The following is a 72,089-nucleotide window of genomic DNA, read 5'->3' as shown; positions in this document are numbered from 1 at the left end:
CTCAAAAAACACAAAACATAAGTCCATGAAGGACATGTTGAGGCGTCCACCAGGACGGAGCAGATGACCACCACAGCCGTGTGGTCAAGGCCAGAGCCCTCCAGGGCGGAGCGGAAGACCACCACAGCCTTGTGGTCAAAGTCAAAGCCCTCCAGGGCGGAGCGGAAGACCACCACGTCTTTGTGGTCGAGGCCGGAGTCCACCAGGGCGGAGCAGAAGACCACCACGTCCTCATGGTCACCGCCAGAGTCCCCCAGAGCGGAGCGGACGACCACCACGTCCTCGTGGTCACAGCCAGAGTCCCCCAGGGCGGAGCGGACGACCACCACGTCCTCGTGGTCACCGCCCGAGTCCCCCAGGGTGGAGCGGACGACCACCACGTCCTCGTGGTCACCGCCAGAGTCCCCCAGGGCGGAGCAGAAGACCACCACGGCCTTGTGGTCACCGCCTCGGGAACTGTATCGGGCACCGCCTCGGGAACAGCCTCGGGAACAGCCTCGGGCACCGCCTCGGGAACTGCATCGGGCACCGCCTCGGGAACTGCATCGGGCACCGCCTCGGGAACTGCATCGGGCACCGCCTCGGGAACAACATCGAGCACCGCCTCGGGAACAACATCGAGCACCGCCTCGGGAACAGCATCGGGCACCGCCTCGGGAACAGCATCGGGCACCGCCTCGGGAACAGCATCGAGCACCGCCTCGGGAACAGCATCGGGCACCTCCTCGGGAACAGCCTCGGGCACCGCCTCGGGAACAGCATCGGGCACCGCCTCGGGAACAGCATCGGGCACTGCCTCGGGAACAGCATCGGGCACCGCCTCGGGAACAGCATCGGGTACCTCCTCGGGAACAGCCTCGGGAGCTGCATCGAGCACCGCCTCGGGAACTGCATCGAGCACCGCCTCGGGAACAGCATCGGGCACCTCCTCGGGAACAGCCTCGGGCACCGCCTCGGGCACCGCCTCGGGAACTGCATCGGGCACCGCCTCGGGAACTGCATCGGGCACCGCCTCGGGAACTGCATCGGGCACCGCCTCGGGAACAACATCGAGCACCGCCTCGGGAACAGCATCGAGCACCGCCTCGGGAACAGCATCGGGCACCGCCTCGGGAACAGCATCAGGCACCGCCTCGGGAACTGCATCGGGCACCGCCTCGGGAACTGCATCGGGCACCGCCTCGGGAACTGCATCGGGCACCGCCTCGGGAACAGCATCGGGCACCGCCTCGGGAACTGCATCGGGCACCGCCTCGGGAACTGCATCAGGCACCGCCTCGGGAACAGCCTCGGCCTCCGGAGCAGCAGCGGGCACCGCATCGGGAACGACCTCGGCCACCGCCCCGGCCTCCGGAACAGCAACGGGAACCGCATCGGGAACGGCCTCGGCCACCGCCTCGGCCTCCGGAACAGCAGCGGGCACCGCCTCGGCCTCCGGAACAGTAGCGGGCATCGCATCGGGAACGGCCTCGGCCACCGCCTCGGCCTCCGGAACAGCAACGGGAACCGCATCGGGAACGGCCTCGGCCACCGCCTCGGCCTCCGGAACAGCAGCGGGCACCGCCTCGGCCTCCAGAACCGCAGCGGGCACCGCATCGGGAATAGCCTCAGCCACCGCCTCCGAAACAGCAGCGGGCACCGCATCGGGAATGGCCTCATGGATGGCAGCGGCCCGCTCGGGAACGTTCTCCGGGTCCTGAGGAACAGTAGCTGCCTGTCTCCTCCTCCGCCCTCTACGATGGAGAGTCGGTGGCGTTGAGTCGGCCATCTTGTGCTGTGGTGCTGGGCTGGCAGCCATCCTGGGCTGTGGCGCTAGGCTGGCGGCCATCTTGGGCTGTGGCGCTAGGCTGGCGGCCATCCTGGGCTGTGTCGCTAGGCTGGCGGCCATCTTGGGCTGTGGCGCTAGGCTGGCGGCCATCTTGGGCTGTGGCGCTAGGCTGGCAGCCACCTTGGGCTGTGGCGCTAGGCTGGCGGCCATCTTAGGCTGTGGCGCTAGGCTGGCGGCCATCTTGTGCTGTGGGGCTGAGTTGGCAGCAATCTTGTGCTGTGGGACTGAGCTGGCGGCCATCTTGTGCTGTGGCGCTGAGCTGGCGGCCATTTGGTGCCGCTGTACAGGACTGGCGGCCATCTGGTACCACGGCGCTGGCTCAGCCGATCTGCATTTCCCCTCTCCTCTCGGGACATCTTGGGGAAATGGCCGCCCCCATCCGAATCTCGGATCGATGGGAGGCCACAGTGGCGATCGCTGCCGGACCTCCTCTCGACCGCTTGCTCCGGAGCGACCTCCCCTGGTCCCCCGGAACACCACTAGGCGAGAGCCCTCAAAACCATTACGCTTGCTGGCTGATGAGTACATGGCAGCAGACATACCGCTGGATCCTTGATGATGGAGTCCTTCTGTCCCGCCTCGGGGGTTGGAGTCCTTCTGTCACGGTAGGGTTTAGATGAAACACAAAGAGAGGGTGGATCCAAGTGCAGGTAAGGGATTTATTTAAACGGAAGGGTAAATACAAAATAAACAGTCATGAGAGACAAACAAAAACCAAAAGAGGGAACCGGATGAAACGGGGAACTCAGAAGAACAAGAAGGTAGAGGAAGTCTCGGGGAACGAGAGCATGAGACACAAAGGGTAAGGACTCCATGATGACAACAGAGAAAGACAGCTCTATATAGGGAAACTAATGACAGAGTATTGTCAACACCTGTGCGATTCTAATTGGAGTGCAATTACTGTGAAGACACAACCAGACTAGCGGAATTAAAGTGCCTATGGTGAAGTGCCTAAGGGGAAGTGAGCTCACTAGGGAACACCCAGGAAAACAAAGACTGGCAGCGTGACAGTGACATCAGAGGGTCAGTTAGAATTTGTTGAAACATCGAAAATACATTTTGGTCCAAAAATAACAAAAACTATGACTTTATTCAGCATTGTGTTCTTCAGAACACGTCATTCACTTCTTCGTCTGAAGCTTGCGTCCAAAGCATGGCAGGGAGCTAGTATCACGACCGGGATACAGGAAGACACGGAGAGAGATTCAAGTGTGGGTATGTCATTTATTGGGGGTAATCCAGAGAGTAAACAGTCCATGTAGGGGTCATAACCAAAGATCAATCCAGACATAAACAGACAAGGACACAAGGCAAAAACAAGACGTGAAACGGATGTGAAATATCAAACAAGGACTCCGTGCCACATACTAAGACAGACAGGGTATAAATACACAGGGGAATCACAAACGCTAATGGGGAATAGACTGAGTGCAATGATTAATGACCAGTGACAGCTGAGTGCAATGATTAGACAGAGGTAGTGGGGAATGTGGTACATGAAGTGACAGACACCGTGGGAAAGGAGGACATCTAGTGGTTACCCAGGAACACAAACCAGACACTGTGACAGCTAGAGAACGCAATGTCTGGTTCTCTACTCAGGGAACCATGGTTACATTCGTAACCTGAGAGGTTCCCTTTCAAGGGAACTTCAAACCGCATCCTCTAGGGGGCTCTATGGGGAACAATATACCCATGCCGCCATGCTTAGTGGAGTGCAGGTCAGAATCCTGGCGATCACTAAGGACCAACTCTACCATTTCCACGGGAGTCGCCCCTGGGACGTTTAGACAGCTGTCTGTGACAGTACCCCTTACAGCCAAAGGCCTCAGCTACATACCCAACTTAATTGTTAGAATGTAGAGAAAAAAAAACACGCCAAAGAAAAACACTCTGACAAACTAAAGAAATGTTTTAAATTTACTTGACTAAAGTAAAAATACATCACTACTGTCCGCCTCTGCTTACAGGCTATGAGTCAGAATCCCCATACTGTCTTTGCAAAGTTGGAATTGGCCCACTTTATAGAAACACTGGTATTGTAGGCTACTCTTCCAGGCTACTCATCCTCAGTAAAATATTCTGCACACTTAATCTGAATATTTGGGCTGAACTGTTCTGGAACAGTTTTAGTTACGACTTCACCACTGATTTCTAGATTTCTTTTGGAAGGCCAAACAAAGTAGTGTCTCTTTCACAACAAAACACACAGTCTCTCCACAACATGGTGGTGGTGGCAACAGCGAGAATAAAAGTTACACCTTCTTTCTTTGAGTGAACATTTGTTATGCAAATCTTCCCATATTGTGACGTAGATGTAGGGGCGTGTTAGAATGAGCTGTTTTAGGAGGGCGTGGTTGACTCAGATTTTATAAATAATTTTTTGGGGGATTTGTCACGGTTGATCTCTGGGTTTTTCATTATCTGGGTGAAGTCTGTGTGTTACGCGTCAGCACTGATTGTTTCTTGTGGGCGTCTCCGCTAATTGTCATAAGCAACAGCTGTCATTCATTACTCATCCCTATATATTGGCCTGTCTAGCCTCTTGTGTTTGTCAGAGCATTGTTTCCTGTTACTCGTCTTATCGATCATCACTTACCTCTCGGCTCGCTTCCCCGCAGTTCCTGTGTCACCCTCTCCTGCTGCCAACTCATCACTGCACTTCGGATCCTCCACTCACCTGCATCTTCCTGGACTGTGTATCCCCGACCAAGTATCATCTGTGTTTCCATCTTTATGTACTGTGTCATTCATATTATTAAATATTTATTTATTTCCAGCATGGATCAGCAGCAGGAGAGTATTGTTAACACCGGACATGCGATCCAAGTGCTGGTGACATAGGCGTCCGAGCTCACCCAGCGGATCCATCAGCTGTCCTCTCCTGCTGCGCCACCCGCACCACCTGTGCTGCCAACCGCCCAGGAGGTCTTCCATGACCACTTCTCGCAGGAGCCGCGACTTCCGGTGCCAGAGAGTTACTCCGGTGAGCCTGACTTTTGCAGAACTTACATTAACAAGTGTTCCATGCACTTTGCCTTACAACCCCGCACCTTCACGATGGAAGAGTCCAAGGTTGCATTTGCTCTCACTTTGCTTTCTGGCAGGGTCGCCTTATGGAGTGCAGCGGTGTGGGAGAACCATCATCCATGTTGCGCTTGTTCCATGTTGAGGAGGGTATTCGATCAGGCCGCTCACCAGCTATCGGACATCCGACAAGGGAAATTGTCGGTGGCAGATTACTCCATCCAGTTCCACACCTTGGCGGTCGCATGCCAGTGGAACGAGGAGGCGCAGCGGGATCGATTCCTGCATGGGCTGGCCAACCGTGTTCTAAGGAGATCTATCTCCTTGAGTTGCCCCCAACACTCAACTGCCTTATTGATTTGGCACTCCAGGTGGACGCCCGGATTAATCGCCTTGGGAAACAAACCAGTCCGTCACGCCTTCACGTCTCTCCTGAACGGGGTCACTCGAGTCGAGAGAACATGGTCGGTCCCTTCTACGATCACGAACCCATGAAGGTTGGTAGAGCTAGGCTATCTCGGAAGGAGAGAAAGAGGCGGAGTTCCCAGGGACTGTGTATGTATTGCGGTGGCTCGGGTCATACCCTTCATTCATGCCCGGTAAGAAAAGCCAGCCCGGTAGTAAGTTTTAGGCTACTATCGGGTGGGATCTCCGCCGTGAAGTCCTCAACCACATCTTCAACTCTCCTTCCGGGGAAACTGCTGTGGGAGAACCACACTCACGACTGTCACGCCCTTCTGGTCTCTGGAGCCGAGGGTAATTTAATTGACACTGTCCTTGCACGTCACCTGAACCTTCCTGTCCTTCCCGTGTCTTGTCCTATCCATGTTACTGCACTCAGTGGGCGGGAACTGCCACATGTCACTCAAACAACTGAACCCTTAACTCTGCTCACTTCAGGAAACCACACCGAAACCATATCCTTTTACCTCATGGACTCCCCTGTCGCTCCCATTGTTTTAGGTCACCCCTGGTTGGTTAAACACAATCCACGAGTGGATTGGGGTTCCAACACCGTTACTTTGTGGAGTGAAAGTTGTCATGAGTCTTTTGCTTGTCCTGTTGTGCCTGTTTCTGTCTTTCAGGAGGAGACCATGGTTTTATCAAACGTGCCCGCAGAGTACTTGGACCTGAAGGAAGTGTTCAGTAAGTCCCGTGCTGCTTCTCTTCCTCATCATTGTCCCTATGACTTGTGCCATAGACTTAGTTCCAGGTAAGTCTCCGCCTAAGGGCAGGCTTTACTCTCTTTCTATTCCGGAGAGGGAGGCCATGGAGAAATACATTTCTGATTCCTTGGCATCGAGGTTCATCCACCCTTCCTCTTCTCCAGTGGGGGCGGGATTCTTGTTTGTGGGTAAGAAGGATGGTTCTTTGCGACCTTTTATTGACTACTGAGAGCTGAACAACATCACAATAAAGAATACCTATCCTTTGCCGTTGATGTCTTCAGCTTTTGAGAGGTTACAGGGAGCATCCATATTCACAAAACTGGATTTACGTAATGCTTATCATTTGGTCCGCCTCAGGAAGGGGGGTGAGAGGAAAACCACCTTTAACACCCCTAGAGGGCACTTTAAATATTTGGTGATGCCGTTCGGGCACTCCAACTCGCCAGGGGTTTTCCAAGCACTCGTCAATGATGTGTTGAGAGACATGGTAGATCAGTTTATATATGTTTACCTGGATGATATACTGATTTTTTTCTTCATCTCTCCAGGAACATGTGCAACACATCAGACGAGTGCTGCAGAGATTACTTGAGAACGGTCTTTTTGTCAAGGCGGAAAAATGCGTATTCCTTGCACAGTCTATTCCCTTCCTAGGGTATATCGTCTAGTCCGAGGGAATACATATGGATCCTGACAAGGTTAAGGCTGTGATAGATTGGCCAAGTCTAGATTCCCATAAGGCCCTACAGCGGTTTCTGGGGTTTGCCCATTTATCTGCATTTTGTCCGCAATTTCAGCCAAAGAGTCTCACCTCTGACTGCCTTGACCTCCCCCAGAACTATGTTCAAGTTTGTTTCGGCTCCCATCTTAGTCGCCCCTGATCCCACACCAGTTCACATCAGTTTGTGGTGGAGGTCGATGCATAAGAGGTGGGGGTAGGTATAGCTCTTTCCCAATGTGCTGCCTGGGATGACAAGATGCATCCTTGTGCATTCTTTTCTCATCGTTTATCTCCTGCCGAACGTAATTATGACATTGAAACGTCGTGGACGGGGTTTCTGAAAGGGGATCCCAATTGTGTCCAAATTTTGGAGGGAATTTTGTAAATTATTGGGAGCGATGGTTAGAATGAGAGAAAGAGGTGATATTGTATATCTGAAATACGACAGACTTATTGTTTATCCACCTCTCCAAAATCCACCAAAACAAAGGCAAGTGTTCAGAGTTTGTAGCTATTAGCTATCAGCTATTTATTTTATTTTGATCAATTACTCATCTATTGTACATTACTTTATATATTGTTGATTCCAACAAATTTGTTGACTTTCGATTGTTCTGCAGTTGATTCTTACAATTTTCATGTTGACCCAGATAAAAAATAAATTAAAAAAATCATAATTGAATGCTTCATTTTTTAGTAGATTCTATACTGAAAATAGGTTTAATGATTTATGTAGATCTTTGCTTTTTTCTACTTTTCATTTGAATATAAGTTAATACGTTTATCTAAGAATTATGATAATTTAATACATTATTTATCTTTGTTTATTCATGAAGATTATACATTTAAAATAGGGAAGACCTTGCCTTAGAATCAAATAGAATTAATGTTGAACATTTATTTTTTGAGCTCTTTTCACAACCCTGGACTCATTTTGTTGTGACCCCATGTGTGCCGTGTTCCCTTTTAATTAGTTATTCCTTGCATCTGTTTCATCCCAATTGTCCTGTGTTTAAAAGTTTCAGTCATTTCTGTTTGTGTTGTCATTTACTTGTTAATTGTTCTCCTAATTCCTGTGGATTATTAAAGACATTTGTTCATGTTACTCCCACAGCTCCTCATTCCTCTTGTTTGAATTAATTCAGAATAACCAACCCAAACAGTTTAAATTGTGTGTTTCCCCTCTGTTTTGTTTCCATGTTTTTCCTCTCAGTTTTTTGTTTTCATAGTGTGTCCCATGCATCCCCTCCTTCACCTGGAATCTGGAATACCTCCTCCTCTTCCTGCTGCAGCCATTGTCTCTCCCAACTCAGAGGCCAGCCCACCATCTCCCTGATGCATGGAGTGCTTGCTAGAGCCCACCGCTGATGAAGAGCCAGAGCCCTCCACAACCGATGAGCCATTGCTAGAGAGAGCGACAGAACTGAGGATCGCCATGGAGCCAGGGGCCGTTACATCAATCCATTGAACTGCCCCCTTTCCTCTCTCTGTTGTCTCTGCTGGGCCCGTCTAGTCCTCTTTTTTCCATGGTTCCCTCGTCCAGCCCTGAGGGGGCTCCTGATTCTCCAGTGCCTCCTCGTAGAATGTGTCCTCCAGTGCCTGCTCCTAGAATGTGCCCCCCAGTGCCCACTCCTCGAATATGCCTGCCCTCCCACCCTCTCCTGCCTCCTCCACGACTGTCGTCACCCCTCTTCTTGCCCTCAGCCCACCATCTATACGATGCGAGCCCCACGGGACTCCCATCCTCCAGTGTCGCTGTGGTCAGAGTCTCCCTCACCTCTGCCTCCCGCCCCCAATGCTTTGAATCCTCCTCAGTCTGTTGACCCTTCATCTCCACCATGGCTCCAAGCTCCCTCCTCTCCATCGTGGCCCAGCAGTCCACAAGCTCCGCCTGGCTCCACCTTGGTCTGGCATCAACCATCCTGCACCTCAGGACTCCACCCCTCTGGTTCCGCCTTATCCCTCCGGCTCTGTCAGGCTCCTTCATCCCCTCGGCTCCACCTCAGTCCACTGTAGCTCCGGCTCCACTGCAGTCTACTGGATCCACATCTTCACATTGTTAGCCGGTGCCATCAGCTCCCCCTAGGTCCTCTGGATCTTCCCCATCAACCTGGCACTTCGGCTCTCCATCCCCACCTAGGGTTCCTCCGCCACCAGCTCCACTGCTGTTGGTTGGCCCCCTGTAGTTGGCGGCCACTCCTCTTCCACGTCTTCTCCCACCATCAGCTCCACTGTGGGCTCCTGTTATGGCTGTGGCCTAGGTCCAGCTGGACTCCTCCTGCGCCAGGTCCCTCCTGTCTCCTCCCAGGCTCCTCTCTCCATCGTCTCCTCCATGGACTCTGTTTTCTGGCCCCCTACCGGGTGTCCGTCCTCCACCGGAACCTCTTCCTTAGTTCCCACCCATTTCCCCCCTCTGTTGTTCTATGTTACGAGGTTGCACCTACCGGGAGGGGGGAGTAATGTCACACCCCGGACTCATTTCTTTGTGTTTTCCTCCCCATAGGTGCCATGTTCCCTTTTAATTAGTTATTCCTTGCACCTGTGTGTTTTCCTTAAAAGCTACAGTAAATTCAGCTTATGTTTTTGGTTATACTTGTTGAATTTCATGCTTATTCTCTGTTTCCTTTCAATTTTACCAGTGGGTGTTTTTAAAATGTACATAAAATATTTTAAAAAGACATTCAAGTATCCCAGTATCCTTTATGTATGCCCATTTTCGTGCCACGTGTGTTTTAAATAGTACATTAGTGGTTAGTACAATTAGTGGTTTTCAGTTCCCTAAATAAAGACAAAATGGGTAAAAGATGGGGATTTATGAAGGCTGAAAAGGTATAAGAAGCACTTAATGCCAAGAGCAATGGAGAGTCTGATGGTGGGGAGATAAGTAAAGCATCCTGTCATCTCAGCATCTGACGGCAATCAATATTTCATATTTAGACATTTTATCCTAATGTATACTCATAATTGTTCAACGTTTTGATTAATTTTAAAATTTTTGTTTTTCCATTTCATTATTGTTTATTGTTCGCTTCTTTGTTGCTATTTTTTCTATTCTGCCTGTTTCCTAAAGAAGAAAAATCCGATCTGATGTAATAAAACCTTTTTCACTCTCTCCTTCTTATTGTTTCATTATGTAATTGACATGATACAATTTTACCTGACTAATAATAAAATGTTATATTTGATTTATCCTAAACCCTTCTGAAATCATTATGACTAGGTAACTTGTGAGGAGGCTTTTCTTACCGCAAATATATGGCCAGGACAGGTCAAACTGAAGGCTGTAGAATGATAGGAGCAGTAGGCACGTCATCAGAGACCTTCCGATTTCTGTCCATCGCTGCTGTTAGCAAGTTTTATGGGAAAAGACTAAATAAACTACACTTTTGTCATAAGCAAGCAGTAGGCGGCTGGCAAAACTTGTATTAGTCTACATACATCCTCTGACTAAAATCAGACTGGCGAGTTTGTGATCTTAAGATCCACGAGAAGCTACAGTGAGACTTAAAAGAAACATTAGGTCCCCCGTGAACGTATAATTGAAAGTATAGTGAGTCTGGGATAATCAAATATGAAAAATTGATACATAATCAACCTTTGTGGTCAGTTTTTAAATGTAAACATAGTATAAATTCAGTGATCACTTAAAACTGGAGTCAGATTGAACACGGAGTTAGAATAAATTTATAAAAAATTCTGATAAATTCAGAAGCGCAAGTAAAAGACTGAATACGCATTAAACCTTAGAAAACCTATCATTCTGCTATTTGGGCTGGCGGGTGGATCCTTACAATGCCAATTGGTTATTTTAAACCAATTATCTTAATCGGCATAGAGTCAGAACTGCACTTTCACTGGTCACCGGGACATAAAAACTGCATATATAGAAACAGCAGTAAAATATTATAAAAATCGCTGAAAATTTTTATGACTTTGTTTCAAAATAAGGTTTAAAATGCCTTTTTCCCCACAGGTTATACTTTTACTACGCATGCGCAAGGGTTCCTCAACTGTGCGCATACGTCAGTGGAACCTACGGTGGCCGAGACAGCTCAACAAGCTGCAACTTAAGAAAACAATTTTTGCAAATTGAAAAAAAACATCAGCAAGTGAAGAAAACATCTTCATCAGTTTGACAACACAAGTGTTGTAAATCATCACAACACATGGATATAACGAAAAACGCTCTGCAAATCATCACAACACATGCATAGAGCGAAACGTGCTGCAAATACTTCACAACATGCATATAGCAAAACGCGCTGCAAATCCTTCACAACATATGCATACAATGAAACGTGCTGCAAATACTTCACAAGACATATAAATTAAGAAACGCTGCAAATCCTCACAGCACATACACATTAAGAAACAATTAATGAAGCATTGCAAATTAACCTTTAAATTATATTTAGTTGAGAATATTAAAGTTAGCCATCTTAAGTAACGTTTTACATTTAATCATGTAATTATTCAGTTTATTTAGGTTTACCCATTTATGTGTTTTTTTATATATATTCGTTGCAAAAGCAATATACTTTTCTGAATATCAACAAAAAAATAGGCAAATAATTTTAATGTAGAGCAAAGCAGTGTTTCATTCCTTGAATTAATCTGTTTTTGAACTAATCATGTGAGCCAGTAATGTAAATGGTACATTCACTTGTTTCGAAAAGTGTACTTAAATGAACAATCCACTATTTTTTGAAAATAAGGCTCATTTTCCAACTTCTCTATGGTAAAATATCTGAGTTTTGCTGTTTTCAAATCTATTCAGCTGATCTCCTGGTCTGGTGGTAGCACTTTTAGCTTAGCTTATTTTAGCATAGATAATTGAATCTGATTAGATCATTAGCATCTTGCTCAAATATGACCAAAGAATTTCAATATTTTTCCTATTTAAAACTTTACTTTTCTGTAGTTTAAAATTTTTTATTCCAGGTATGCAGTGTTCGTTGTTGCCATGTGGCGTTTTGCTTTCAATGATGAATTAAAACATTACAAAAATAATGAACAATGGAATATTTTTTTTTCTTTGCTAAACCTGTAGGATATGTAGGTCGAGGAAGAAGAGGGGAACTCGACATCCACCGAGGCTTCTGCAGCGAGTTTTGTCAAATCTGTGCTGAACTTCTTTGAGTGTTGTGTACATGTAGTGCAATAGACGCAAACTCCTCACTTTTCAGTGACAACTACATTTTTTGAGGTTGAAATGGGTCACCTATGAGATTTGCATGGATCCAATGAGAGTGGATCTTACAAGGATACATGCTCAAAAGAGATGCACTTTCCCCACTCACCATCATGAACAGCACTGTGACTGCAGTGGAGTCATTCCGATTCCTGGGAACCACCATCTCTCAGGACCTGAAGTGGGACAATCACAAACGGTGCCGACTCCTCCGCTCCCTCATGGATGGCAACCGCCCCTCCACATTACGGGCGGCTGGCAGCGAGCTCGCCCGTCCACGGCAACTCGCTCCAGCCCACCGCCTCACCAGCTCAATGGCACCGCAGATTCACCACAGCGGCGAGGGATCTTCAGCAGCGCGTCCCTCCTTCTCCCGGGTTTCGGCACCACTGTAATAATAAAAACTCCATAATGATCGGGAAGAAGGAGTTGGGAACCGGCGCACAATCAAACATCATTTTAATAATCACAAAATAAACAAAACAGCGCATCAGCCCCTCACGGACGAATAAAAAAGCAAAACATAAACTAAAAGCCCGGCCTGGTCCTCTCTCGTCCTTCACTATCGTCGCTCCAGTTTTATATCCTTCCATCTCCTACGTGGGACTCGAGACCAAGGAGGCCTCACTCCTTGTTCCCACATCCCTCGGCCCACCCCACTCGCCACAGTTCATGATCAGTAGAAGAAAGCACACCTATTTTCTACTTGATTAGAAAATATGTAGTAGACACTTGATTTAATACTATACCAATAAAAGCAGATGTGCCTTCTTATTAATTTGAAGTCAAAGTGGACTACTGAGAGGGTAAGATTTAGCCAATCAAAAAACACTTGCTTTTATTCTTACTTGTAACAAGAAACTACGGGCATTTCAGTCATTATGAAATGTATGATTCCATTTTTTATTTAGGCAGTTAATGTTTTTGAAATGAATACAAACGTTCATCCAAATGAAAATAGTAAAATATTTGGTACTTGCCCATTATTATGTGCGCCTGACTACAGTGTTTGTAACTAAGCATTTAAAGTGTTATTTTAAAAAAATGTTCTTGGTAAGTTTATTTTTCCGTCAAAAGAATAACTTTACTTACGACTCAATGCGGAAACAATAGTAAGTATGACGTGAATATTTATGACGTTAATCTGCCATATGTCCAATCTAAATGCAGTGGGACAAGATCCAACTCCAACTACAGCAGAACCCAAGATCGCTGAATTGATTTGAAAATGGTAAACTCAACTGTCTAACTCGGAGTTGGAAAATGAACCTATTTTCAAAAATAGTGGAGTGTTCCTTTAAGACCACAATTCCTGTTCAAGAAGCCGAGTCAAAGTCAAATGGCAAAGATGTGTCTGACATTTCCACAAGTGAACAAGCTGACAACAGTTCTGTGGATCACACTGACTCATATTTGACAAAGGAAGCTACTGCTTAACCTGGGAAGTATTGCAAACCAAAAATTACTGTTAGACCTACTGAAAATTTAATTGAAACGTGAAAAAAAAAGAAGTTAACGTGAAAATTGTGGTGAATTTTATGTTATGTAATATTTTATTTTTGCCACAAGTACAAATTGATAAAACAAAACATTTCAAAGGAAAGTTTTACTTTTAAAGAGAGGAAGATGTGATATTATGCCAGATGAAAACTTTGGTTCCGTTACTGTGTTGGCAGTCTTATGTAGTGCACCAGCATAGAATGTTGAACGTTATTTGTGTGCGCACTGAATAAATGATCGAAAACCACAGCAAGTCTTTATCCTTTCATAGTAATAACAAAACATTAACTGTAAAGGATATCTCTGGAACTTATACCAATGGTTAAAAGGGAGGCCTACTGAGAGCTTCTAGGATTTGGGCCAGAACCCAGGACGAGACCTGAGAAAGTACCAGAGGCCTCAGCCTCACGGTGCCATGGAGGAAATGTGCAACAAGCAAGTCTCTTCCCAAACGACTGACCACTCAGAGGGGCGAAGAGTACCCAAGGACACCATGTACATCTTCAGGGAGTTCTGTGGAAAACCGTTCCTGCAGAAACTCCAGCACTAAGCCAGCCAGGCAGTAAACTGGGTTCAGTTGATGGTTGTCACACAAAGAAGTGAAAAAATCCCACTTTGAGGTGTACAATTTCCACATGGATGGAGCTCTGGGTTGGAGTATGGTCTCAACAACCAAGTTGAGAGACCAGGCCATCATGAACAAAATGTTGCTAAATTTTGCAATAAAAATCTAAAATAATAACTTAAAACTACATTTGTACAAAAATTTACTCTATCTTACAAAAACAGCAAGGATAAATTATACAAACCTAAAATAATGACATTTAGATATAAAAAGGCATGGAGGGGAAAACATATCAGAGATCATTATCCTCCAGGAGGACTTGATATTGTTAAACAAATCTCTATTTAATCATAGTTTTGTTTTTTAATCAAGATACATCTATTTATACACATATTACACTTTATTAGTAATATGGGTTGCACTTTATTTTACAGTACGTGTACTTACATGTACTTATAGTGTACTTACAGTGTATTTACCTAAGAAAGTTCTGGTAATACAAGGTAACTACATGGGGTAGGGTTAGGTTTAGGGGTAGGTTCAGGGTTAGTACTTAGTTATTACATAGTTATTGTAATTACTATAATAAGTACATAGTATGTACATGGGGAACAGGACTGTAAGATAAAGTGCTACCGTAATATGCTTATTAAAAACACACTTGTTTTCACTTTTTGCCATACTTCATATATGTGAAAACCTAATTGTCATGAATATTATTTTTAATTATGTTTTCCTCTTTTTTGTGAACTGGAAACATTTACTTTTGATGCAACACATAAAGTAAAAACACTTATGCGCACTGCTCGAATATTTAACCCATAGATAAGAGGATTGAACACAGGTGGGACTATCACCAGTTCTAGAGCCAAAAAATTACGCAAACTCTCTGAAATATCATCTGAACCATATCTGCTATACATAATATCAAAAAGCATTGCAAAAGTCAAATTTATCAGTGAAAATATATGTGGCAGACATGTTTTCCAGAATTTCCTTCTGCTTTCTAAAGATATTTTACATGCAGCGATCAGTTTTATATACGACAATATGATAATTACTACAAAGCTAAAAAATAAAACAGCACCAATATATCCATAGACATTATTAACAAAAGATGAAGCACAGGACAGTTTTACAACTGACCAGTTGTCACAATATAATTTATCTATATGATAGGCACAAATTGGCCTAAAATGTGATAACAGAGTGGCAGTTAAAATAGAAAAAATGGGAACAATCCATGAAAACAGAATTAATTTCACACAGGTGTTTTTAGTTAATTTGGAATGATAGTCTAAAGGTTTACATATGGCTACATATCTATCATAAGACATCACTGTTAAGATAGTGAACTCACACAGTAAAGAGCTGTAAATCACAAATATCTGCAGACCACACATATGAAAGGAGATCACATATGAATCCAATATTAAATCAGACAACATTTTAGGGTAGAATCCTGTAGCTCCATAAATCCCATTTATACACAAATGACCTAAAAATATGTACATTGGTCCATGAAGAGATTTCTCCATGATAATGGCCATAACAAGACGAATATTAATTGACAATATAAGCACATATAAGGCAAGAAAGCAAATAAAATATGCATGCCTATATGATTTTGTGTCTTTGGGCACCATGAGAGTCAGTATCACAGGGTAAGACATGTTATCCATCATGGTATATAGATGATTCCTCAAATCACATGAAACAAGTTACAATGCAATGCAAATTACAAGCAATATTAACAAACATTCAAAATGGTTTACAACTCATTAGGCTTTAATATCCATCCACTGCTTGCTGCAGGAATAACAGTGAGAATCTCTTACAAATAAACACGTTCAGAGCCGTTTGTGATCTAAACTGAATTGTATGAGGTCTGGTCGATTTTATCAGTAGGGATGTCTGTAAAAGATTTATGAAATCTCTTGGGATTAATTATTCGCTCATGATATTTTTTTTTTTTTTTTTTTTTTTTTTTTTTACCCTTATGCATTATTTGGGATGTTTTCGTCCACTAGGGGGTAAAGTTGAGTCTTATTTTGGCCACAACTGTCTTTGTGTTTGAGCTAATGGAATGATTTTTGGTAACAAATCTTATTTTGACCCATATTTTGGGAAAATGCTTTTGAAATTTTTCAAAAACTCAATGGTACACTGTGGGCAAATTCACTACCCTTTCGGTATGTTCGTGGATAAAAACATCCACTAAATTAAACTGCTGTAAAAATGTATCAGATAAATATATATATATATATATATATATATATATATATATATATATATATATATATATATATATATATATATATATATATATATATATATATAATTTCTTTTGCATAAATCTATTAATCAACCTCAGTCCTGATAAAAAACTACCAAATGTTAAAAACATTCCTAGATTTTAACTCTTTAATTACCAGGTAACTAAACTGATTTGGGAAAAACACACACACACACACACACACAGTCTTGGGCATGTCAAAGATTAGTAACAAGATTGGCTTTGATTCATTGTTAGTTTTTTGGCTTTGCAATCAAAAAATGTCGAAGTCAATGGGGCAAAAACAGCCACCAACAACAAATTAGGGAGAAAACATTTTAATCTAATGCTGCACAAATACTAAAAATGCATCAAAAGCCAATGTTGCTACTAATGTGCCACAATTACTTTTATATTGAAAATAAGTCATTTTGTGTGTTTTTTTTCCCCAAAACAGTGACATAATTTATGAACTTTGCAATTAAAGAGTTAAAATCTTGGATTTTTTAAAAACATTTGGTAGTTGATTAACAGATTTATGCAAAAAAAATAAAAAATGAATCTGATACATTTTTACAGCAGTTTAATTGAGTGGATGTTTTCATCCCGAACATACCGTAAGGGTAGTGAATTTGAACAATCCACATGGGGTTAAACACTTTAAATATTAATACTCACACTTTATATTTATAGTAATAAAAAAAATGTTTGTGTATGATATTTTCTAGCATGATTCTGCATCTTTATGCTAATATGGTACTAAATAGATTAATAAACTATATATTCAAAGTATTTGTGCATCCTCTTAACCCTCTGGTCTGCTTCGTTTGGGAGTCATACTTGGCTCCTTCTGGTCAAAAAAGGCACAAAATGTAATGTTTTTTTCAGGTAATTCAATCTGTTACATTTTTGTAAAAATTCTGAGCTTGTCAATGATGTGTCTGCACAGAACAAGAATTAATTAGGAAAAAATGAAGATCAGGAATCTTTTTGGAATTGGATCATGACTCCCAGAATCGGAAATTGATTGGAATGTGAAGTGCCTAAAGATTCCCACCTCTAGGAACTACGGTAGTCACTTTAGGTACATACCCTGGCTTAGGATATAAGAATGCCTTAAGCCCCTTTCACACTGCACGTCGGACCCGCAATATTCCCGTAACATTGCCTGGTCGCCTTCTGTGTGAAAGCAACCACGTCCCGGAATTGATTACCGAATTGAACCCCGGTCGGGGACCTAGTAACATTGCGGTAATCGATCCGGAACGAGCGCTGTGTGAACAAAAGCCAGATCTAATTCCATATCGAAGTGATGACGCGCGTTATCGCGCGACTCTTTTACCGGCTGTTTTGAAGGAAGATCAACATTCGCGACGAAAGCATATGTGCAAACTGTAATGAAGCAGAGATCAGTTAGTTCCTCACTTTCCGCGCTGACGCCGAGATCGTTTGCTTGCTTCAGTGAAAGTATAACGTGCCAAGCGTTGTCGACTCGTACATTACACGTCACGCGCTGATGTCACGTGTCGTTACGGGATCTTCAAGGGTTGTGTGTGAAAGCACGCACATATACCGGGTCATCACTGGCAGTGTGAAAGTGCCAAATCTAGCGACCAGGGAACAATTACAGGAACACTTTACCCCTGTATTTGCCGGAATGGCAGTGTGAAAGGGGCTTTAGTCACACCAGGTGCAAACTCCAGAAAGGAGGGGTCACAGAGAGGTCTTGAAGTCACCAACTCTCTTCAAGGAAGAGATGGCCAAAAAGAACAGTCTTAACTGTGATTGTAAGCCTGACAAAAACTTTGGTTCCGGTACTGTGTTGCGGTGCAATTCTATGTATAAATGATCAGAATCCACAACAAGTATTTGTCTTGTCACATTTATATCATAACATGGTGTCAGAAATAGTGAATAACGAATGCCAGAGAGTTTGTGTAAAAATGCCACCCACGGTGACTCTCCTGTATGGAGAGTGGCAGAGGAGCGAGCGCTCGAGAGACACATGCATGCAGGACAAGTGCAGAAAAGCAGAGTGCAGCAGAGCAGCAAAAAGTAGGTCAAAAAGACATGTTATCATGTTATGATATACATTGTTGACACAAAGTAAGAGAATTCTGAGAGTTTTCCCATCATGGAGAAGTTAAATACGCTATCGTCTATGCAGCTTGACGGTAGGGCTGCGTGATTAATCGAAATTGAATCGAAATCACGATTTGAGATTTGTTAATCACAAAAGCCTGTGATGTGGACATGATATTTTTCTGTTCCGGAGCATATGCATGACTGCCAGCCTTAAGTGGCAGTCTTACTAATCAATAGAGTGAGCGCACCTCCGTTCACCCCAATCAGCACTGCTCTAACCAACTGCGTAAACACCCACCATAAGAAAAAAAAAAAAAGAAAAAAAAAAACACGAAAGCAGGAGAGAGACAGAGTGGGATTATGGCTTCTACAGGGTCAGATCAATAGTTAGGCAAATTAAAACTAAAGAAAAATGTTATGTCACTTAAGCTTCAAAAAGACAAGACGACAAACATAAATAAAAGATAACTTGCAAGAGCTGCGTCACAATGGATATCAAGAGCATCCCTTATTGCATGTTCACTATTCCCAATTCAGCAAGTGTGTTTGCTAGTTTCAGTCCGGCGGCGTTCACATTTTCCCATCCAGTGCCACGTCGGTTAATTAGCAAATGTATTTGCGCTCATTTTAGCGACAATGTGTGTGCTGGTCTAACGAAGCGGTGTGTTCAGACGCATTGCTGGTGCAATGTTATTTTAAGGAGCTGAAAGTAGACTGCGCCATAGACCAGCTCAACCTAGTCTAAAGTCTGGCGCAATGTTTTTTTCTTTGTTATTTAAAGAGCGTACACACTGCTTATTAAACGCAAGGATGCACAGCAGCACACAAACATGCCAAATATAAAATATTTTTGTAGGCTAATTAAATTTCACCGTGTAAATAGCAAATCCATCATGGCACGAGCGCAACTGGCTCTTAAAGGGATAGTTCACCCATAATGACTCACCCTTGTGTCGTTCCAAACCTGTAAGATCTCCGTTCATCTTCTGAACACAGTTTAAGATATTTTAGATTTAGTCCAAGAGCTTTATGTCCCTCCATTGAAAATGTGTGTACGGTATACTGTCCGTGTCCAGAAAGGTAATAAAACATCATCAAAATAGTCATTGTGACATCAGAGGGTCAGTTAGAATTTGTTGAAACATCGAAAATAAATTTTGGTCCAAACAAATAATTTAGTTTTGATAAAAAAAAAAAAACGAAGCATGGCATGGAGCTAGAGGACGCAGTGTCTCGTTCCCTACTCAGGGAACCATGGTTACATTCGTAACCTGAGACGTTCCCTTTCAAGGGAACATAGAACTGCGTCCTCTAGGGGGCACTATGGGGAACAGGATACTCATGCCGCCATGCTGCGAGGAGTGCAGGTCAGAATCATGGTGAGCACTAAGTACCAACTCTACCATTACCACGGGAGTTGCCCCTGGGATGTTCAGATGGCTGTCTGTGACAGTACCTCAAGGCCTCATATACATACCCAACTTAATTGTTAGAATGTAGAGAGAAAAAAAAACACGCCAAAGAAAAACACTCTGACAAACTAAAGATATGTATTAAATTTACTTGACTAAAGTAAAAATACTTCACTACTGTCCACCTCAGCTTACAGGCTATGAGTCAGAATCGCCATACTGTCTTTGCAAAGTTGTAATTGGCCCACTTTATAAAAACACTGGCATTGTAGGTTACTCTTCCAGGCTACTCATCCTCCGTAAAATGCTCTGCACACATCTGAATATTTGGGCTGAAATATTCTGGAACAGTGTTAGGTACAACTTAACCAGTGATTTCTAGATTTCTTTTGAAAGGCCAAACAAAGTAGTGTCTCTTTTACAACAAAACACACAGTCTCTCCACAACATGGTGGTGTTGGCAACAGAGAATAAAAGTTACACCTTCTTTCTCTGAGTGAACATTTTTTATGCAAATCTTCCCATATTGTGACGTAGATGTGGGGGCATGTTAGAATGAGCTGTTTTAGGAGGGCGTGGTTGACTCAGATTTTATAAAGAATTTGGCTTTGGATTTGAGACTTTAGTCTTTGACACTTTACAGATCTTCTTCATTCACCAAGAGCTTGTAACACTCCAAAGAGAAAGGAAAATTTGAAATCACATCATTTGACACCTTTAAAACAACATACTGTAATGCAATCATGATTTCAAAGAGTGATTTCAGGTTGATTGGGACTGTTTTCCAAGCCAACACAAAAAGATTACCAATCATTTGACTATCTATCGATATATGATCACTTTAACTATCCTAACAACAAAATAATAACATGGGCTACTGTATAGTTATATCATCTTAAACTGACTCTCGAAGTACAAAATTGCTACTAACGTAACATCAATGCAAGAACAAAATGTATGCAACTTAAACTGGATAAGGAGAAGTCATTAAAGAAGCAGGTTAAACTCAAAGCTCATGCAGTATTTACTGACTGTAAATGGAAACGTCAGTCATCAGATGCACACGTGAACACTGCGCTTTGCATGAATCCTGCTGCAACCATCCTTTGTCAAATGATAAGCACACTACTATATCACAATTTTATTTTCTGTTCAATTAGTGTTCATTACAAAACTGTGGGGGGACAGATTATATAATGACCATTCATCATTGTAAAATGTATATTTGATCTAGAGTGCAATAAAGAAGACAAATTAATCAGTTTCAAAGTGAGGAATAATTGACAATTTGCCATTGAATTATTAGAAAAAATAATATATCATATAAAATAATGTGTCTCTCAACAGTCTTCTGCAGCGGCATCTCTAAACAGCTCTTTTATTACCCTGTTAGTGAGAAATGTCATGTTTAGCCTTTAAATTGCCACACTATATAGGCAAAATAATAAAATTGTCAGTGCAGCAACAACACCTTTTTGTGGAAACTGCGTGACCGTTATTACTGTTAACTATGCGAAGTGACAATCTGTCAGGAAGCTGAACCCCCTCCCGACATTGCCCCCCCCCCCCCCTCTTTTGCCCCATGCACAACTGAACTCAATGTGATTTTTACATCATACTGTACCAGCCTATTTGACAGAAGCACGGCAATGAACATAACGCATGCGACAGACCAGCATAAGATATGAAAAATGTTGATAGTGTCTAAAAGGTGACAAACAGCCACATATCTACTATGGAACATCACTGTTGAAGCTGTAAATTTAAAGAAAAAAACCTGTACATAACAAAGTTCTACAGAGCAGGAGATCACATATGAATTTAATATTATATCAGACTGAAATTTAGGGATTAAATCCTGAGGCTTCATAAATACCATTTACACACAGATGACCGAGAATAATAAAAAGATTTACATTAGTATATATATATATAAATTTTCTTTTTTTATGTAGGTTTATAACTCTATAATACTTAATATCCTTAAAATAAAATATTAGTAATTTAAATAGTGTTCTGACATAATAGTCGTGCAGCTGGAAGGATCGGATCTAATGCAATTGACAACATTAGACTGTGTGTTTATTAGATTCACAGCAGATTTTTATTTTTCCACACAGCACATCACACTTTAAATATGTTTGTTAAAATCACACTCTTTCTCACAGTTTGTCACAATTCATTGTTAAAGCCAGTTGCATTTTACATGTATCAGTTTTAGCACATAATTAAATTTTGATTGTTAGTGAAGCATTTACTCTTGATGCAACACATTGAGTGAAAACTCTTTTGCGCACTGCTCTAATATTTAACCCATAGATTAGAGGATTGAACACAGGCGGAACTATCACCAGTTCTAGAGCCAAAAAATTACGCAAACTCTCTGGAATGTCATTTGCACCATATCTACTATACATGATATCAAAAAGATAAGCAACAGTGAAATTAATAAGTGAAAATATGTGTGGCAGACACGTTTGCCAAAATTTCTTTCTGTTTTCTAAAGAAGATTTACATGCAGCGATTAGTTTAAAGTAGGACACTATGATAAAAACTATAAAGCTTAAAAATATGACTGTCATGGCATATCCTAAGACATTGTTAACAAAATTTGATGTACAAGACAGTTTTACAATTGACCAGTTATCACAATATAATTTGTCAATGTGATATTTACAAAAGGGCCTTAATTTTGATAACAGGACTGATGCAATTGAAAATGTGTTTGAAACAACCAATGAGAGCAGAACTAATTTTACACAGGTGTTTTTAGATAATTTGGAATGATAGTCTAAAGGTTTACATATGGCTACGTATCTGTCATAAGCCATCACTGTTAATATTGTGATCTCAGAGAGAAAAGAGCTGTAGATAACAAAGGTTTGCAAAGTACACATGTTAGAGGAGATCACATATGAATCCAGTATTAAATCAGACAAAATTTTAGGGTAGAATCCTGAGGCTCCATAAACCCCATTTACACACAGATGACCCAGGAATATGTACATTGGTTCATGAAGAGCTTTCTCCGTGACAATGACCATAACAAGACGAATATTAATTGACAAGATGAGCACATATAATGCAAGAAAACAAATAAAATATACATGCCTATATGATTTAGTTTCTTTTGGCACCATAAGTGTCAATATCACAGGATATGTCACGTTGTCCATCATGGTATGGATAGTCCTTCAAATGACATTAAATTAACAAATGTCTGTAGCATTACCAAACATAAAACAATATTAATCAAAGGTCAGTAAAACACATAACTAAAACAGACATTTAATGAGGCTTCAATTATCGTTGTTACCTAAAGAAATAATGCAACCACAGTCAGAAAACAAGGAAAACAAACATACAGAATCCACAGGTGGTTGCAAAACAGAAAAGTAGTGAGGACTTTCTACGTTTTATATTTACCGATTTGTCATTAGGGAAATATGTAAGAGATATTATAAAATTTCTTGGGATTAATTATGCACTCATGGGCAACACTTTGCAAAGACCCTTAATTTGTTTAAATAAATATCAAATTTACCAACAATGCATATTTAATGCAAACAACCCCACACATGCTGTAAACATTTGTGTGCACACATTTTTAAAGGATTTTGTTGTCATTTTATAATACGAAACAATACCGCTTATAGCTCATATTAAATATCATTATATTTCATTTATGTATTTTATTTAATATAATGTAGGCTATGGGTGTGACAGGTATTTTGTGTTAGTTTCTATTTTCATGGACACTTAGTTTCATTTCATTAGTTACTTTTGTCTATGTTCTAGTCTGCATCCGAAAGCCTAAGCAGCTGACTTGCTGCCTAGCTGCCGTATGAGGCAATGACTTTGCAGGTAGTGTTTTTGCATAAAGGCACTTCATGAAAGTTATTTTGGTCAGACTTCTGAGGCAGCGTAATGGTTTAAAGATCTACAACAAAACAGAATGAGTTTTGGTGATAACTAAACAAATATTTAATACTATAATATTGATTCATCTCTAGAAATAACATCAAAAGTACTAAAGTTGTTCAAACATGTACATTTACACACAAACTGACAACCAAATGCAACTTTCCGATGACATCTTTATGTTTTAGCTCAACAGTCACGGAATGGAACACACAGGACTGTGGAATATCAAAGGCAGTGAAAGATTCATCTATGCTGCCTTCAAAAGTTGATCAGAAGAAGGTACCTCTGGAGACGGGACGTAAAGCAGAATTTGGATTCAAACGTGCCTTGATGCCTTCCTGACTTGAAATGCTGCCTCCGATGGCAGCATTTTAGAGCTTTCTTACACAGCGCTAGTTTTCCAGCCATTTTGGACACTAATCAATCAGCACGCCTGTTCACCCTTTAGTTAATTATCTCTGTGTATTTAACTTCCTCTTGGTTTTCTGTTTGTCAGTTGTTATGTATGTCTGAGCTATACACACTGTTATACCTGTTTTACACCGCAAGCCTGAGCTTTGCATCAGCTTCACGTCAGCATAACTACATTGTCACTGCAGCATTCAATATTCACACTGGAAGCTTTGTACCGTATTACAGCAGTGTTACATATGTGTTGACAAAATCAACTATTAATTAGTTTTTAGAAGTTGTTCATTTATAAACTTGAAAGTTTTAAAGTCTTGACATTTTTGGGGTTTTGCATGTTAAATGCAAATTAAATAAATGGTAAAGAACAAAAACAGCTCAGATCATGTAGTTTAAGTTATACATCTATGTAGAATGTGTTGTTTTAAAGTTGTTTCATTTGTGGAAACTATATGCTGACAATCAATCAGGCAGGGAGCAAAAGTGGAGACTTGCCCTATATCAAGAGTGGAGGACTTGTTCTAAATGTTGGTGGGAGGCAAAACTTTCACTATGCTTGACACAAGAAATATGTCTTGGTCTCAGGGGCTTCCAATACAGAAAGTACAAACATAGTGCAGACATACATATAATTTAAGGTAATAAAAACAACAATAATAAAGAAAATAGATGATAAATTCTAAATACAAATATGTTAATAAAATATAGAGAAAAAGAAAATGTTAAAAGACAGAATTGTGAATGTGCTTATGTGCTATTTACAGATTAAGGTTTTGAGTTTTGATGCAGATGTACAGTCCTGAGGTGTGTTATGTCTTGTTCAGATGGGATATTGCCTGGGGGAAAAACTGTTCTTGTGTCTGGCTGTTTTGGTGCTCAGTGCTCTGTAGAGCAACAGTTCACGGGGGGACTGTGTTGGGTCTGAGGGATCCAGAGTGATTTTACCAGCCCTTTTCCACACTCTGGAAGTGTAAAGACCTTGGAGGTTGGGCAGGGGGCACCAGTAATCCTCTCAGCAGTCCTGACTCTCCTTTGTGGTCTTCTGTTGTCTGATTTGGTAGCTGAGCCAAACCAAACAGTTATAGATGAACACAAGACGGTCGAGAAGAACTGTTTGAGCAGCTCCTGTGTCAGGAAGGACTTCCTCAGCTGGTGAAGGAAGGAAAATTAAGTCAATGTGAATGTGCCACTTCAGGTCCTGAGAGATGGAGGTGCCCAGGAACCTGAATGACTCTACTGCAGCCACAGTTCTGTTCATGATGGTGAGTGGGGGGAGTGCAGGGAGTTTCTCCTGAAGTATACGGCAAATACAATATCAAAGCAAATACAAGCACAAGCCTCCATATGACTTTGGGGCAGTTTTACAGAGGATGAGGATTGTTTCCTGGGACAGTAGCCTACAATGCCAGTGTTCTGACAAATAATGCTGACTTGCAGCCTGTAAGTATGCTTTCATATTTAAAGGATTTTCCACTGATGATTCAAATGCAAGTTTTGAGCAGTGTAGAGTATTGCTTGTTGTTTGTCGTTACTCCAATCACAAATGCAGACCTGATTTTATGTGTATGCTGTGGAATGCAACACAACGCGTAAAAAGACAGTATAAGTCATTATAATCAGTAATTATGTCCCCTCTGGATGCAGCAAATGCCTCGTTTATATTGAATTTTATTGGTTTTGTCTCGTCATACCAGGTCATGGTATCATATGTTAAAGGGCGTAAGGGGCGTGATTTCCACAGATAGATTTTTTCTTTCTTTCAGAAAGGCGGGGAATATAGGAGAAACAATATTGTACAGTATGTGGAAAATAATGTGTTTTTTTTACCTTAAAACAGCATAAACACATTTCATTAAACCAAATACACAAAATAATGTTCTTTTTAGCCACATCATATGACCCCTTTAACTGGACAAAGAAGGCTTGGCCCTGCATTTGTCTTGGTATTGTATTTGCTGTGAAACATTTTCACAAATTTATATTGAATGAGGAAGGACAATGCATCCTGAAACCATTTTCCTGCTGGAAAAGTTGAGTGACTTACCAGTAAGTGGAACGCTGGAGGGAAAGTTCAGATGGTAACTTTAAGAAAGGTTCTAGTTTGATTTATGTTGACAGTTTAAGGGATTTATGTGTGATGCGGATAACATGTCCCTGTTCTGTGTTGTTAATCAGAGAAGAATGTGATAGTAAAAGTTTCTCAATTAAGTTGCCATGCCTCCATTTATTACATATTGGGTTTTGGTTTGTTTGAAATAAGCTAACTATACTTTCGCTTTTTAATCCTTTTTTGTATTAATTTACTTAAATATGGTATGTTAATATGGTAAGCTTAATAAATAAATCATAAACCATATTTAAGTATCTGTGAATCGACTTAGGTTCAGTGTAAGCTCCTGTGAGAATATACTAGTTTTTTTTTTTTTTTTTTTTTTTTTTTTACAGCAAAGGGTAACCAGTCCCTTCTTGGCTTGTATCGAAATCCTCTGACCGCAGTCATCACTTCTCACTGTAGCTTACGCTACTCCTACATCCAACGTCATGCTCTAGAGTGGCACTCTCGTGATACACATACGACAGTTAGCAGAAGATAGAAATTACAATTTAAAAACTTTATAAGCTTTGTGCTTTATTTCTTATACAAATTATTGTTTCACTTAAGAAGGCCTTTATTAACCTCACAGAGCCATGTGGAGTACTTTTTATGATGGATGTTTAAATTTTTTGGCTTCAAAATCCTGACCACTATTCACTGCCATTATAAAGCTTGGAAGAGCCAGGTCTGATTGCATTCATCTGAAAAAAAAAAAACAAAGTCATATACACCTACGATAGCTTAAGGGTGAGTAAATAGTGAGTAAATGCACAAAACGTAGGTCGTCCCATTTATCATTTTAGCTTCAAAAGGGTGCTTGAAAGCACCCCCTTTGTGGTCGCTATGCGCCCTCTATGCCGAACCCGCACTGAGGTGAGCTCCACATCAGATTTAAAAAAAAAAAAAAAAAAAGCCTGGTAGGAGAATAAAAAGATGCAATTACTTCTCTTAGAGCCTGAGGTAATTAACCTAAGGTCACTAAATAAAATAATTTAATACACTATGCAAAGTAATATACGTCATGATGGAAAATAATCTAAACTGTATTTCCTCATTCTCTTTTTTTTATGAATGTAACGACACATAAGTGAGCTTTTATTTCTTTGCATTGTTATCTACTGACTAAGAAAACATTTTACTAAAAATAAACTGAACTAAGCCTATTTCATAGTAATAAAAATTGTAACTACTGTATGAACATTTTGGTTTATGTTTTTAGCATGATATGACATGAGCATTGCTTTATTTATGTTATAGTTGTTTAAAATATGGATTTAGTATTGTATAAAGACTATTAAACATATAGAACAGAAGTTTATTATGTTTTTTTCAAGATATTTATACATGCTTTCAAGACTCTGTTGCGGACTTCTTTCAAGTTTAAGCCATAGATTACAGGATTTAAAAGAGGGGGCACAATAATTATTTCTAAAGCCAAAAAATTACGCAGATCATCTGGGAAATCGCTTGAGCCGTACCTGTTGTACATTGTATCAAAAAGCATTGCAACGCTGAAATTAAATAATGAAATTACATGAGGCACACATGTCTGCCAAAATTTTCTTCTGCACTCTAATGATGCTTTACATGCAATAGCAAGCTTTACATAGGATACAATAATTACAGCGAAAATGCAAAAATTAAATGAAATACTTATTAATCCATAAATGTTATTGGTGACAGTTGATTCACATGACAGCTTTACCATTGACCAGTTGTCACAATACAGTTTATCAATGTGATTTTTACATAATACTAACCTATTTGATAGAAGCAGAGCAATGAGTGTTGAAATAAATGGTACAGTCCAACAAACTAAAAGTAGCATGATGCAAGAATATGCGTTCATCTTTGAGTGATAGTCTAAAGGTTGACATATGGCCACATGTCGGTCATATGCCATCGCTGCTAATGTAGAATATTCACATTTAATTGAACTATAGATAACAAAAGATTGAAAAGCACACATGTAAGAAGGAATCACATATGAATCCAGTATTAAATCATGTAGGAATTTAGGATAAAATCCAGTGGCTCCATACATTCCATTTAAACACAGATTGCACAGAAAAATGTACATTGGTTGATGAAGGGATCTCTCCAAAACAATGACCACACAAAGGCAACTGTTCATAAACAATATTAGACTATAAATAAAGAAAAAGAATGTGAAATAAATATGTCTATATGATTTAGAGCCTTGTGGTTCCATCAGGGTGTAGGTTGCAAAATTAGTAATATTATCCATTACTGCCCTTTGTTACCACAATTTACTAAATTAATTGATATTTGATTATTAGCAGTCATCAAATGTTACAAATTAAGAACAACAATTAAAATCTAAAGGAACTGATAAGCATTGATGTCTTTTATCAAGCCTAAAAATATAACACAAAATTGCTAATACTAGGCAACAATTACCATGCTAGAGTCCTCATCTTGCATGTTCACAAACACAAAGAGGCTCTGAAGAAAACCGGCATGCTTACAAATGCCTTTTATCCTCACAGCAAATTCTCAATTTGACTCAAGACACAAGCATATACACCTCAGGGATTCATTTACAACCTATGTTTATCACAAATGTTATTTTCAGTATAAATTAATTAATTTCTTAGTATATTTTTCCTGAAAATAAAATGTAAAAGTGAACAGATCTAAGAGTCTAAAAATACACTAAAGACAAATGTTCAACATACTGCTACATAAAAATGCATGTAGCTTTTATTCAACAAATTTCCACTTGTAGTTAATAAATGTAAAATATTTTTATGTAGTAATTATTATTATTATTATTATTAACAGTCAACTTAAAATAAAATTATTAATAAAAATAAAAAATTTATAAAATTGTATATATATATATATATATATATATATATATATATATATATATATATATATATATATATATATTTAAAACAACAATAAGAACTCTTAAAGGAGTATCACTCAAAAAGGACATACTTTAGGGTGGGGTATTTACAGTACATGTCACAATTTAACTGAAATCTTTTTATACATTTTGGCCATTCGTTACATTCAACATAGCAATGTGTTTAAAAACTGGTTGCAAGGTGCAAGTTTTTATAAAATGATAGGCTACCATTATCGTCACTCTGTAAACTATGAAACTGCTAATTTATGAAATGTGACAACATGTGCATGCATATTACATTTACATAGGCTTTTTTTTCACAGTGTTACATTGCCAGCTATTGGCCTGGTCCTATTATGCCTTTTCACTTGTTCAACTTTATTTAGTATGTGATGTTGCTGTTTGAACATAAAAAAGATCTGCATAGTTACTAAGTTTAAAGTCCACTTCAAAAGGAGATATTTTATTTAACAGAAAACACTTTTCAAAAACTACAACAAACAACTCGTTTAAAATACAAACCATATTTTCTGGGATTTGTGACCCGGAATTTGTATCACAAAAACCGACGAATGGGATGAGACCTGGTTGAGCTGCACTAGAGAAGGCAGTGAGCGTTATCACTATTTCAGAGACATGCTAGTTTTCAAAGGCAGACAAACTTAAACTTAAATTGTGCTCAAATTGATTTGATTTTGATGCAATATTCACACTGACGCTCACAGCAGGCGGCTTTGATAAGGAACATGTCTGTAACGTATGAGCAGTTCATTGATTCATTGGTTCTGAGCTAATGAGTCATGGTTCGTTAAATCTAAAATAATACACCTTCCTTGGCTTAAAAACCCAAAGCTTGTAGATTTTGAATTCAGGCATATAAACCCAATTATGTAAATTATGTGCAAAAAAAATGTGTTTTTCAAACTACTGAGAGCCTTTTCTAGTACACCCACAAAACAAAATCAAGTTTTGAGGATTCCTGTAGTCTATTTGAAATCCGTTTATTTTTTTTCCCAAATTCCATTTTATTTTATTTTCCTAATTCATTGTTTTCTGATAAATTTTTCTGGATTAAATTTTTTTTTCTGTTTAAATTTTTCTCAACTACTTTTAATGGTTAAATGAAATTTTGTTATTCAAAAAGCATGTCTAATTAATTAAAATCATAAAATGTATTCATTTTCACAACAATTTATTAAAAGTTTAACAAAAATTATATGTTTTGGGCCCTATGAAACATTGACCCGTGCCTTAGACACTTTGTGACTCAAGAGACATCGTAATTTCCCCTCTGGTGCTCTCTAGTTCATCCAGTTACTTTCAGACTGAACGCTATGGTACAGACTTGGCTGAGGCTTTGTCTGTAATTTTTTCCCCAATCACTCTGCTCCCAGGAGTTCTGGCAAAAGTACGCTGTGATGGGGGCTGTCTTCTATGAGTAGTCCCGTTCTGGCTGGGCTGAGTATGGCTCTCAGATATAAACTCTCCGATGGCTTTCCATGGGAGATTCTGATCAGGACAGATCTACTCTCTCAGGCACAGTGCATGATAGCTCACCCTCGTCCGGAGTTATGGAAACTATGGGTGTGGCCCCTGAGGGGGCACAGCTCAGAGCATCTGGTCTCTCAGCTGAGGTTGTTGAGACCATCCTCCAGTCCAGAGCTCCCTCAACAAGGAAACTGTATGCCCTGAGGTGGAAACTCTTCACCTCTGGGGTTTCTTCTTGTATTGCAGGCCTTCTGCCCTCTTCCCTTCCGGGAGTCTGACCAGAAGAAGCTAATTGTATGTATCAGCCCGAGTGCTGGACACATACATCCACAGAGCTGGGGCTTTGGTGCCTATCTCAAGGGCACCTCAGTCATGGTATTGAAGGTGGGATAGAGCGCTGTACATTCACCCCCCCCCCCCCCCACCTACAATCTCTGTTGATATGAGACTCAAACCCCCAACCTTTTCGGGTTACTAGTCTGACTCTCTAAACAATAGGGCATGACATCCCCATCTTATGTGCTGACATAAACAAAGAGGCACTGAAGACAACTGATATCCTTATACAATTTCTCCGTGAGCCTTTGTTGCATAAACCTCAGGGGTTATTTTATAAACTGTGTTTGTCATGATCATTTGCTTTTCAATGTAAATAAGCACTTTCTCTCCAATTTCCCCATCTGATATGGAACAAGAAAGTTAAAAAAGTTTCAAGACTTCGAAAGGACTATGAACTGTTAAAGAAAATAAATAAATATACATAGATAGATAGATAGATAGATAGATAGATAGATAGATAGATAGATAGATAGATAGATAGATAGATAGATAGATAGATAGATTTAGTGAATATTGTCTTGGTTGTGATCTGAATTTACAACAAATGCCAAAAAAGTGATTTGGGTACATCAGATTAAATTTATGTGTAAATGTGTAAAACTGACTAGTATTTTTTTTTTTTTTTTTTTTTTTCAAATATATGAAAAAAATATATACATTTTAGAAATAGTCACAAAACAGATTTCCATATTCATTACTAGCATCTTCACTCAATAAAATGGAAAATAAACAAATAAATAAATAATAGGTATCTAAATAAACACTAAAATATACCAAAGAAAGACACAGCTGTACCTTGAGAACACAATTCAAAATTCAATCATATGAACATATATTATATTATAAATATAATTAAAAACTGTTATTTGCTAAAACATGGCTGTTTTTCAGCATTGTAAACAATGTAAACAAATCCTTTGCTTTAATATTGTACAGTACACTCAAGATAAATAGAACAATAATGAGTAAGTGTATTCTTTATTGTTTTCTGATATTAACAAAAGATTTCAAGATTCTTTTGCGTACTTCTTGGAGTTTTAACCCATAGATTACTGGATTGGCAAGAGGTGGCACAATAAGCATCTCTAGTGCCAAAAAATTTTGCAAGCTCTCTGAGACATTGTTTGAGCCATATCTGACATACATTGCATCAAAAAACAAAGCAATCATATAATTAATCACGGTAAATATATGGGGCACACATGTCTGCCAAAATTTCCGTCTGCACTCTAATGAATCTTTGCATGCAATGATAAGCTTTATATATGACAAAAAAATACAAACAGACAGACAAAAATAAAATGAAATAACAAAATATCCATAAATATTATTGATTACCGTTGATTCACATGAAAGTTTTACCATAGACCAATTGTCACAGTACAATTTATTAATGTGATATTTACACAATTTTAGCCTATTCGACAATAAAAGAACAATAATCATAAAAACAACAGGCAGGATCCAACAGAAGCAAAGTAATACACTGCATGAAAATTTGTTCAGTTTTGTATGATAGTCTAAAGGCTGACATATGGCTACATGTCTGTCATATGCCATCACAGTTACTGTAGCACAGTCACACATGACTGAAGCATATATCACAAAAGTTTGAAAAGCACACATGTAAGAAGGAATCATATATGAATCCAGCATTAAATCATGTAGGATTTTAGGATAAAATCCTGTGGCTCCATAAATATCATTTACACACAGATTGCACAGAAAAATGTACATTGGTTCATGAAGGGCTTTTTCCAAGACAATAACAACACTGACCCAAGTGTTAACTAAAACTATCATAATATAGAGCACCAAAAAGCATGTGAAATAAATATGTCTGTATGAATTAGAATCTCTTGGTTTCATCAGAGTGTAGGTAGGAAAATATGTTATATTATCCATGTTCATTAAATATTATCCATGAGAATCAACCACATAAAAGGCAAAAATCCAGAAAGACATAGATTTCTAAAACCATTCGACTTTTACCTTACACCAGTCATCAAATCTTATGGTATGGTCTCAGTCAAGATATGGAGGCTGTAATGACCACTGACCTGCTTATAAATAACACTTTTGTTCATGACAACTGGTCTGTGAGGATCTAGAAAATAAACCCTAGGGGTTATTCTAAGAACTTGTTTGGTATTTCACATGTGGTTCATTGCAAAACAGAATTTTCATCACTCAAATCATCAGATGATTAGAAAACGAAGGATTAAAAACTGCTTAAGATATAATGTGAAGTCCTGACATCATATTTAAAAGGTCTTATTGTGTTCCATATCATGTTTCAACAAATAGAGAATAAAGTTAGGGTCCCTGACATACATAGAACTTTTACCTGTTTTCCTTTCTCAAAATCTTTCCTTTAAGATATTTATTTATTTATTTATTGAGAAGGTAAAGGTTTGTAAATGTTTATAATTAAGAAAGCTGGGCCATCAGTTGAATTCAAAGGGCTAATTGTACAATGCTTATGTACTGTTTACTGCATATCACGATCCCAATGCCCAAACACATTAAGGGCCAGAACAGGACAATCTGATAAAAGCACAAAATGGGAGTGGAAAGTTATGTGGGTGATCTACTGACATAGACAACACAAATCCAAGCATATTTCCATAATCAAAATAATCCACCCAGAGCAGGGCAATTTATAGTAATGTCACTAACAATTAATAAATGAATAATGCATTTATATAGTGCTTTAATGTGTATTGTTGTACACCCAAAACGCTTTACAATCATGTCGATTGGGGGGTGGGGGGACTCTTCTCAACCACCGCCAGTGTGCAGCATCTACTTTGAAGGCGAAGGCAGCCACAGGACAACAGCACTAGTGTGCATACTGTAAAAGATGTTTCTGCGTGAGATTTGCATAAACCACACCCCTGGGGTTACACTTCTACTTTTACGAGGGGATTTTTAATGACCAGTCAGGACCTTGGTTTAATGTCTCATCTGAAGGAAGGTGTTTTTTGACAGTATAGTGTCACTTTACTTGGGCATTAGGACCCACACAGAACACAGGGTGAGCACCAGTTGCTGACCTCAGTAGAATGAGCCATGTAGAAATATAAATAAATGATCAGTGTTGGGGAGTAGCTAGCTACAAGTAGCGAATCAGCATATATGAATATTTTCTAAAGTATCATGTGACAATAAAAACTGAAGTTCAAATAGATATTTAAAATGGACACATTTCACAATATTACAGTGTTTACTATATTTTTTTATATAAAAAATGCAGCCGTGCTTAGCATAAGACAATAAAAAATAAAAAAGTTTACATTAAAGTTTTAAAAATTGCTTAAAAAAAATATTATTTACAATAGGAAAAATTGTTACGAGGCGAACAAGACCTGAGACATGCGGATCCATGTACAAGGCTTTATTTACAAAGGTGAGGTCAAAAACAGGCAAGGGTCAGATAACATGGGGATATCACAGGGAAGACAAAGAATATTCCTAGGGCTAGTGCGGGTCTCTGATCGGCGAACAGTATCCAGAGGGCTTGACAAGAGGGGTAATAACATGAGCAAAGGTCCAGGTGAGGTGCAAACACAGTCCAAAACAGCAAAACAAAGGGTTAATCCAAGAAACACATGCATAAAGTCAGGAAACAGACAACATGGCAACACAAAGTGGCTAGACTTAGACTAGAACTGGGAACTAGGAATGGCTCCTTAATGTAGCTATCCCTAGAAGCAAGATATACGCTTAACAACACCCGACAGTGAGAGAGAGGAAGTCCATTGCTGTGTTGTGAAATCGCTCACTCGTACACTCATTCCCTAATCCCTGTATTGTGTATGGCAGTTGAGTTCACTATATCAGGAAGGAGTGAACAAACAAGTGAACGGATTCGGACGGTGACATATAGCCTGCACTGCATGTGAGACTTGGAGCTGTTGCAAAAATGTTGTCATATGTACTTTTATATTACATGTACCTAATTTTCTAAATCTAATATATATATATATATATATATATATATACATTTTTAGTAATGCTTATATGTTCATAATCATTAAATGCTATTCAAATACTGATTTGAAAATAAACACACATTAATACATGTTTATAATTTTATGTATTTATTATTTTTAGTATCTTGACACAAAAGCAGTGTTTTGTAGTGCGTCCTCAGGCGACCGTTATTTTTACATCTAAATGAATATGCTATCTACTGTGATTCACGAACAGGTTTAAATTATCCACCATCATCATTTTTGTAAGTTAACAACAATGACACCTCAGTAAATTAGTAAAATATTAAACTGAGTTATTGCCTAGATAACATATTTTAATATAAATAATGTATGAAAAAAAAAAACGTTAAAACAAAAATAATAAAGATGTAAACGTCATCTCATTCAAACTCGCTCATTCCGGCTCTCACTTCCAGCTTGCTGGTTCTCCACATTGGATTGTGGAAAATAGTGCTTCAGTGAGTGTACATTGGTTGTACACTCAAAATCAAAATTAATTGGGGTTAAAAAGTAGTGGATGAATGTAGGGAATGAAATTTAAGGAAATTTGGACAGCACTACAAAATGGCCAATACCCGATATAGTGCACTATATAGTGGACAGGGAGCAGTTTTTCGGACACAGTGCTTATGTTGGGTGTGTGATTGGTAGCAGGTGTGTGTCTAATCAGTGCAACGGATGCTGGGATATGTAGTCCGGAATGACATGGAACAGTTTGTGTAGTGTGAAAGTCAAAGTAACGAAAGGATGACCTTTGGTGGCAATTGGACGGTCAAGAAAACTGTGAAATAATAATTCAAATGATTATTGTAAATTAATCAAAAGAAGAAATAATTGTAAAACATGTTTGCCAATGAATATTAAAGAGGTAAGCAGTTCAGAGGAAATTGCACAGCTGTGGCAAAAACATTATTACAGGCTGTTCAACTGTGTTAAAAGTTGGCAATATTGATAATAATGAGGGTGTGACTGTTTCTATTGTACACAATCATTGCAAAATGGCAGCAGCTGTTTGTATGACATGAGAGAGTGAGTCTGCGATACCAGGATGACATTAAATAATTGTAAACATAACATTGAATTGAGTTTTAATATTTATTAGTTAACCAAATGAAAAGCTTCCACAAAGAAAAACTGTTCAAGTGTATAGTGCCAACTTCAGTTACCCATGTGTTATCAGCTTTTACTGGTTGTTATCGAGGGATAACATACCTCGGAAAGTCGCAAATGACCAATCAGAATCAGGTATTCCACAGATCCGTGTATTAAGAGATAATAAGGCATGTGGTATGGATAAGATATCTCCTTGAAATTAAAATTTTGCGAATAGAATACTTGTTTTACCTGGTTCTTAGCTCATGGTATTTTACCTGATTCTATGTTATCTGTTATGTTAATGCCTATTATTAATAAATAAGATAAAGCTGGCAAAATAAATAGCATGAATACTTACTGGCCTTTAGCTTCGGAGAGTATTTTATCCAAAGTCTTTGAGGACACCTTATTAAATAACTTGGAACAGCTTGTCCTTACCTCTGACAACCAGTTTGGTTTTAAATCTAATCATGGCACAGATATGTGTATTTTTTATTTTAAATAGATTTTAGATTTGTATCAGGCATAATTCCAATGAATTCTTAAATCTGTAGTAAAAATTATGGCTTACTGATTAAACAACATATATATATATATATATATATATATATATATATATATATATATATTAATATTTTAATATTGATGCAGTGTGGATCTTGCTGATTCCATGCTGGATTCTATGATGGAATTTCTTATGAATAAGTGGAAGCTTATCAATAAGCAAGAGCATTTTAAAAATATTATGTAAACACAAAGAATAATTCATACAGTACATATGTATTTATGTTTATTTGGAAAGTATTTGTGTAAATTTGGGGAAATTTACAGACAGTTAGTTATTCAGAAAGTCATTATAACCATTCTTCAATCAATCAATCAATTAATCAATAAAAAAGACCTTCAGGTGGAAGTCCATATCATCTTGTCAAGATGTTCTTTGTGACTGTAAAATCTCAGTATACATTATTCTGTGAGCAAATTTTTAAATGGCTTTCCAGCATAATGAGAATATTAAAACATTAGTGTCCCTTGATTATATCCTCCTTAACTTTTATCTTTATATAAAGCCCAAGCACCAGTTATTTTTTTCTCTCTGATAGAATACACTACAGCATATACACAACATACTTCAGTCTTTGTCATCGTTGGTACGATTCATGCATAATTTTAGAACTCTTTTGCGAACTTCTGATAGTTTTATGCCATAGATTACAGGATTGAAAAGAGGTGGCACTACAATCATCTCTAAAGCCAAAAACATACGGAAATTAACAGGGAAATCACTTGATCCAAATCTGTTATAGATAGTATCAAAAAGAATCGCTACAGTGAGATTTATCAATGAAATTATATGAGGCACACATGTCTGCCAAAATTTTCTTCTGCATTCTAATGATGCTTTACATGCAATAATAAGTTTTATATAGGACATCATAATTACAATCACAAGGCCAAAATACAGTGAAATAAAAATAAACCCATAAATGTTATTGATCACAGTTGACTCACATGAAAGTTTCACTATTGACCAGTTGTCACAAAACAATTTTTCAATATGATTTCTACATGGTACCAACCTGTTTGATAAGAAAACAGCAATGAACATATTAAGAAATGGTATAACCCAACATAAGCCAAGTAATATGCTGCATGAAAATGTGTTCATTTTTGAGTGATAGTCTAAAGGTTGACATATGGCCACATGTCTGTCATAAGCCATCACTGCTAATGTAGAATATTCACACATAACATAAGTATAAACAACAAAAGCCTGGAACGCACACATGTAAGATGGAATTACATATGAATTCAATATTAAATCGTGTAAGAATTTAGGATAAAATGCTGCTGTTCCATAAATATCATTTACACACAGATTACACAGAAAAATGTACATTGGTTCATGTAGGGCTTTTTCCAAAACAATTACTACACTGAGCCAAATGTTCAAAAAAAGTATCATAGCATAGAGGAACAAAAAGCATGTGAAATAAATATACCTGTATGATTTAGCATTATGTGGTTCCATCAGAGTGTAGGTTGTAAAATGTGTCATATTATCCATCATGTATTCAACCACAAGAAGTAAATGATGAGTACTGACATCATCTTCAAATTAAAAATATGGCATACATGCTTTTAAAATACAATGAGCTTTAACATCAATCAAACATTACCATTGCATTACCTTACTGTGATACTGTGATCTAAAACTCACATTCATGAAATGAAAGCACTATGGACAACTGACCCGCTTATAAATAGCTTTTTTGCTCAGTTTAAGTTCTCTGCTCTACTAAATACACTCTAGGGAAAATTAAGAGAGCACTGAAGCCTTTTTTTTTCAAGAAACAGTTCACCCGAAAATCCCGACAAACAGAGTAAACTAAAGAAAAAAGTAATTACAAATGTTTAAAACATTCCAGAAAAAAAATGTATGTGTATATATATATATATATATATATATATATATATATATATATATATATACACATACATCTTTTTTTCTGGAATGTTTTATAATACTGTACTTAATGATGTTCGTACAATAATGTTGACAGGTCGTACATGGTGGTTTTTCAAACATGTTGAAATACATTTTAGATTTGTATATCAGGCACAATTCCGCAATTTTTATGTGTTATATTAATGCCTCTTAAGCCTTTGATAGTGTAAATCATGAAAAAAGTTATACAACAGAGGAGTTCCTAAATCTCTAGTGAGAATTCTGGTTTATGTAGCAAGATGTTACTTGACACAGGAACAGGACACTCTAAGCACCTAATATTGGACCAGTGATTAGGTTAGTTACAGCCAGGAGGGTAAATGATCTAGGCATACAAGGACACAGATAATAGCTGGGAATGACTCAATATATTTTGTTGCTGCAAAAATAATAATAAAAGACAAATGTAATACAACCACAAAAACAACTGAAGAAAAATAAATAAAAAAATCCCCTTTTCTTCTTTAAGGAATGTTTTTCTCAGACTGCTTGGATTGCATCCATGGGAGCTGAGATGTAATTGGCCGTTTCAGGTGAATGGTACAAAGTAAACTGCCGTATTCGATCTTGTTCCTTTTGAGATGTAGGATCATTTACCAGATCACCATGAGGCCGTCTCGAAAGTGCATCTGCATCGAGATTTTTCTTCCCAGGTCGATACTGGAAAGTAAAGGAAAAGGTAGACAAAGTAGACAACCACCTATAGCTTGTTGCATCTAACTTGGCTGAAGTTAAGACATAAGTAAGGGGCTTGCTATCTATGATCACCTTGAAAGTGTTTCCATAGAGGTAATCGCAAAACTTTTCAGTAACTGCCCACTTCAAGGCTAGGAATTCCAGCTTGTGAGTAGGATACTGGGCTTCACTTCTTGACAGCCCTCGACTGGCATATCCAATTACTCATAGCACTCCCTCTTGTTCCTGATAGAGCATCTGTATGTAGCACATACGGCAACACAGGATCTGTGAATCCTAACACTGGTGCTTCAGTAAGTTTTGAGATGAGCGTTTTAAATGCTTGCTAACAGTCAGCTGTCCATCGCCCTCCGAAAAGTTCTTTGGGATCAAGGTAAGTTTTTTCCTTAACTTTTCGTCCTGCAACTTTTCTGAAGCAGAGGACATCCCACAGTAAGTTCAATGGGTTCACTATGTTTGCATAGTCCTTGATAAATCGGCAGTAATAACCGGAGAAACCCAAGAAGGGACCCAACTCTTTCAAGTTCTTCGGACTTGGCCAGGTCTTGAAGGCTTCTATTTTCTGGGGATCCATCTCGACACCGTTTTCTGAAATGATGTGACCGAGATATTTAACTGACTTCTGGAAAAACTTGCACTTCTCCAACGAAAGTTTTAATCCATAATCTCTCAAACGTCCTAAAACATGAAGAAAGCGTCTTTCGTGCTCTTCTAGGGTATCTGAGAAGAAAATCAAATCATCCAAGAACACTAGGACTTCTGAGAGGTTGATGTCACCCATGCACTTCTCCATCAGCCTTTGGAATGTGCTGGGAGCATTCGTGATACCTTGGGGCATCCTATTAAACACCCCAAAACTTAATGGGCATACGAAAGCTGTCTTTGGTTTGTCTTTCTCTTCTAGTTTGATCTGGTAATACCCAGATTTGAGATCTAGCAGTAAGAACCATTTTGAACCTCAAAGTGCTGAAAAGGTTTCCTCCAAGTTGGGTATGGCATATGCATCCTTGACGGTCTGCGTATTCAACTTGCGGTAGTCGATGCAAAGTCTTATATCAGACTTCTTTCTCTTTTTCATGGATATTTGACTCTAAACAATCAACTTGCAAAACATTGTCTGACATAACTTTCTGCAGTGCATGAATATCTGCAATCACACTTTTTCCAGGATGATGATATCACGCTCTAGCAATCCTCCTGGAAAAGATGAATAAGAATGAGGTTCCATCACAGCTCATTTTTCAGCTACTTGTCCCTTTACGCTCACCACTCTTTCAAGAACAACATTTTGACCCGCAGGAACAACAGTAGGGTTAACATCAGGAAGCCTAACGATTCCTATGCTGCTGTCTACTTTCTGCTGGAGTCTGTCCTTGATGGTCCGGATTACAGCTTGGTAACCAAATGGAACGGCTCAACAGAATGGATCATTTGTTTCAAGATTTTTCTCATATGCGAGATCCAAGGTGTTACGGTCTATTAGTACCTTTGGTTGACCAGTGCCTCTGGTTTCTGGAATAACCAGGGCAAGAGTAGACACTTCAACGTCAGATCCAAGAAAGTCTCTGGGGAATGCACATTTTACTTCAACAAACCCCAGGTAAGGTACTGCTTGACCATTGGCTGCTTCTATTTCCAGTAGGTCATCTAAAGAAGTTATGCTTAGTCTAGGCAAATTCTGCTCATAAAATGAATGGCAAATGGTGGTCACTTTCGACCCTGTGTCGAGTAGACCAGAACAAGGTCTTCCCTCAATGTTCACTTGAGCAGTGCATTTTGTACCAATTAATCCTTTGGGTACACCAAATAGACAGTTTTTACCATGGGACTTCAAGTTGCCTATATTCAATGGTTTCTTGAGACTATTCTGACAGGTGACAGCCCACGTACATCTCGCTACCAGGGCTGGGCGGTGTTTAAAGTTACTGAGGCACTTAGACCATACTGACTATCCCATAGGACTTGACGTTCTTTCAACTGCTTTCTCTTATCAATTACAAGAGACTGGTTTGGATCATTTTCACAAATAGAAACAATGTGTCCATCCTCGCCACATTGAAAGCAATAGCCTGGCTTAGGCCTCTGAGTTTGCCTATGGTCAGCTGTAGGAGTTTCTTTGCGAACTTGTGTGTGCGTTTGCTTTGATTTACTTGAATTGCTCTTTGACTGAGTTATTTTGTACACTGAGCTTTGTCATCTGACTCTGGAGCTCTGAAACTCGCTGCTTTAGCTCAAGAACAGCAGCATTGGATGGCAGTTCACTTTGTCTTGTCAGTCTGCTCTTCTGCTTAAAAAGCTGGCTCTGAAGTTTAGCGATTTGTTTCTTCAATTTGACCACTTCTGTATGTTATTATACTTCATTGTGGTTCAGATCAAGATGATTAGCAGTGACGACATGGGAACTGGCTCTTTGTCTCTGCACTCCTAAGTGCTGCTTCATGCAACTTTCTTTTGTGAATGATTTGTTTTCTTCACTGCGCAACTGCAGAAGTAGCTCAGGAAATGGGGGTGATTTGTTCCTTTTATGTTCAAGCTGAAGGTTTGTTATTAGTGTGTCATCCCAACAGCCCTGACAGAATTGTTTCAGGAGCTGTCGGTCAGCTTCATAAACAGGAATACTGCCTCTTTTCATCACTTTGAGAAGGTTGGTCTACAATCGTTGCAAGTACAAAGAAGGTTTTTCCCCTGCATTCTGCAGCATGTTCAGAAACTTAGCAAAGAGATCATCACCATCTTCTACGGTTTCAAAAGCAGAATCTAGAACATCAAGGTAAGCAGCAAGTAAAGCTTTTGCACCTAACTGCTTAACAATCTCTGATGCTGGCGACAGCAGGCTGTCTAAGATCTTCCTGGAACGCAGTAAGTCAGACAGGGAAGAATCTTGGAGAATTAACTCTACACTGTTCTGCCAGGTGTCATAATCAACTTCGCCAACAGGTCGGGGAACTTTTCCTGAGAACACTCAGCCTGAATGACACACTAGAGGTTGAAGCGCCATCACCTTTCACAATATGCTCAATGATCATTCTTTGGATTTCAGGTGGGTTCACATCTTTTGTTTCAAGTGTGGGTAAAATACTTCCTGTACTAGCTCTTTGGACTGTATCAGAGTTCCTTCTCTCATCTGAATGGTCAGTTCGCTTGGTTGGAAGTGGAATGTCAGAGTAAGAATGACCAGTCATTTGAGCTGACTCAAGATCATTGGCATCAGCCGGATTGTAAGCGACATCAGTCGTGTTTCCAAGAAGCTGCTCTTTCAATAGATCGTGAAAAGTTCTGCCACTGAGCTTTGCTATCCTATTCAATTCAGCAAAATAATGGGTTGTGGCACTCTCAGTTACTGCTGACGTATAGACATCTGATAGAAGCTTTATGTGGTAAGCAACATTGTTTGGTTTCCTGAAAGTGTTGGGCGACAGGGATTTGAGAGATACTATTGCAGAACAACTGCCATACTCTACGATGGCTTCTTTATTGTAAGGCGATTTGGGATCATCTATGATAAGGTGTCTACGGATACGACCATATTTATTCAGGAAGTCAGTTAGATCTTCATAAATTTCTGTGTCGGCCAGTCCACTAATTATTACTGAGTTTTCAATTACAATGTTTTCATGCTCAATTACTTCCATTTTGACTATTTGCACCACTTAGTTTGATTTAACTTATCTTTTTTTTTTTGCCCTTCAAATCTTAAAAATTTACAAACTATACCACTCCTGGGTGGCTCGCCACTTCTGTAGCAAGAAGTTACTTGACACAGGAACAGGTCACTCTATGCACCTGATATTGGACCAGTGATTAGGTTCATTACAGGATGGTAAGTGATCAAAGCATACAAGGACACAGATAGTAGCTGGAAATGACTCAATGTATTTTGTTGGTGCAAAAATAAGAATAAAAGACAAATGTAATACAACCACAACAACAATTTAATAAAAAAAAATGAAATAATTTTTCTTTTCAATCCCTTGTTCTTCTTTTTGGTATCTATTTTTTTTTTCTATTTGCTTCCAGTTATTCAATTTATATTTCAGTTTTTTAGTTTCTATTTTGGTTTATAGATATTTAGTTTTACTCATTTTAATTTAATAAGATCTTTTCTTATCTTTAGGTTTTTCTCCTCTTTTTTTGTTCTTTGTATCAAAGATCATAGAAAAGATTTACCCAAATTAAAACAAATGAAATAAGAAAAATAAAAGTACAGTATCACAATAGTTCAATTTGACAACAATTCCAACAATATAACAGTCAATAATTTCTCAGTCTGTGTATAAATGAATGTATCTTTTTCATCCAAAGTGGAAGAATATGTTAGTGTGTGCAAAAGTCTCTTGGTGTAGATAAAAGCTTTGTTTCCACAGTCAATGCTGCAAAATAATTGCTTAAGGAAAAGTCAGATCCTACTGATCAGATTAAATTCAATGAATTGGATTCCACCTGATCAGTAGAAGCACTAATCCACTGGAACACACAGGATTACTCCATCTGCATTTCTTAAATCCACAGAAGTTCGGTTGGGAGGCTCGCCATCTCTTTGTCTGACAGGTTTGATCCAATCACACCAAAAATAACCTGACCTGTTCATACAAACAGCACCTTAAGTTTCAAAAGCATCTACACACCATTCCCTTTAGAACAACACAATATACACACTACAAATTCATCAATTAACCATCAATCTTTATGAAAATAGTATTCAAAAGCCCCTTTCTCTCATATTCAACATATATAAAACATATCAGACTATGTAATCATGTGCAATTTAGCATGTAAGTGCTTAATTGGAATATTACTTCACATTACACTCTGCATCAGAAACTATTACAATCATAAAACACTTCAAAACTTTAATAAACAATTATAACATTCAGTTTTCAGTAATTTGAACAAATATTATTTAGAAACTCACCAAATCCGTGGTTCATATGCTTTTAACCCACATTGGATTTCACAGGGGTTCACAATATCAACAATCACGTTCTAAAAATAACCCAGTATAGTTAAATAAGAGGTCTGCAACATATTATACATCATATTATTCAATTATTAGAAAGGATTATTTAGATATTTGCCTCAGATTCATCTTTGCTTTTTCTCTCGTGATCAGCAATGCCTGTGTCTAAAGTTGCTTTCGCGTCTCGTCTCAATGACGTCACGCGCAGTCTCCGTCCAGATAGAATGTTAATTAGGCATTTAGTCATTTTACTTATTTTATTATTTTAAATTGCAATGACTTTATTCAGCTTTTTGTTTAATACTTTCAGTATTTTATTAGAAATATAATTATTTGAAAATTATATATTCTTTCTTTCTGTTTCTTATATAGCAGAATTCTAACCTGTTTTACACGTACTTATTATACAACATATATGTATATATAAATTAATATTTTAATATTGCTGCATTGTGCATCTTGCTGATTCTATGCTATATTGGACTTTTTATGAATACACTATGTGGAAGCTTACAAATAAGCAAGAGCTTTTAAAAAAAATGTGTAAACAAAGAATATTTTATGCATATGTATTTATGTTTATTTGAAAAGTATGTGTGTAAATGTGTGAAAATGTACGGACAATTAGTTATTTAGACAGTCATTATTAAAATCAATCAATGATTAAATCGATCAATCAATTAATAAAAAAAACACCTTCAGGGTGATACAAGTCCTTATCATCTTGTTAAGGTGTTTTTAGTCACTGTAAAAGATGAATGTATGTTATTCCATTAGCAAAGTTTTAAATGGTTTTCACCATGATGAGAATATAAAAACATGATTGTTGCTTGATTTTTCTATTCCTTGACTTGAATCTTTACACAAAGCCCATGCAGGCAACAGTTCACTTTTTTCCCTGACAGAATACACTGCAGCATATACACAATATACTTCAGTCTTTGTCATCTTTGGTACAATTCATGCATAATTTTAGAACTCTTTTGCGAATTTCTGATAGTTTTATGCCATAGATTACAGGATTGAAAAGAGGTGGCACTACAATCATCTCTAAAGCCAAAAACATACGGAAATTTACAGGGAAATCACTTGATCCATATCTGTTATAGATTGTGTCAAAAAGTATTGCTACAGTGAGATTTATCAATGAAATTACATGAGGCACACATGTCTGCCAAAATTTTCTTCTGCATTCTAATGATGCTTTACATGCACTGATAAGTTTTATATAGGACATCATAATTACAATCACAAGGCCAAAATACAGTGAAATAAAAATAAACCCATAAATGTTATTGATCACAGTTGACTCACATGAAAGTTTCACTATTGACCAGTTGTCACAAAACAATTTGTCAATATGATTTCTACATGGTACCAACCTGTTTGATAAGAAAACTGCAATGAACATAATAAGAAATGGTATAACCCAACATAAGCCAAGTAATATGCTGCATGAAAATTTGTTCATTTTTGAGTGATAGTCTAAAGGTTGACATATGGCCACATATCTGTCATAAGCCATCACTGCTAATATAGAATATTCACACATAACATAAGTATAAACAACAAAAGCCTGGAATGCACACATGTAAGATGGAATTACATATGAATTCAATATTAAATCATGTAAGAATTTAGGATAAAATGCTGCTGTTCCATAAACATCATTTACACACAGATTACACAGAAAAATATACATTGGTTCATGAAGGGCTTTTTCCAAAACAATGACTACACTGAGCCAAATGTTCAAAAACAGTATCATAGCATAGAGGAACAAAAAGCCTGTGAAATAAATATACCTGAATGATTTAGCATTATGTGGTTCCATCAGAGTGTAGGTTTTAAAACGTGTCATATTTTCCATCATGTATTCAAAAAGAAGAAGTAACTGATGAGTACTGACATCATCTTCAACTTAAAAATATGGCATACATGCTTTTAAAATACAATAAGCTTTAACACCAATCAAACATTACTATTTCATTACCTTGAACTGTGATCTAAAACTCACATTCATGAAATGAAAGCACTATGGACAACTGACCCGCTTATAAATAGCTTTTTTTCACAGTTTAAGTTCTCTGCTCTACTAAATAGACTCTAGGGAAAATTCAGAGAGCACTAAAGCCATTAAAGCTTTTTTTTTTCAAGGAAAATTAGACCCAAAAATCCCGGCAAACAGAGTAAACTGAAGAAAAAAGTCATTAAAAACATTTGTATTAACCATAGATCAAGCTTAGATGACAAATACAACGTCAAAACGTATTTAAGTTATGATTAATGTTCCAGTGGTTAAATAATAAAGCCATAGTATTAGATTTTGAGAGGATGTGGAATATTGTACCTTGTAAAAAAAAAATCACCATAAAAAGAATATATCATAATTTTTTTTTTAATCCATAAATGTATCTAGGAGCAGTGAAACCATAAATTATATATACATATACAGATGTTGCAAGTTTTGAGGGAGCATGCAATTGGCATGCTGACTGCAGGAATGTCCACCAGAACTGTTGCTCATAAACGGAATGTTCATTTCTCTACCATAAGCCATCTCCGAAGGCGTTTCAGAGAATCTGGCAGTACATCCAACCCGGCCTCAGAACCACAGACCCTGTGTAACCACAGCAGCCTCAGGACCTCCACATCCAGCATCTTCACCTCCAAGATCATCTGAGACCAGCCACCTGGACAGCTGTAGCAACAATCGGTTTGCATAGCCAAAGAATTTCTGCACAAACTGTCAGAAACTGTCTCAGGGAAGCTCATCTGCTTGCTTGTCATCCTCATCGGGGTCTCAACCTGACTGCAGTTCTTCACTGTAACCAACTTTAGTGGACAAATGCTCACATTTAGTGGTGTCTGGCACTTTGGGGGAACGTTCTCTTCACGGATGAATCCCAGTTTTCACTGTACAGGGCAGATTCCAGACAGCGTGTATGGCGTCGTGTGGGTGAGCGGTTTGTTGATGTCAATGTTGTGGATCGAAGTTCCCATGGTGGCAGTCGGGTTATGGCATGGGCAGGCATATGTTATGGACAATGAACACAGGTGGATTTTTCTGATGGCATTTTGAATACAGAGATATCATGATGAGATCCTGAGGCCCATTGTTTTGCCATTCATCCACGACCATCACCTCATGTTGCAGCATGATAATGCACGTCCCCTTGTAGTAAGGATCTGTACACAATCTGGGGAAGGTTAAATCATACCAGTTCTTGCATGGCCAACATACTCACTGGACATGTCACACATTGAGTATGTTTGGGATGCTCTGGATCTCTGGAACTTTGAACAGCAATTGAAGAGGAGTGGAGCAACATTCCACAGGCCACAATCAACAACCTGATCATCTTTATGCAAATGAGATGTGTTGCAGTGCATGAGGAAAATGGATGTCACGCAAGATACTGACTGGTTTTCCACCCCCATAATTACAATAAAACTGCACATTTTAGAGTGGCCTTTTATTTTACACCTGTGCAATAATCATGCTGTCTAATCATTATCTTAATATCCCACACCTCTGAGGGGGATGGATTATCTCGGCAAAGGAGAAGTGCTCACTAACACAGATTTAAACAGATTTGTGAACAATATTTGAGAGAAATAGGCCTTTTGTGTACATAGAAAAAAACATAGATCTTTAAGTTCAGCTCATGAAAAATGGGTGCAAAAACTAAAGTGTAGCATTTTTAATTTGATTAATTAGTGCCCAGCAATAATATATAATTGTTTTTTTTTGTTTTTGTTTTTTTTCTGTAATGTTATCATACTGTTCTTATGATGTTCCTACAATAATGTTGACCGGTTGTACATGGTTGTTTATCAAACGTTCTGTAAGAATTCATTCATAAAACAAATTATAACATCTTTTCATGTCTGTATCAGTACATCAAGTAACTGCTATGTTTTAAGCCTTTTTAAACTCCTGAAATGTTCACACTTGTCGAAGTATATGACACAAAATCGTTTGCTTTAAAGGAAATTTTAGATTTGTAAAATTCCACAATTTTTATTTGTTATATTGATTCTTCTAAAGCCTTTGATTGTGTAAATCATGAAAAATTGTTTTGCAAGTTAGGAGTTCCTAAATATCTAGTGGAGATCTTAAGCTCTGTCGCTCCTGATTGCAATGGCTCAACAACCATGGCAGGCTCTGGCTCTCTGTCTGCGGTGGGCTTGGGTTCCGCGCCATGGGGTTGTCCTTGACTGGGCTTTTTGTCCAATGTGGGGCTGGTGTCCACGGTCCATGGTCAGATGAGACTTGCAGGACACCAGCACCCACTCAATGAAGGTGGCGATGCTCTCTCGGAGGCCATATGTGGACAACGGCACTTGTGTGGAATTATTAAGTCCAGCTAGATAGAACTAGCAGAAGCAGTTGTTCTGGTAGTGTGTCAGGTTAGCTAGGAACAAAAAATATTTTATGTGGTCCATGAGAGGAAAATTCCCCTGCTCCAGCAGGAGGACAAGGACAGAAGGGTCTTTCATAATAGAAAATAAAAAGTAACAAAAACGGAAAACAAAACGACCGGAAGATACCGCTTAATTAGCTTTTGTATAGGTTAAGTATTCTGTCACAATCATGGTGTGTGGGAACAGGCAGGACAATGAAGAGTTCCAATAATCACTTTAATAATCCACAATAGGTAATCAAGACAGGACAGGAACACATCAGGTAACATTCTCAGTACTCGACAAAACAGAACTGAACTAGCTTAGCTCTAAGTACAGGCACAAATGGGGGAAGTCATGACCTAGTGGTTAGAGAGTTTGACTCCTAACCCTGGGGTTGTGGATTTGAGTATTGAGCCAGCAATACCACGACTTAGGTGCCCTTGAGCAAGGCACTGAACCACCAACTGCTCCCCGGGCGCCGCAGCTTAAATGGCTGCCCACTGCTCCGGGTGTGTGTTCACTGCTGTGTGTGTGCATCTTGGATGGGTTAAATGCAGAGCACAAATTCTGAATATGGGTCACCATACTTGGCTTTATGTCACCTCACTTTTACAAATGAGGATAATTAATTGAAGTCAGGTGAACAGAAAGGCACAATCAGACACGAGGAGGAATTAAGGTCACACTAAGCACATGGGGAATGAAAACACAACAAGACAGTTCTGTGGTGTGACGCCAACATAAGCCAAGTAATATGCTGCATGAAATCTTTTTCATTTTTGAGTCTAAAGGCTGACACATGGCCATACGTCTTTCATAAGCCATCACTGTAATGTAGAAAATCAACACATAACATAAGTATAAACAACAAAAGCCTGGATTGCACACATGCAAGATAGGATTAAATGCTGCTGTTCACTAAATATAATTTACACACAGATTACACAGAAAAAAATTACATTGGTTCACGAAGGGCTTTTTCCAAAACAATGACTAGACTGAGCCAAACAGTATCATAACATAGAGACAAAAAGCATGTGAAATAAATATACATGTTTGATTTAGCATTATGTAGTTCCATTAGAGTGTAGGTTGTAAAATGTGTCATATTATCCTTCATGTATTCAACAACAAAAATTAAGTTAGTACTGACATCATCTTCAACTTGAAAAAATGGCATTCATGCTTTTAAAATACAATGAGGTTTAACACCAATCAAACATTACCATTGAATTGTGATTCAAAACTCATATTCGTGAAATTAAAGCACCATGGACAACTGACCCGCTTATAAATAGCTGTTTTGCTCAGTTTACGTTCTCTACTCTACTAAATAAACTCTAGGGAAAATTCAGAGAGTACTGAAGCCTTTTTCTTTTTTTTAAAGCCCTCGCCAGCTCCCTCAAGGGGAAACCCTCGTGACACTCTTCTGTATCGGGATGATGTTCCATGGTGCCCTGAATGGTTACTGCACTGGAGGCCTACTGTTCCATATCTGTTCTGAGGGACCTAATAAGCACCCACACCCACTCTCCTTTGAATGTTATGTGGCGTGAGAACAAGCCTTCCCAAGGGGGATTCATGGAACAATGTTCCATGTTGTGTTTGTGTTTTTTCTCCCTGTGACACAGTTTTCCTTCTCATGTTGATAATTAATTTGATTCCAGGTGTTCCCCGTTTGTTTCATCAGTTTAAAGTGTTCCTCATCTTCCCCTTATGTCCTGTGTATAAATAGTGTTTCCAGTTTAGAGTTCCTTTGTCCACTGTTAAGTGTCTTTAAGTGTTTTCCCCATTACAAATGCCATTAAATTCCATGTAGAAGTGTTCTCCAGCATCACCTCATCTCCCAGTTCCAGCATATCGTGGCACTTAGGTGACAAACACAGTCAAAATGTATTTAAGTTATGATTAATGTTCCAGTGGTTAATGAATAAAGTTATACTATTTGATTTTAAGTGGATGTGCATAATTTTACTGTCCCACCCCCCAAAAAGGCCATAAAAAGAACAGACCATAATTTATCTCATGTCATAATAAGCTATATGTGTATCAGCAAATTCCCATGTTCTTTTTTCTTTTTTTTTTTAAGACAAAAATCCATGAATGTATCTCTGAAATCAGTGAAATCATAACAAAATAATATATTAAAAATTGTTTCTTTTTCCCCCCTGGAATATTCTATCATATTGTGCTTAATGATGTCCATACAATAATGTTGACAAGTTGTACATGGTTGTTTTACTGTTACGACTCATTCATAAGACAAATTATAATGTTTGCATGTCTGTTTCAGTGGATCAAGTAATTGTTAAATGTTTTAAGCCTTTTTTAGCTCCTGAAATGTTCACACTTGTTGAAATACATGAGGCAAAAACTAATGCTTTAAATGGGATTTTAGATTTGCATATCAGGCACAATTCCACAATATTTATTTATAGTTCCTAAGTGAGAATTCTGGTTTACTGATTATACAACATATATGCATATATAAATTAATATATTAATGTTGCTGCAGTGTGCATCTTGGTGATTCTATGCTGATTATATGATGGACTTTCTCATGAATAAGTGGAAGCTTATCAATAAGCAAGAGTATTTTCAAAAATAATGTAAACAGAATATGTCATACTTATGCATTTATGTTTATTTGAAAAGTACTTGTGTAAATGTTGGAAAATGTACAGACAGTTATTTATTCAGACAGTTATTATTACAATAAATCAGTTGATCGAACAATTAATCAGTCAATAAAAAACATGTTGATCAAGTCCATATCATCTTGCCTAGGCGTTTTTTTTTTTTTTTTTGTGACTGTAAAAGCTCAGTGTACATTGTTCCTTTAGCAAAGTTTTAAATGGTTTCTATCATGGGAATATAAAAACATAATTGTCGCTTGATCTATATCTTCCTTGACTTATCTTTACACAAAGACCAGGCAAACTTTTTTTCCCTAACAGAATACACTGCAGCATATACACAACAAGCTTCAGTCTTTGTCATCTTTGGTACAATTAATGCATACTTTTAGGACTCGTTTGCGAACTTCTGATAGTTTTATTCCATAGATTACAGGATTGAAAAGAGGTGGCACTACAATTATATCTAAAGCCAAAAACATACGGAAATGTACAGGCAAATCACTTGATCCATATCTGTTATAGATATTATCAAAAAGTATTGCTACAGTCAGATTTATCAAAGAAATTACATGAGGCACACATGTCTGCCAAAATTTCCTTTTGCATTCCAATGATGCCTTACATGCAATGATAAGTTTTATATAGGACATAATAATTACAATCACAAGGCCAAAATAAAGTGAAATAAAAATAAACCCATAAATGTTATTGATTACAGTTGACTCACATGAAAGTTTCACTATTGACCAGTTGTCACAAAACAATTTGTCAATATGATTTCTACATGGTACCAACCTGTTTGATAAGAAAACTGCAATGAACATAATAAGAAATGGTATAACCCAACATAAGCCAAGTAATATGCTGCATGAAAACTTGTTCATTTTGGAGTGATAGTCTAAAGGTTGACATATGGCCACATGTCTGTCATAAGCCATCACTGCTAATGTAGAATATTCACATAAAACATAAGAATAAAAAACAAAAGCCTGGAATGCACACAAGTAAGATGGGATTACATATGAATTCAATATTAAATCATGTAAGAATTTAGGATAAAATGCTGCTGTTCCATAAACATCATTTACACACAGATTACACAGAAAAATGTACATTGGTTCATGCAGCGCTTTTTCCAAGACAATTACTACACTGAGCCAAATGTTCAAAAACAGTATCATAGCATAGAGGAACAAAAAGCATGTAAAATAAATATACCTGTCTGATTTAGCATTATGTGGTTCCATCAGAGAGTAGGTTGTAAAATGTGTCATATTATCCATCATGTATTCAACCACAAGAAGTAAGTGATGAGCATTTGACATCATTTTAGACTTGAAAATATGGCATACATGCTTTTGAAATACAATAAGCTTTAACACCAATCAAACATTACCATTGCATTACCTTGAACTGTGATCTAAAACTCACATTCATGAAATGAAAGCACTATGGACAACTGACCCGCTTATAAATAGCTTTTTTGCTCAGTTTAAGTTTTCTGCTCTACTAAATACACTCTAGGGAAAATTGAGAGAGCTCGGAAGCCTTTTTCTTCAAGGAATAGTTCACATATTTTTTTTAGACAAAAATACATTAATGTATCAGGGAGCAGTGAATCATAAAAACATTTTATCTTTATACACAGTGGTGTGAAAAAGTGATTTCTTCTTCTTATTATTTTTTTGCATGTTTGTCACACTTTAATGTTTCAGATCATCAAACAAATTTAAATATTAGTCAAAGATAACACAAGTAAACACAACATGCAGATTATAAATTAAGTTTTTTATTATTAAGGGGGAAAAAATTCAAAACTATATGGCCCTGTGTGAAGAAGTGTTTGCCCCCGTTAAAACTGTGGTTTATCACACAAGTTCAATTTCTCTAGCCACAACCAGGCCTGATTACTGCCACACTTGTTTGCAATCAAGAAATATCTTAGGGCCTGCCTGACAAAGTGAAATAGAACAAAAGATCCCTTAAAAGCTAAACATCATGCTGTGATCCAAAGAAATTCAGAAACAAATGAAAAAGAAAGTAATTGAGATCTATCATTCTGGAAAAGGCTATAAAGCAATTTCTAAAGCTTTGGGTTTCCAGTGAACCACAGTGAGAGCCATTATTCACAAATGGCAAAAAAATGGAACCGTGGGGAACCTTCCCATGAGTTGGCGGCCGACCGAAATTACCCCAAGAGCACAGCGATGACTTATCCAAGAGGTCACAAAAGACCCCACAACAACATCCAAAGAACTGCAGGCCTGAACTGCCTCAGTTAATGTCAGTGTTCATGACTCCATCATAAAAAGAGACTGGGTAAACTGGTCTGCATGGCAGAGTTCCAAGACGAAGACCGGTGCTGAGTAAAAAGAACATGAAGGCTCATCTCCATTTGCCAGAAAACATCTTGATGATCCCCAAGACTTTAGGGAAAATACTCTGTGGACTAGCGAGACAAAAGTGTAACTTTTTGGAAGGTGTGTGTCCCATTACATCTGGCATATAAGTAACTCCACATTTCAGAAAAAGAACATTTTACCAACAGGAAAACTCGGTGGTGGTAGTGTGATGGTCTATTGCTGTTTTGGTGCTTCAGGACTTGCTGTGATAAATGGAACCATGAATATTGCTGTTTACCAAAAGATCCTGAAAGAGAATGTCTGGCCATCTGTTTGCAACCTCAAGCTGAAGCGAACTTGGATTCTGCAGCAGGACAATGATCCAAAACACACCAGCAAGTCCACCTCTGAATGGCTGAAGAAAAAACTAAATTAAGACTTTGGAGTAGCCTAAAGTCCTGGCCTGAATCCTATTGAGATGCTGTGGCATGACATTAAAAAAGCGGCTAACGCTCGGAAAAAAACCCTCCAATGTGGATGAATTACAACAATTCTGTTGTACAACAAATGCTTGATTGCAGTTTTTGCTGCTAAGGGTGGCTCAACCAATTATTAGGTTTAGGAGGCAAACACTTTTCAACAAAGGGCCATGTAGTTTTGGATTTTGGTTTCCCTTAATAAAAACCTTCATTTAAAAGCTGCATGTGTTCACATGTGAGGGATATCTTTTACTAATATTTAAATTAGTTTGATCTGAAACATTCAAGTGTGATGCATGCAAAAAAGAAATCGGGAAGTGGGCCGATAGTTTTTTCACACCAGTGTGTGTGTATATAATTTTTTTTTTTTTTTCTGGAATGTTTTATCATACTGTGCTTAATGATGTTCATACAATAATGTTGAAAGTTTTTACATGGTTATTTTTCAAAACTTACGTTAGAATTCATTCATAAAACAAATTATAACATGTTTGCATGGCTGCATCAGTGCATCAGGTAATTGTCTACGTTTCTAAGCCTTTTTGAGCTCATAAAATGTTCACACTTGTTGAAATACATGAGGCAAAAACTTTTGCTTCAGAGGAGATTTGTATATCAGGCGCAGTTCCAAAATTTTTGTGTTATATTGATTCCTCTAAAGCCTTTGATAGTGTAAATCATGAAAAACTGTTATGCAAGTTACACAACAGAGGACTTCTTAAATCTCTAGTGAGAATTCTGGCTTACTAATTATACAAATATGTATATATGAATCAATATTTACTGAACGAATACACTGCAGCATATACACAACATACTTCAGTCTTTGTCATCTTTGGTACAATTCATGCATAATTTTAGGACTCTTTTGCGAACTTCTGATAGTTTTATGCCATAGATTACAGGATTGAAAAGAGGTGGCACTACAATCATCTCTAAAGCCAAAAACATACGGAAATTAACAGGGAAATCACTTGATCCATATCTGTTATAGATATTATCAAAAAGTATCGCTACAGTCAGATTTATCAATGAAATTACATGAGGCACACATGTCTGCCAAAATTTCCTTTTGCATTCCAATGATGCCTTACATGCAATAATAAGTTTTATATAGGACATCATAATTACAATCACAAGGCCAGAATACAGTGAAATAAAAATAAACCCATAAATGTTATTGATCACAGTTGACTCACATGAAAGTTTCACTATTGACCAGTTGTCACAAAACAATTTGTCAATATGATTTCTACATGGTACCAACCTGTTTGATAAGAAAACTGCAATGAACATAATAAGAAATGGTATAAACCAACATAAGCCAAGTAATATGCTGCATGAAAATTTGTTCATTTTTGTGTGATAGTCTAAAGGTTGACATATGGCCACATATCTGTCATAAGCCATCACTGCTAATGTAGAATATTCACACATAACATAAGTATAAACAACAAAAGCCTGGAACGCACACATGTAAGATGGAATTACATATGAATTCAATATTAAATCATGTAAGAATTTAGGATAAAATGCTGCTGTTCCATAAACATCATTTACACACAGATTACACAGAAAAATGTACATTGGTTCATGAAGGGCTTTTTCCAAAACAATGACTACACTGAGCCAAATGTTCAAAAACAGTATCATAGCATAGATAAACAAAAAGCATGTAAAATAAATATACCTGAATGATTTAGCATTATGTGGTTCCATCAGAGTGTATGTTTTAAAACGTGTCATATTGTCCATCATGTATTCAACAAGAAGAAGTATATCTTCAACTTGAAAATATGGCATACATGCTTTTAAAATACAATAAGCTTTAACACCAATCAAACATTACCATTGCATTACCTTGAACTGTGATCTAAAACTCACATTCATGAAATGAAAGCACTATGGACAACTGACCCGCTTATAAATAGCTTTTTTGCTCAGTTTAAGTTCTCTGCTCTACTGAATACACTCTAGGGAAAATTCAGAGAGCACTGAAGCCTTTTTTTTTCTTTCAATGAATAGTTTACCCCCCAAAAAAACTGAAAAACATAGTAAATTGAAGAAAAAAGTAATTCAAAATGTTTGTATTAACCCCAGATCAAAATTAGATTTTAGATTTATACAATTCCACAAATGTATGTGTTATATTGATTCCTCTAAAGCCTTTGATTGTGTAAATCATGAAAAATTATTCTGCAAGTTACACAACAGAGGAGTTCCTAAATCTCTAGTGAGAATTCTGGCTTACTGATTATATAACAGATATGTATATCTAAAAAAATATTTTTATATTTCTGCAGTGTGCATTGTGCTGATTCTATGCTGTATTGCACTTTTTTATGAATAAGTGAAATCTTATCAATAAAGAGCATTTAAAAAATGTAAACAAAGAATATTGCATATACATATACATTTATGTTTATCTGAAACGTACTTGTGTAAATGTGGGAAAATGTGCAGACAGTTAATTATTAAGACACAAATGCATTAAGCAGCCGCAGTGGATGGATAGGCTAATAAAAAACAAACTAGTGATCTGAAACAATGGCCTCAGCACCCGAAGGTGTTTTTCCCGGGAGTCACAATTCATTGTTGATTAACTGAATGTGTATCAGTATTACATGCATGCCTTCTGTCTTGAAGGGACAGCATTCCTAGTAAATCTGTCATTAATGCTAACCAACAAAAGATGTTAAATGTATACATGTTAAGTAAAACCTACTGTATCTGAAAAATTAGGGGGGGGGGGGGGGGGGTTATCTCTATTGTATTTGTATTATTGTGCTTCTTTAAGTTGCTCTTTTTCACTTAAAGGGATAGTTCACCCAAAAATGAAAATATGGTAAGCATTTTCGCCTCAAGATAAAGACTAAGACTAAATTAAAAGTGTCTGCCAAAATGAACACTGTTCAGAGTGCCATCAATATAATGCTCCTGTGTTCGTTGCTCATACCATATCCCACTGCCACCATGGGCCACTCGATCCACAACGTTGACATCAGCAAACCGCTCACCCACACACTGTCTGCCATCTGCCCTGTACAGTGAAAACCGTTTCAACCGTTTCAAGTTAATGGTGTTTGTGGTCACAGTTTCGCAGATATTTTATGTCAGATATGACTGACTGACCAATATTGACTTATTGCACATTACACCCAAAAAACAACCATTATTCATTAAGAGAACAGAGACAACCCATTTTAGACTATGCGCCCGGGTGTGCCGACAGTTTTCCCGTTATTAAACAAAAAAAAAGGGATTCAGACATGCTCTGAGTACACCTGCACATTGCTCTCAAGACCATGCACTTAGATCATTATATTTTAGGCCCCTAAATCACAAATATAAACCAAACTGAATTTATGTATTTTGGTTCTTAGATTTAAAAAGCAGTTTTTGAAGAGTGCACATGTGCATACAAAAAGCTTTTTGTTAAAACTAGTCAAATTTGCTAAAAATTTTATTAGCATAATAAATAGCATAATTATTAGCATAATTATGTATGACAATTTGAGTGACTATAATATAGCAAACAGTACCAAGTATAATTAATTCTTTATTGTATGATATTTACACATGATTTTAAACCTTTTTTACGCACCTCTTTGAGTTTTAATACATAGACTAAAGGATTGAAAAGAGGCGGCAGTATAAGCATCAGTAAGGCAAAAGCAACATACACATTCTGTGGGACATCACTTGAGCCATATCTATTGCACATGGCATCAAAAAATATAGTAAAGCCACAATTAATCAATGAAAATAAATGTGGTCCACATGTCTGCCAAAATTTTCTTCTGTTTTCTAGAGATGCTTTACATGCAACAACAAGTTTTATATAAGACACAATAATCAGAACTGTAAGACAAATATAAAATAATGAAACAATTAATGCCATGAGGTTATTAATAACCACTGATTCACATGAGAGCTTTACTATTGACCAGTTGTCACAGTATAATTTGTCAATATGATATTTACACACAGCCAACCTATTTGACAACACAACTCCAATGAACATAGAAATAAATGGTACAGTCCAACAGAATACGAGTAATATGCCACATTTATTTTTAGTCAGTTTTGAGTGATAGTCCAAAGGTTGACATATGGCCACATGTCTGTCAAATGCCATCACTGTTAATGTTGTGCACTCACACATAGCTGAACTGTAGATCACAAAAGCTTGGAGGCTGCACATAAAAGAAGGAATCACATATAAATCCAGAATTAAATCATGCAGGAATTTAGGATAAAATCCTGTTGCTCCATATAAATAATTTATACATAAATTGCATAGAAAAATGTACATTGGTTTATGAAGGGCTCTCTCCAAAGCAATGACCACACTGAGCCAAATGTTAATCACCAGTATCAAAGCATAAAGAAGCAAAAAACATGTAAAATATATATGCCTATAAGATTTAGAACCTCTTGGTTCCATCAGAGTGTAGATTGTAAAATGGGTCTTGTTGTCCATATTCTATTAATGTTAATCCAAAAAGTTGTCTCTATACAAAAATCATGTTGATTTGATTCCTAAATAATTCCAAGTTGAGACTAAATGTTATTGATTAACAGCAATATTCCAGTTGAAAATATGACTCAAAAAATGACACATTCTCTACAAACACATTTGATAAACCATTGCTGGTGAGTTGTTATCTTGTATGTTGAAAATCATGAAATGGAAGTACTGAATTTCATTGATGTGCATATAAATAGCTTTTATTGTGCTCTGGAAAATTCTCTGATGTTCAGAATAAATCCCAGGGGCTCAATAAACTCAATAAACAATTGTGTTTTGTTTTGTGCTTTTCAGAAAAAGTTATTTCTATTAAATATATTTAGAAAAGAATACATAAAATATAATGTTGATATGAGTTACAACAATGAATTTGTTGTTAAAATAATTCTAATGATTTACAAAAAAAAAAAAAAAAAAAGTATTGGAAACGTGAAGCTTATCAAAGAAACCATATTAGGCACGTGTCTGCCAAAATGTCCTTCTCAACTCTAATTATGCTTTACATGCAATGGCACAATTTTAAGAAAAATGGTTCTAAACAGTACCAGAAAAGGGTTCTTCGACTTGTAACAATAGCAGAACCCTTTTTAGTGCTTAATTTAAGCTTTTTTATAGGGTTTCATGTAGAACCATGCTTTGAAAATGCTATATAGGACCTTATTGGTGCTATAAATAACCTTTTTAATAGTTTTTCATTAATATGTTAATACCATTCATATTAATATTATTTGTATATATTATTTATTAATTTAGTTTTTTACCCCTCAATCGGCTTGGTTTTATGATATTTTGAATTGTCTTTTAGGTTTTTACATAAAATCAACAACAACATGTCAATTAGGTACTTTTTTTAATGACCTGAAATTGTAGCAAAAATGTTCTAAGAACAGTTAATAGCAGAATACATTAAAAAATGACAATGGACAATGAACATAAATAAATGCTTTAAGAAATAAAACAAAATAGAACATAAAATAGTTTATTGAAGACCAAGCTCCAGTGAAATATCCTCTTTGATGTCTGTAAGCTAAACATTATGTGCATTTTGGTGTGATTGAATGGCAGTTTCTCTCTGCAGATAATGAGGTTGTAGGATGTGACAGCATCTAAAATGGACAATTGAGTTTAGATATACAGTTTGTGTCATTTTATTTGTCTATGTGAAAACAATTGTTTATGAAGGCCAAAAGCAGAATGTTGTCAGGGTTTGGCAAGGAGGAACTCAGGTGCAGACAGGAAGTAACTAAACAAAGGATTTATTTGTACAAAAAGGGAAAAACAAAACCCACGAGGGGGAAAACACTGAATAGGGTAAAGACTAAATAACTAAACAGGACTGGGCTGACCAGATAACAAGGACTCTAAACACTAACTATAAACAAACACTCACGGTAATACAAAGACTTCTTCAGGAACATATAGAGACACTCACGATATGGTAAACAATCACATGTAGGAACAATCACAATTGTGGAACAATCACAATTGTGGAACAATCACAATTGTGGAACAGTTTGAGGAAACAATGAACCGACAAAAAACAGAGCACACTAGGAGATCTAAATAGGGGAACTAATTAAGCCACGACAGGTGGCACAGATAGGACAATCACGGCAAGACTAGGATAACAAGGAGGGCGGGGCAAGGGAACGAGACAACACAAGAACATGGCCCAAAGACAAGGCCATGTGCTTGTACACAAAACACGGGTCTGTCATGATCCTGCCTCAAGACTAGAGAAAAGTCAGGACATGATGGCAGAACCATGAAAAATGTAAGCACTTCACAAGGGCACATGTGATGTTGTTAAAAATAAACTTATTTTGTGTTTTTGGTGTAATGAAATGTGTTTATGTGGTTTAAGGTTAAAAAACACATTATTTTCCACACATTGTACATGATTGTTTCTTCGCTATGCCCCCGCCTTTCCCCGCGTAATTTTTTACAAAGCTCATCAGTCTGAAAAGAAAGTTGTGCTCTGATTGGCCAGCTATCCAGTGTATTGTGATTGAATGAATGCATCAAGCGTGTGACAAAATTGTCAGTGCTTTTAGCAACAGTTATTAACTGAATACATTAGTGAATGACAATTGACATTGAACATTAATAATACATAAAGAAGTAAAACACAAAATAAGAACAAAAAAAATAGATGTGATGAAGACCAACTTTCAGTGAAACCATCAAAATCCAATCAATATGATGCTTTAAATTCAATCATTTTGTAGTGATTGAGTAGTGGTTTTTCTCTACAGATGATGAGGTTGTGGGATGTGAAACATCTGAAATTCATAATTGAGATTAGATTTACAATGTCACTTAACAGAGCACTACTTTATATATATGTTCACTCATCTCCGTATCTCACTGACTGTTTCACTTCAACTTCTAGAGCTTAAGTTATGTTTTAGTTTTAAAACTTACCGTTTAAAGTTCTACTTCAGTTTGTGAAAATAAAGAAGCTCTGAATTGTTCTTCCTTTGTATGCCTCTTTATCCAGCTTATCACTATACTTCGAATTACAACTCCTTCAATTTGTGAATCATCAAGTGAAGATCTCACTACTGTCTGGAAGGGTCTTGCAATGGGCCGAAGCTCTCTGGAACTCACGCAGTCCCCTAGTGTGCTCCTATGAAGCTTTCTTTGATTTCTGTGAGGTGTTTAGTAAAACTACTTCAGCATTCTCAGTGCACAAACTCTTCAGACCACGGCAAGTTTGTATGTCCATCCGTGATTATACCGTGCGATTCCGTATTCTCACAGCGGATGGAACGAAACGACTCTACTATCAGCATTCTGACGTGGTATAAAGTCTACAATCAGACAGCAAATGTCCACCTATGAAGACTCATTGTGTCTGGAGAGTTTTCTACAAAAAGTGCTACACCTCTCTCAACATCTAACCACTTGCCACACTGAGCATTCCTCATCCACAGCCACCTCTCCAAATAATGCTCCTCTAGCACCTGAGCCAATGCAAACTAACTTTTATCATCTATCAATTGTGGAACAAGCTCGCAGAATCACCCAAGGCCTCTGTTTGTACTGTGGATCCCAGGAGCACCTCCTGCCTTCTTCACCTCACATGCTCAACAGTGAATACGGTCCATATTCATCCTGATGTCTCAAATTTACCTGTGTAAATGTCTGTGTTTGTGTAAAAACAATTGTTTATGAAGACTGAAAGCAAAAATGCACTGTATGTGAGCCCTTCTGTTGCAGAGCCACCAGCCACCTGCACCCATTCACAATTACCTGATTACTTATTACAAACACAGAATGTCACTTACCAGAGTACTATATCTTTACACTCACCTCAGTATCTCACTGACTGGTCTCAAGGATACATACATGCCTCATGCCTCTCCAAATCCATCTGAATCTCTGTGGGTCTGTGTCTCCCACCGTCTTGCTGGATCTTCCTGGTGAGGACTAATATATGGACTGTCAGAGGACTTTCCACAGCTTATCAAAGCTCCACACACTTACGTTACCAAAAACTTTATTAAACCATTCACCTGTTGACAGTCTGTAGTTGGATCACTGAACTCCAGAAAATCAGTAATGAAGTGCTTTGTCAGTTTCAGATTTGAAAAACAGAAGGGTCTAACACAAAGAACCATTTTTGCATGAAATGTAATATTTTAAATATTCACACATTGCTGAACTCACACATACATGTTTGTCTATATTAAAATGGTATAAAATGCAAGAACCCCATGTATCTGATTTAGTCACTTATTCCTCATGGTACCATATGATTTAGTGTTAGATATACTTCATATACAGCACGTGTTATCAAAATTTTAATGAAGTAAAGTAACATAAAGTAATTGTAAGTTAACCAATTGTAAGTTAACCAATTTGCTTTGGATGAGCAACTGTGCAGCACCTGAGTATCATAGCATGTATGGTAATCAAATCAGTTATTATGAGTTATATTACTGGCCTTAGACTGGATTTTGGAGGAATGTGATAAACATCTGCTTTAATTTTGATGCAACAATCTTTTTTTTTACTGTATTGGTCTTATATTTTAGAAGGATAGTACTCAAAATAAACAATGCTTGTCACTGGTAGCCATATATTAATCATATTAATCTTGTTAATGATCTGTCTAGTTGATTAAATATTGTTTTAAAGTCAGGTTTGCCACTTACTAATCATTGTGGTGAAAGGAACATTTAAAAAAAGAATTTAATCAATTCTCCTGATGTGTCAGAAAACCCAGATATTTTAAGACAAGTTCCTTTTATAAGTCAGTTTGCTCTATCTGCTTGGCTCAACCTACATACTGTAATTCAAGCATCAGACAAACATAAGCAAACCACCATCTTTTTCAGTCATACTTGTACAAGGTTTGGGCCGTCTTATTCCAAGTCACCAGACCAAAGTGTATCAGAACCAATAGCAATATACTAGCCTTTGTGGGCTGTAAATTGAAGCGGTTCCTTAATCTGTTTGTTTGGGAGAAATTAAAACACATCAGGGTGAAAACGTTTGCCCTTCAATGCCCTTTGGATTGTTTCTCTAAACAGTAACACTGTATTAGAATTAGGCTCACATTAAATATTACATATAAATTGCATGGAATGTTTGCCATCTTACATCTGAGCACATTTATCAAATAGTCATTGGTCTATAACTCTAGAGTTACTTTGTAAAGCCGTATCATTACAACATGTATGTGTCACAGAATTAGATAATGTTTACTAGGGATTAAAATGGCCTGAGAGGAGAATAAAGAGATCCAGAGGTCATTAACTATCATGGGTTTGATAATTGACCCCCTTGGGACATAATTTATCTGATTGGTCCCAGCTGTGAGACCCTTGGACAGATCACAGTGCATTTCATAGTGATGACAGGCAGGCCACAATTTGACGAAAATTTGTTTTGATGTGTAGGAAAAGTATAACCCATTCTCGGAATTTGTCATAAAATGAAAATTATGTCAAAAATTACTCACCCTCATTTCATTCCAAACCCTTAAGATTATTATGATATTTTTGATGAGATCTGAGAGCTTTCTGGCCCTCCAGAGACAGCTAACTTAAAAGTTCAAAGCCCATAAAGGTAGTTAGAACTGTTGACATGGTCCATGTGACATCAGTGTGTGGGGAAATCTAGAATATACATTGATAGAATAGTATAATTGCTATAAGATAATTGTAAGTTAAAAGCTAGACCCCCCCCCCCCCCCCCCCCATGTAATAGTTTTTGTAATTTCAGTTATTTTATTAATAATGGTTATTTAATTATTTAGTACATGCATGTCAATTTGTAGTATACAGCTATGTGATGGGTGTCCAGTTGGTGGCAGTAAGCCAGAGTGAAAACACCCCGGAGAAAAACCTAGAAAAGAAAAGTTAGTTCACGCGAGGTTTTGAACGAGACTATCAGTATTGAGTCATGTTGTACTGTGTGGTACGGAGCTGTTGCGAATGACGCTGGCTGAATAAAAGAACCCAACCAAAACACACGCTTGTTCATTCCTTCAAGTGTGCTACAAAATACTGGCGACGAGGGTGGGATCAGCGGTGCCGTTTTGAGGTAGTTGTCTACGAAGACGCTGAGCATGGACACTGAGCAACTGCAAGATCAGCTGAGCGCTGCGTTGCTCCGGCTGCAGCTCAATCAGCTGCACGAGGTGTGTGTGTATGTGAAACTGTCAGTGGAGGAGGGACAAACCAAAAGGCACTCGCTGATCAGATTAATAAATGAATCAGTAGAGAATGTTATAGAGACGGAAGATGACGATGTAGCCCGTCAACATGTGTTAGATTTGTTAGAGTTTTCTAGCAAGATGACGCAAAGCAGCGACCGCGCGGTACAAGATTGCAGTAGTGACGCAGACAGAAATTCGGCGGAGCTCGCGCATTTAAAGAGACAGTACACAGAATTGCAGCATCAGTTTGAGTTGTCAACAAATGTGTTAAAAAACGAAATCCAACGTCTGAGTTTGAAAGTTCCTGATGTGTCAAGTCCCCCTGTGTTTTCTGATCATCATCATGCAGTTCCTGAAGTCACTATCCGGCGTGATTTTAAGATTAATGGCCAAATTGGAGAACGTGGTCAGAAAGATAAGCTTTCATACAACAACTTGATGCACCAAATTGATGCTGGAGTGAACAAGGGACACAGAGAGTCTGAAATTATTGATGCTGTGATAAGAGCGGTGAGTCCAGGTATGAGCCTGCGTGATATGCTGGAGATCAAGACTGATTTAACCCTTTCTCAGCTGCGCACGATTCTTAAAGGCCATTTTAAGGAAGAAAGCTCCACAGACCTGTATCATCGGCTGATAAACATCACTCAAGAGAGCCGTGAGTCACCACAAAACTTCCTATTCCGTGCCATTGAGTTGAAGGAAAGACTTTTAGCTGCTGCTCGAGAACCAGATGGAGAAGAACCATACAGCCCTGATCTCATACAGAGAAGATTTCTGCGCGCACTAGGAACAGGGTTATCGAACGATCACATTAAGTATCAGCTAAAAACTTGCCTTGATGATCCCACAATCACAGATGAGGTTCTCATCACAGCTATGAACGAAGCTGCAAGTCTTGAGTGTGAACGACAGCAAAAGTTCAAGAAAAATGCCAACATCAAAGAAACTAAAGTCAGGGAGGTTCCAGTAGAACTACGTCAAAGTCAAGAGAGAACGGGTCATGCTGTGGGAGGTAAAGAACAGTCCACATGCACACAATTAAAAGCTTTGAAAACTCCACAAGTCATGGACAAGAAAGACTCTGAGCTTTATGAGGTCGTTAAACAGCTGAAAGAGGAGATCGGAGAAATGAGGAAAGCGATGAGTATTTACCGTTCCACGCAGCCCAGAGAAAGGAAGCGAGGATGCCGTGGATGTCAAGATAATGGCAGAGGTGACCAGTGTGATCATTGCTTTAAATGTGGGCAAAGTGGACATCTTTCCAGAGGGTGCAGGGGACCACCTACAGGAAGAACCGAAAGAGGACACTCAGCTAGCAGTATGGCAGTAACAACTCACACCACACCCTCACTGTGGCCAGAACATCAATATGACACCTTGTGTGATGGCATTAAGCAGCTGGAAACTCAGGAAGCAGTGAAGCGAAAGGAGTGTCCTCTGCAGCATATCAGACCCATAACTACTAATCAGCTGTCCACCAAACATAATGCACAGTTATTGAATTTGATCGGAGAAAAATGTATGGTGAACTGTTTCTTTGATGGTGTAGCAACAAAAGCGCTATGGGATACTGGCTCACAAGTCTGTCTCATGAATGAAAAGTGGCGAAAAGAACATCTCCCACACACAACACTGCATGGCCTTGAAGAGATCCTAGGCCCTGGAACCCTCACCGGTCGAGCAGTGAATCAAACAGTGATCCCGTTTGAAAGCTGGGTCGAAGTGACATTCAAGCTGGGAACAGACAAAAACACACCGTTGGAACTGGAGGTACCGGTATTGGTATGTGGTGACGATGAAGTGGCAGAGGAGCCCATCATTGGTTACAATGTCATTGAGTACCTGTTGAACAGTGGTGTAGAGCGACCTACCAATGTAAAGACCAAAGCAATGAGTACTGCACTATCCTGTGACTGCAAGAAAGCAGAGGTTTTGCTGAACTTAGTGAGAAGCCAAGACGAAGTGTTCAGTGATGGAGTAGTGAAGGTAGGAAAGTCAGTAACAAAAATCCCTGCCCAACAGGCTAGAGCTGTCAAATGTTGCATCAAAACGGGCCCTTTGCTATCTGATCAAGATGCTCTTTTTGTACCGGATGAGTGCGCTAAGTGGCCAGATGGATTGAGGGTGGAGGAAAACATTGTTTGCCTTAAGAGAGGGACCTGTTCACGCATCTGTATTTCTGTGATCAATGATACTACTCATGACATTGACTTGCCTCCACGGGCAGTTCTGGGCCATATACAGCGAGTAAAAGACATCTACCCTGCCGAGGTGAGACCAGTGACCGCTCAGAAAGAGGTTGCATGTGCGACTGTTGCTCACACCAGTCAAAGCCTGTTCCAAAAAGATGGTGAACAAGTCAGACAATCTACAGAAAACGCAAATACAATGTTAACGGTTCAAAAAGAAAACCTATGGGACCCTCCTGTATGCATTGATCACCTAAAACCTGAACAGCAGCAGAAGGTGAAGCAGCTTTTAAGGGAGGAGAGTGGTGCTTTTGCTCGTGATGACAGCGATGTAGGATGTATTCCATCTCTCCAGCTAAAAATCCGCCTCCATGATACCACATTCGTAAAGCACACATACATGTCAGTCCCGAAGCCACTTCGCAGAGAGGTGAAAGAATACCTGGAGGATCTGTTAAATAAGGGGTGGATTACTAAATCTAAGTCACCATATTCTTCACCAGTAGTCTGTGTGCGAAAAAAAGATGGAACTCTCCGCCTCTGCTGTGACTATCGGGAGTTAAACAAGAAATCCATTCCAGATAGACACCCTATTCCCCGCATACAGGACATGCTCGACAGCTTGGCAGGCAACACCTGGTTTTCAGTCCTTGATCAAGGCAAAGCCTATCACCAGGGTTTTGTAGAAGAATCCAGCCGACCTCTCACTGCCTTCATTACACCATGGGGACTATATGAATGGGTGAGGGTCCCTTTCGGATTGTCAAATGCACCTGCTGAATTCCAAAGGAGCATGGAGGAGTGCCTGAGAGAATTGCGTGATGAGGTATGTCAACCATATTTGGACGATAATTTAGTTCATTCTAAAACATTTGATGATCATCTTCAGGACATTAGAAAAGTGCTGCAGTGTTATCAAAATCATGGTGTCAAACTAACGCCTCGAAAATGTGAAGTGTTCCGAAATCAGGTACGATTCCTAGGGAGGCTGGTGACAAAAGATGGGTACACGATGGACCCGGCTGACGTTGCTCCTGTCCAAGCACTGAAAGAAAGGACCCCTAAGACAGTAGGTGAGGTGAGAAAGTTGTTAGGATTTCTCTCCTACTACCGATCATACATTGAAAACTTTTCCCGCAAGGCCGCACCTCTCTATCTGCTGCTCGCCGAAAAAAAGACACCAACAGGGAAAGTACAGATGAAGCGGAAAGGAAAAGGGAAACATGGCCAAGGACAGCTTGTGTCATCACATCCAGTCACGTGGACAGATGAACATCAAAAGGCCCTGTGTGAGTTAATCGATCATTTATCTAACCCACCAGTGCTGGGATATCCAGATCTGGATGACCCTTTTGTACTCCATTGCGACGCTTCACAGGAAGGCCTTGGTGCGGTGCTTTATCAAAGGCAAAGAGGCAAGTTAGTGGTAATAGCGTATGGATCAAGAACCCTAACCCCCCCTGAGAAAAACTACCATCTTCACTCAGGAAAGTTGGAGTTCTTGGCCATGAAGTGGGCTATATGTGAGCGGTTCAGGGACTATGTCTATCATGCACCATCATTCATTGTGTACACGGACAATAACCCTCTCACATATGTGATGTCAACAGCCAAGTTAAATGCCACAACGTACAGATGGGTAGCGGAACTTGCTGACTTTCGATTTACCATCAAATACCGCCCAGGAAAGTCAAATGGGGACGCGGATGGCTTGTCGCGTATGCCGCTGGATATGGAACAGTACATGAAAACCTGTTCAGAAGAAGTGCACCCAGAAGTCATGGTCAGCTTATCTCAGTCGGCAATAGTACAGAGTCAGGAGAGAGGGCCGTGGTTGTGTCCACTTACAATTGAAACTGCGTTGTCGGGAGAGCAGGAGGAGGAGCTATTCACTTCAGTTGCAGAGATCCCCAAGGAGGTACTGAGAAAAGCCCAAGAGGAAGACCCTGAAATCAGAGAAGCTGTTACGTATCTAAAAATGAAACCCCGGCCTGTGAACAGAAGTCAGGGTAGAGAGCTTCGGGGACTGATGAGGGAAAGAGCAAAATTATACCTGGATGAACATGGTCTCTTGTTTCGGAAAACAGCAACTCGTGATCAGTTGGTATTGCCTAAGACATACCATGAGCTCGTTTATAAGGAGTTACATCAAGACATGGGCCACCTGGGAGCAGAAAGGGTGCTGAACTTAATTAGAGATCGGTTTTATTGGCACCACATGCAAAAGGAAGTGGAACATTTTGTCACACGTGTTTGTAGTTGCTTGAGAAGCAAGCGTCCAAACAAACTGACCCGAGCTCCTCTGGTAAACATCACCACCACTTATCCATTTGAGCTGGTCTCTATTGATTTTCTGCACCTAGAGAAGAGTAAGGGAGGTTATGAATACATTTTAGTTGTGATGGACCACTTCACGCGATTCGCACAGGCGTATGCATGCAGAAACAAGAGTGCCAAGACAGCGGCTGAGAAGGTGTTCGGGGACTTTGTTTTGAAGTTTGGGTTCCCGACAAAACTGCATCACGACCAAGGTAGGGAGTTTGATAACAAGCTGTTCTCAAAGCTGCAAGAGTACAGTGGCGTGCAAGGCTCCCACACGACACCGTATCACCCACAGGGCAACGGTCAAGTTGAGCGGTTCAATCGAACTTTGCTAGCAATGCTGAGGACCTTACCAGAAACTGCCAAAGCTGACTGGAAGACGTCACTTGCAAAAGTTGTGAATGCATACAACTGTACGAAAAGTGAGGCTACAGGGTTTGCTCCCTATTATCTCCTGTTCGGCCGTACTCCCAGACTGCCCATTGATATTATGTTCGGTGTACCAGCAAAGAACCAAAGCACATCGTACCATGACTATGCTGAGGACTGGAGAAAGAGAATGACAGAAGCTTACAAGTTAGCCTCAAGAGTGTCACACAAAGAGAAAGAAAGAGGTAAAGCTTTGTACGATAAGAAAATACACGGAGCTGAACTGATCCCTGGGAACAGAGTACTTGTTCGGAACTTCAAGGAAAAAGGTGGACCTGGGAAGCTTCGATCATTTTGGGAGGAACAAGTTTATGTCGTCACCAAGAGGAAGTACCAGGATAGTCCAGTATATGAAGTTCGACCTGAACAAGGCAAAGGGAAAACAAGAACACTACACAGGAACCTCTTGTTACCGTGTGACTACTTACCTGCAGAGAGAGAATGTTTGACTGGAAGACCTGAAAAAGAAAACAAGAAAAAAGCCAAGACTGAAAAAACATTGACACAGCAAAATCAAACATTCTGTGATAGTTCAGATGGTGAGGATGATTGGAAATGTCTGGTTGGAGTGCCAGTCAAAAAGGAGAATCAGAGCGTCGGAGAACCTCCAGAACCTCATTCAGAAGACACAGTGATGCTGAACGACGCAGAATCAGAGGTTGAACATGAACAAGGAGCAGGAAGGGGAGAAGACGATGTGTCCTCATCCAGAGAGGAGGCTGGAGAAACTGATGATCCTGAAGAGAGTGACGGGGAGACTCCTTCACAACCTGCCTGCAAAAGAGTATATCCTTTGAGAAACAGAAAACAAAAAAAATTGTTTACTTACCATACTCTAGGTCAGCCTAGTATTGTAGATGGGTAAACTGCTGAATTAAATCACAGTAATTAGTTCTAGTTAAAATGTTAAATTAAGATCAGAATAAGATTGAGTTCATATTTTTGTTTGAGAGAGAAAATAGTTACCATCACATTCCGGAAGAAAACATTTAGTAAATTGTTTCAATGGTGCAAGGTTATATTCCTTCAGTGAAAGTACAGATTCCTGTTGATAAACAGCGATGGTGGTAGAAGATCATGGTGCACAATGATGTCTGCTACAAACACACTGCATGGAAAAGGAGATACATGTTGTGTGTCGTGTGACAGTATAGCACGAGTACTAAAACTGTTGTATCACTGACTCCTACCAAAGAAATGATCTACAGGTAGATGACCAGTAATTTATTCTGAGAATGTCGGGACAACATTCTGTTTTGTAGGGGAGAATGTGGGGAAATCTAGAATATACATTGATAGAATAGTATAATTGCTATAAGATAATTGTAAGTTAAAAGCTAGACCCCCCCCCCCATGTAATAGTTTTTGTAATTTCAGTTATTTTATTAATAATGGTTATTTAATTATTTAGTACATGCATGTCAATTTGTAGTATACAGCTATGTGATGGGTGTCCAGTTGGTGGCAGTAAGCCAGAGTGAAAACACCCCGGAGAAAAACCTAGAAAAGAAAAGTTAGTTCACGCGAGGTTTTGAACGAGACTATCAGTATTGAGTCATGTTGTACTGTGTGGTACGGAGCTGTTGCGAATGACGCTGGCTGAATAAAAGAACCCAACCAAAACACACGCTTGTTCATTCCTTCAAGTGTGCTACAAGTGGTTCAACCATAATTTTACAAAGCCATGAGACTACTTTTTGTGTGCAAAAAAAAAAAAACAACAACAACCCAATAACGACTTTATTCAACAATTCTTCTCCCGTTGAGTTACCATCTACCACCATTATCGAGATTAACATGACTCATGTGCATGATGCTGTTGAATAAAGACTTTTTTTTTTTTTTTTTGCACACAAAGTATTATCATAGTTTCATTATATTACAGTTGAATCACTTATGTCAGATGGATTATTTTATTGATGTCCTTACTACCTTTCTGGGCCTTGACCATGGTAGTTACCTTGCTGCCTATGGAGGGTCAGAAAGCTCTCATATCTCATCAAAAACATCTTCAGTTGTGTTCTGAAGATGATTAAAGGTCTTACATGTTTTGAATGGCATGAGGGTGAGTAATTAAAGACAGTATTTTCATTTTTGGGTGACCTATGCCTTTTAACACATCCAAGAGCACACACACACATCAGTGATTAGTGAACATACACACACCATGTGCACACACCCAACGCAGTTGGAAGCCATCTGGAGTAATTGGGGTTTAGTGACTTTCCCAAGGGCACCTAAGTCATGGGTACTGAAGGTGAAATAGTGCACTATTCATTCACTGCCCCCACCTGAGAATCAAAGCCACAACCTTTGGGTTACAAATCCGAATCTCTAACCATTAGGCCACACCTGCCGATTTCTGACTGTGTACACTGTAAAAAAGAAAAAGTTAGTTCAACTCAAATTTTCAAGGCAAACGACTCCACAGAATTTTTGAGTTGAAGATATCAACTAAACTTTTTAGGTTTTGAAGAACTACAAATATTAAGTGTGCGTCAGCTATGTTTTTCAAGTTCTGACAACTAGGGGTTTTTTTTTATTCAAGTTACTGGAACTTTCAAATCTGTAAAAGCTCACAAAGCCTTAAAATTTCAACAATATGAAATTCTTTGTTCAGACAACTGTGTTTGACTAGTTGGGGCAACATTTGGGGTAATTTTGTTGGTCTGACAAGGATTTTTGGTATTTGAGACTGAAAAGTTTTCGTAAACTGGAAAATGAAAAGTTTTATTTTTTTACAGTGTTGTTGAGACCTTACTAATAATGCAATATTGCCAAGATGACAAATAAACAGTTTTATAGTTCCTAAGTATTAATTCAGAAATGTGTAAATGCAGCTGAAAAAGCCAAATTATCTGAGCTTTCTGAATTATCTGAACTATAGTTTTCTTCTCTGATTTCCTCTTAGAAA

The 72,089-nt window shown here is 38.5% G+C and overlaps 9 protein-coding genes across 9 annotated transcripts; all 9 read right to left on the bottom strand.

Annotated features, from left to right (window-relative positions):
* Positions 1–14,692: 14,692 nt before the first annotated feature.
* Positions 14,693–15,686, bottom strand: LOC127942369 (olfactory receptor 1509-like). Its single transcript, XM_052538078.1, has one exon. It carries the CDS (start codon positions 15,684–15,686, stop codon positions 14,727–14,729), a length of 960 nt encoding a protein of 319 aa, XP_052394038.1. The 3' UTR covers positions 14,693–14,726.
* A 6,318-nt stretch (positions 15,687–22,004) lies between these two features.
* Positions 22,005–22,952, bottom strand: LOC127942296 (putative gustatory receptor clone PTE03). The gene has a single exon (XM_052537975.1). It carries the CDS (start codon positions 22,950–22,952, stop codon positions 22,005–22,007), a length of 948 nt encoding a protein of 315 aa, XP_052393935.1.
* A 4,569-nt stretch (positions 22,953–27,521) lies between these two features.
* Positions 27,522–28,451, bottom strand: or62b5 (odorant receptor, family 62, subfamily B, member 5). Its single transcript, XM_052536221.1, has one exon. The coding sequence runs from the start codon at positions 28,449–28,451 to the stop codon at positions 27,522–27,524; it is 930 nt and encodes a 309-aa protein (XP_052392181.1).
* A 3,435-nt stretch (positions 28,452–31,886) lies between these two features.
* or62b3 (odorant receptor, family 62, subfamily B, member 3) lies at positions 31,887–32,813 on the bottom strand. The gene has a single exon (XM_052536229.1). The coding sequence runs from the start codon at positions 32,811–32,813 to the stop codon at positions 31,887–31,889; it is 927 nt and encodes a 308-aa protein (XP_052392189.1).
* Positions 32,814–37,133: 4,320 nt separating this feature from the next.
* Positions 37,134–38,069, bottom strand: LOC127942295 (olfactory receptor 52E8-like). The gene has a single exon (XM_052537973.1). It carries the CDS (start codon positions 38,067–38,069, stop codon positions 37,134–37,136), a length of 936 nt encoding a protein of 311 aa, XP_052393933.1.
* Positions 38,070–45,097: 7,028 nt separating this feature from the next.
* On the bottom strand, positions 45,098–46,033 carry LOC127941279 (olfactory receptor 52E8-like). Its single transcript, XM_052536197.1, has one exon. The coding sequence runs from the start codon at positions 46,031–46,033 to the stop codon at positions 45,098–45,100; it is 936 nt and encodes a 311-aa protein (XP_052392157.1).
* Positions 46,034–51,559: 5,526 nt separating this feature from the next.
* LOC127942294 (olfactory receptor 52E8-like) lies at positions 51,560–52,495 on the bottom strand. The gene has a single exon (XM_052537972.1). It carries the CDS (start codon positions 52,493–52,495, stop codon positions 51,560–51,562), a length of 936 nt encoding a protein of 311 aa, XP_052393932.1.
* Positions 52,496–54,852: 2,357 nt separating this feature from the next.
* Positions 54,853–55,788, bottom strand: LOC127942293 (olfactory receptor 52D1-like). The gene has a single exon (XM_052537971.1). It carries the CDS (start codon positions 55,786–55,788, stop codon positions 54,853–54,855), a length of 936 nt encoding a protein of 311 aa, XP_052393931.1.
* Positions 55,789–57,592: 1,804 nt separating this feature from the next.
* LOC127941413 (olfactory receptor 52D1-like) lies at positions 57,593–58,516 on the bottom strand. The gene has a single exon (XM_052536416.1). The coding sequence runs from the start codon at positions 58,514–58,516 to the stop codon at positions 57,593–57,595; it is 924 nt and encodes a 307-aa protein (XP_052392376.1).
* Between the last annotated feature and the right edge of the window lie 13,573 nt (positions 58,517–72,089).

Source organism: Carassius gibelio, chromosome A21 (genome assembly GCF_023724105.1).
Source record: "Carassius gibelio isolate Cgi1373 ecotype wild population from Czech Republic chromosome A21, carGib1.2-hapl.c, whole genome shotgun sequence".
NCBI lineage: Eukaryota > Metazoa > Chordata > Actinopteri > Cypriniformes > Cyprinidae > Carassius > Carassius gibelio.
This window is presented reverse-complemented; position numbering and strand designations above follow the sequence as displayed.

Coding starts and splice junctions, on each gene's coding strand:
- LOC127942293 (XM_052537971.1), bottom strand. CDS start 55,788: ATGGACAATATGACACGTTTTAAAACATACACTCTGATGGAACCACAT.
- LOC127942295 (XM_052537973.1), bottom strand. CDS start 38,069: ATGGATAATATGACACATTTTACAACCTACACTCTGATGGAACCACAT.
- LOC127942294 (XM_052537972.1), bottom strand. CDS start 52,495: ATGGATAATATGACACATTTTACAACCTACTCTCTGATGGAACCACAT.
- LOC127941413 (XM_052536416.1), bottom strand. CDS start 58,516: ATGGACAACAAGACCCATTTTACAATCTACACTCTGATGGAACCAAGA.
- or62b3 (XM_052536229.1), bottom strand. CDS start 32,813: ATGGATAATATAACATATTTTCCTACCTACACTCTGATGAAACCAAGA.
- LOC127941279 (XM_052536197.1), bottom strand. CDS start 46,033: ATGGAAAATATGACACGTTTTAAAACCTACACTCTGATGGAACCACAT.
- LOC127942369 (XM_052538078.1), bottom strand. CDS start 15,686: ATGGATAACATGTCTTACCCTGTGATACTGACTCTCATGGTGCCCAAA.
- LOC127942296 (XM_052537975.1), bottom strand. CDS start 22,952: ATGGACAACGTGACATATCCTGTGATATTGACACTTATGGTGCCAAAA.
- or62b5 (XM_052536221.1), bottom strand. CDS start 28,451: ATGGATAATATTACTAATTTTGCAACCTACACCCTGATGGAACCACAA.